At 36.9% G+C, this 72,089-nt stretch overlaps 1 protein-coding gene, 1 long non-coding RNA gene and 1 pseudogene across 2 annotated transcripts; 2 read left to right on the forward strand and 1 right to left on the reverse strand.

Annotated features, from left to right (window-relative positions):
• Positions 1 to 16,533: 16,533 nt before the first annotated feature.
• LOC142164907 (uncharacterized) lies at positions 16,534 to 18,429 on the forward strand. Its single transcript, XR_012695993.1, has 3 exons — positions 16,534 to 16,635; positions 17,126 to 17,190; positions 17,934 to 18,429. It is a non-coding gene; the product is annotated as an uncharacterized LOC142164907 (long non-coding RNA).
• A 16,496-nt stretch (positions 18,430 to 34,925) lies between these two features.
• Positions 34,926 to 39,048, forward strand: LOC107828742 (cytochrome P450 CYP72A219-like; annotated as a pseudogene).
• Positions 39,049 to 40,713: 1,665 nt separating this feature from the next.
• On the reverse strand, positions 40,714 to 41,360 carry LOC107828741 (cytochrome P450 CYP72A219-like). Its single transcript, XM_075223949.1, has 3 exons — positions 41,234 to 41,360; positions 41,159 to 41,189; positions 40,714 to 40,882 (listed from the first exon to the last, which is right to left on the reverse strand). Exons 1-3 carry the CDS (start codon positions 41,358 to 41,360, stop codon positions 40,714 to 40,716), a joined length of 327 nt encoding a protein of 108 aa, XP_075080050.1.
• Between the last annotated feature and the right edge of the window lie 30,729 nt (positions 41,361 to 72,089).

The raw sequence follows: 72,089 nt of genomic DNA on the forward strand, positions 1-72,089 counted from the left end.
TGGCTCTAATTTCGCACATATTGCTACCGATTGCTCCTGGATCATTCCTACACAAAAAAACACATCAAACTAATATAAATCAACACATTTTACATCCTAGATCCATGAAACAAAAGTAAGATATGAGGCAACATACATGCAAATATATATACTTTAAGCAAAATATCAGCGGTATATTGTCTGGGTGGCTTGCGGTCAAAGTTTGGTCGTGGTCTTGGATAATTTTGGCGAGTTAGAGGTGACTGGAAATGAGATGGCTGGGAATTATAGGTATGATAGACAGTGGCTGGTTGGATATATCTGGGAGATGAAGGTTGATATGTGGGTGACGGTGCTTGGTATGTGGGTGGAGGTGTTTGATATGTGGGTGGAGGTGTTTGATATGTAAGTGGAGATTTCGGGCCTTGAGCCACCATTACTGCCCCAATGTCTCTTTTCTTCGATATGTTGCCTGATTGTAGTTCCTTGTTTGTGGCCTGTAATGCCTCAAAGTTTGTGACCATCCCGCTTTTGATACCTTCTTCGATTCTTTCCCCAAGTTTGATGATGTCAGAGAATTTATGGTTTTCAATAACCATCAACCTTTCATAATATTGCGGATCCTATGCTCTGACGAAAAATTTGTTCATCCGTTCTTCGTCCAAAGATGGCCTGACTTTGGCTGCTTCCGACCTCCAATGAGTAGCATACTCGCGGAAAGTCTCAGTGGGCTTCTTCTTAAGGTTTTGAATGTAGAAAATATCCGGTGCATTTTCTGTGTTGAACCTGAATCGATCCATGAAATCAGACGCCATACTCACCCAGTTGGACCATTACCTAGGATCCTGACTGATATACCAAGACAAAGCATCTCCCGTAAGACTTCTCATAAAGAGTTTCATCCGGATCCTTTCATCTTTTCCGACCCCAACAAGCTTGTCACAATAAGTCCTCTAATGAACCCTTGGATCACCTGTACCGTCAAACATTTCGAACTTGGGAGGTTTGTAACCCTCTAGCAGTTCTACATCTGGCTATATACATAAGCCTTCATAGTTCAAACCTTCTTTTCCTTTGCCTCCCTCGACACCCTGAACCCGACTTGTCAACTTCTTGAGTTCTTCAGCCATGTTCTTGATGAGCAGGTCCTTCTTAGTGGATTCTGGTGTATATGAAGTTGGTTGGATAGACTAAGGTACAGTTTCTACGTATATATGATTGTTTTGGTGAGTACCAAGCGCCTAGGGGTAGTGGTGGTTATTGGTTGAGTTTTGAGGATCGGGAATGAGTTATGGTGTGTTCTGGGGAGTGTGATAAGTGGCGGTTGGTAGGTACTAGATTGGTTGATGGTGGTGTTGTGGCGGAGTTGGTACTGGTAAGGGATTGAGATTTTGAGGTGGGATTGCACATTGATGCGGTGCATGAGGGTTTTGTAGATGTTGGTTCGGCGTGTTTTGGGGAGGTGTTGGGTTCTTTATATTGATGTCGGGGACGTTCAGAGTGAGTGATAAGTTTGCCAAGTTGCGGACCTGCTCAAGCTCTCCCTGGAGCTCCAATATCTTTTGTTCCAACCTTAAGACTAGATCATTTGGGGCCGAAGTACTTCGACCGTCTGAAGTTTCTGCGTTCTCAGTATTCTTTTTTTGAATACCACTTAAGTCGTCCATTTTGGTTTTTCCTTTTCTATTTGTATCGCTTGGAAGAGGAGGAGGTGGAGGGCCTCTAGATCTGGTATGATATGCTAATGATGCCAGTATGAGTGAACAAACCTTAGGGGATAGGAATAAAGAATAAAGAAAAACAAAAAGGTAAACAAGTCAGTAAGGATTCTGATATGTTTGCAATATTTAAACACATATTGCGGGAATGTAAATTTAGGTCCTAATTTGGGAGCATCGTTGTGCCCGAGGTAGGCCTAGCGACAAATAAATTAGGAGAGATTTAGTGCCAATAATTGCCTCATTTTATTAATGTAAAAACAAATGACCCAAAACGAAACTAACTAAGATAATGGCACTTTGCCTTATTACATTTGAAAGGAAAGTAGATAAATCTAATCTATTTGGTCCCAGAAGGACCCTGTCCAGACTGGATGCTCTTGTCGATCAACTCTCCCAGCTCGCATAGGTTCAGCAGCAGGAATGCCCTTGCCAGATGCCCTCCTTCATTTCCTTCAGTGTTCTGGCAGTCGGTGACCCTCTTCCTCATCTTCCCCTTCAATTCCATCAAGCTATACTCCAGATATTCCAACCTTTCACTGGATTTAGTAGCTTTTTCCTTCCACTCATTAATCATCTCCATGTCAGCCTTATGCTGCGCCATATGCACAGCTTCAAATTCTCGAACTCTTTTCCGTAGCTTATTGTACTTCACTTCTGCCTCAACAACCTCATCTATAACCATGTTTCTTGGCCTAGCCCTTGGCTCAAAACCCCAGCTATGTTGTCCTCCAACCATGACGGGTAAAGGTATGAGTGGTCCGCATGATATCGGTCTGGCTCGATAGTATCCTTCTCCACAATAATCTTCAAGGTCCACATATGTTGAGATTCATTCTTATACGGGATGGCATCACCTTGGAAATTGGCTCTGAAGTGACACATCTTAGCAACCCGTGGTATAATCTATCTCCTGCCTGCTTGCCTCATAACCCTGAGAGGAGCGTAAGGGTATATGCCCCTCAACCTAATCAGCACCAAGTGTGGAAAATCTCTGGATCCGATGATGAAATCATTAGTAGGAAACCACTCAAACATCCACTGGACTTGATCCTCGGTCAAATTTTCGAAAAGATGTACCCATCCCACACCGTCCTCTGGCTGAGCGAACATATCTAGAATATAGTTCATTCTTTTGGGATGATGGAAGGCTATGTGATCATTCCATGGCCTTCGCGGAAATTCTTGACGGTATTGTCCCTTTTGGAGATGTTCCAACAACCAGAACTGCAACAGCAAGTTGCAACCCTCGAAGAATCTGAACCCCTTCTGACACCACTCTAAAGCCCGGTACATGTCTGCAATGATCATAGGGACAATAGTGTATGTTTGCCCCTCGACCCCCTCCATCAGAGTTTTGGTCACCATGGCCAGCCTAGTATGGATTCTATCCCCTTGGATTGGGAATATCAGCATGCCCAAGAAACATATAATAAACACTGATAACAACTAGGTCGGGAATCCAAATTAGAGTAAGAATTTGAGAAGTAAATGCTGAAACAATAACAACAAGGAATTGAACAACTAGAATTAAAGAGATGAAAATAAAGGATATGGGACGAATTCAAGGAAAGAATTCCAAGAACTTCCAAGAATGTAAGTTCTATAGCCTTGACAAGATCAAAGTAACAACGTCTTGATTTATGGAAGAAATCAAACGCTTTTACTTAAAAAGCAAATCAAAACAATAGATTCGGATCTTGACCACTTTACGAGTAACTTGAGACAACAATTAATAACTAGTATTAATCACCTTCTAAGAATACCACAAAGGAATCAAAGATATCATAAAAGAGAAGTAATCTTACTACCTTGAACTAAGAACTAGTAAAGGTTGAAAGATAAATCTCAAAGCACAAGTAACAAAGGTTCAAAAGAACTCTCAAAGTATGATATACTTAATCAATAAATGTTGTATCTTATGAATGAGAAGAACTCCCTATTTATAGGAGTACTAAGTCATAAAAGTCCTTAAAATTAGGTAGGGTGGTTGCTAAGGCATACAAAGTCATTACAATTAGGTAGGGTGGTTGCTAAAAAGTAAGAAAAGTCATTAAAATTAGGTGAGGGCGGCCAAGACCCTTTGGGGCAGATTTGGGCCTTAAAACAACTAGTTTGGGCCATTGGTTTGGACTCCAATTGGGCTCCTTTTGAAACACCCCCTTTTGGACCTCTTTTAAACTTATTTTGAGCCCTTTTTGATGGACTTCAAGGGCTAATTTGGTGACCCAATCTTCCTCCTCTTGGACTTCAATTTGGACCACCATATAATTGTAAAATTTGGACAATTTATTTCCTTTGGTCTTGAGCTCTTCCTCTACAATTGAAAGCTTCTTTATTTGCCATTGAAGTCTAGCAACCTTAGTTTGCAACTCTTTAGCTTGAGATCTTGTATATGTCCTTGGAGCTTCCAAAACTCTATCCTTGTCCTTGATGCTATCACCTAGCCAATTCACATCCTTTATCCTTGAGCTCTTCCTCCCAATTAATAACTTCTTCATTTGCACTTGAAGTCTAATGATCTTGTTTTGTAATTCTTTAGCTTGAACTCTTATTAAAGGCCATCTTTGAGATTCAAAAGCTTCATCCATGTCCTTGAATAGAGTTGAGCTTCCTAGGATGCTATCAAACACGAAGACCCTACGATGAATCCAACCTAAGGAAGTGATTGAGAACTCATCATCAAAAATACGGTAAGAACTACTATGACCGTATCTTTCATAAAGGAAATCAAAGGGTATGTAGGAGTCCTTCAGGCATTTCAAGTTGTCGTTTTTCTTTAGCCCTATCGTTTTCAGAAATCCCCTAGCATTGCGATTTTCAGGTGCTAATAGATTAGGGATATCCTAAGGCAACCGAGAAAATCCTCTTATTTCTTCTAAAAGGGGAGTCATTTCTATGTTCCCAAAACGGAACATAGCCCTTTCCTTATCCCAAAACATAGTTGCATCCTCGATCAACATTTTGTTGGGTTGAAGATCCAACAGAGAAGGCAAGTTCCCTAAGCTCGTTTCACATGGTTTTGGTCACATGAAGGAATATCCCTCCACCAATCTAGCAAAAGTGAGGGTATGCTACCAACCATACCAAATCTTGGGACTTCGTGCCTCATTTTCTGCAAAACAAAAGAGAGTTATTCCCTTTCCCCCTCCAGGTTCGTCTACTTATACAGTAATGATTAGCATATTGGCACTTATTTCCCCAAATTAATGCACATAATCGTGGTTACGTCTGTTAGGATTATGGAAAACCCGATGGACTTTGGACAAGGCCTGTCTTAAAGGTCTATTATGCGAACAACATATTAACCCGACTAGGTTTGACCATGATTCATGCATAATTAATTAGAGTAAGGCTGGTATAGAAGTCTAGACTGGGACCCTCAAGCGGAAAACTTGAGGGAGAAAGGCACGTAACCGTCAAACGCACCGTTGATCGACTAGTTTTACCGCAAATATGCCTTTCCGAATTTAAAGGGTGATATATAGGAAGAGAGCAAACACTCATCAAGCATTGCTATAAGATGAATTACGCACGAGTAGAGTATGATGTTGAGCATGATTCATGCAGTAATAAATAGCATATTGTCAAGTATTTGCACGTAAGAAAAATAATAAATGCAGTATTTAAATAATTGAAAGACAGTTACGGAAAAGAAAACAAAGAAACAAATCAGTTTCAAGAAAATAAAGAAATCATAAACGCGTGAAAATAGACCATTAATTCAAATAAGAGGAAAGGGTACGTGGGATAGAGTATGGTTGGACTGATTCACAAGATAAGTTCGTTATGATAAGAGCCTAAAAATATCCCCGGCAGAGTCGCCATGCTGTTGCGCCCTTTTTTTCCCTTGGGGGAGTCTGGGTTTCGACATTCATGGGGGAATAACTCGTTTCCTTTTGGGAATTTGGAGAGTCTCCACCTAACGGATTATGGTGCGTTAGGCACCTAGAGCGATTAACTCATGTAACTAGTTTGCATTACCAGAGATTAGGGTAAGGGCTCGAAATAACCTTGAGGGGAAGGTGTTAGGCACCCCTCGTGGTACATAACGGTGGGTCCCAGTCGAACCTAAACTATGTGAATTAGTCATTTTAACAAATAAACAATTTTAACACATACTCGCAAATAAAGACATGTTTTGACATTCTAAGTGTATGATTCAAGTAATGAAAACAGGGGAAAATGTTTGAACAATTTGCACATATGAAAAGAGAAGTAAATTCATTTAAACAACGGGAGTTGGGAAAGAAGGGTCTTAGGTTGGTTAGCCTACAGGATCATACCCACACAATGCCCGATAATCACTCCTCAATGAGGGGCTACACATGATGATAACAACTAGGTCGGGAATCCAAATTAGAGTAAGAATTTGAGAAGTAAATGCAGAAGCAATAACAACAAGGAATTAAACAACTAGAATTAAAGAGATGAAAATAAAGGAAGAATTCCAAGAACTTCCAAGAACTTCCAAGAACGTAAGTTCTATAGCCTTGACAAGATCAAAGTAACAACGTCTTGATATATGGAACAAAACAAACGCCTTTACTTAAAAAGCAAATCAAAACAATAGATTCGGATCTTGACCACTTTACGAGTAACTTGAGACAACAATTAATAACTAGTATTAATCGCCTTCTAAGAATACCACAAAGGAATCAAAGATATCATAAAAGAGAAGTAATCTTACTACCTTGAACTAAGAACTAGTAAAGGTAGAAAGATAAATCTCAAAGCACAAGTAACAAAGGTTCAAAAGAACTCTCAAAGTATGATATACTTAATCAATAAATGTTGTGTCTTATGAATGAGAAAAACTCCTTATTTATAGGAGTTAAAAGCACTTAAAATAATGTAGGGGGTTGCTAAAAAGTCATCTAAATTAGGTAGGGGGCTGCTAGGGGTCACAATAGCCATCAAACTTAGGTAGGTGGCTCCTAAGGGGTAACAAAAGCCATCAAAATTAAGTGGGGGGGGGGGCGGCCCAATCCTTTTGGGGCAGATTTGTGCCTTAAAACTATTAGTTTGGGCCATTGGTTTGGACTCCAATTGGGCTCCTTTTGAAACACCCCCTTTTGGACCTCTTTTAAGGTCATTTTGAGCCCTATTGGTGGACTTCATGGGCTGATTTGGTAACCCAATCTTCCTCCTCTTGGACTTCAATTTGGACTACCAAATAATTGTAAAACTTGGACAATTCATCTCCTTTGGGCTTGAGCTCTTCCTCTACAATTAAAAGCTTCTTTATTTTCCATTGAAGTCTAGCAACCTTAGGTTGCAACTCTTTAGCTTGAGATCTTGTAAATGGCCTTGGAGCTTCCAAAACTCTATCATCTCTATCATTGTCCTTAACTATATCCTTGTTCTTGATGCTATCATTCCCCCCTTCTTGAAAAGAATTCGTCCTCGAATTCGATCCTACATCAAACAAAGATAAGTCAGCAACATTAAATGTGGCACTTACTTGGAACTCACCAGGAAGGTCCAACTTGTAAGCATTGTCTCCAATCCTTTCAAGGACTTGAAATGGGCCATCTCCTCTAGGATGCAACTTTGACTTCCTTTTGGAAGGAAATCTCTCCTTTCTAAAGTCCAAACTAAATCTCCAGGTTTAAAAATAACTTGCTTTCGTCCCTTATTCTTTCTCAAGGCAGTTTGCTCATTTTTCTTCTCAATTGCAAGCCTTGTTTGTTCATGAATATTTTTTCATCATCTCAGCCTTTGTCCTACCATCAAGATTAGCAATATCATTAGTTTGTAATGGTAATAAATCAAGGGGAGTGAAGGGATTAAAACCATAAACAACCTCAAAAGGAGATATACCTGTAGAAGAATGAATTGTTCTATTGTAAGCAAATTCAATCATAGGTAAGTGATCTTCCCATGAAGTTAAATTACCTTTCAAAACAGCCCTCAGCATGTTTCCTAAGGTTCTATTATCTACTTCAGTTTGTCCATCAGTTTGTGGGTGACAAGAAGTAGAAAACAACAATTTAGTACCTAACTTCCCCCAAAACACACGCCAAAAGTGACTCAAAAACTTAGCATCCCTATCACTAACAATAGTTCTAGGTATACCATGAAATTTGACGACCTCTTTTACAAAAAGATCAGCAACATGTGAGGCATCATTAGTCTTTAAACAAGGAATAAAATGAGCCATTCTGGAGAACCTATCTACCACAACAATATATACTATCCTTACCATATCTTGTTCTAGGCAAACCTAACACAAAATCCACGGAAATATCAATCCAAGGCGAAGTAGGAACAAGTAATGGCATGTAAAGACCATGTGGTAACACTTTAGATTTAGCTTGTTTACATTCCAAACATTGTGTGCACATTCTTTCAACATATTTTCTCATTCCAGGCCAAAAGAAATTTTCGGCCAGTATGTCTAGTGTCTTTGGGACTCCAAAGTATCCCATAAGCCCTCCCTTACAAATACTTCACGTAAAGAGCAATTAAGAATACACAACTTATTTTCCTTAAAGAGAAAGCCATCTTGGAGGTTAAACCTCTCAAAAGGACTCAACTTACAATCTGCAAAAATTTTGCCAAAATCAACATCATTAGCATAAAGTCCCTTGATTTGATCAAAACCCATTAATTTAGAAGTCAGGGTGGAAACTAAGACATACCTCCTTGAAAGTGCATCAGCAACAACATTTTCTTTCCCTTGTTTGTAAGAAATTACATAAGGAAACGTTTCAATGAATTCAACCCACTTAGCATGCCTTCTACTAAGCTTACCTTGACTCTTCAAGTATTTCAAGGATTCATGATCAGTTTTAATGACAAACTCTCTTGGCCACAAGTAATGTTGCCATGTGGTTAAAGCCCTTACCAAAGCATATAGCTCTTTGTCATAAGTGTAATAGTTCAATGTGGCTCCACTTAACTTTTCACTAAAGTAGGCAATAGGTTTAGAATCTTGCATCAAAACAGCACCTATTCCTTTGCCCGAAGCATCACATTCAATTTCAAAAGATTTAGAAAAATCAGGCAATTGTAACAATGGAGCAGAACATAACTTTTCTTTCAACAAGTTAAAAGCATCATCTTGTTCTTTTCCCCATTTAAAAATCTTATCCTTTTTAATAACTCCAGTTAAAGGAGAAGCAATGGTACTAAAGTCTCTCACAAACCTCCTATAAAAACTAGCAAGTCCATGAAAACTCCTAACTTCAGTTACACTCTTAGGTTTAGGCCATTCTTTTATTGCTTTGATTTTCTCTTCATCAACCTCAACTCCTTTAGAACTAACTACAAAACCCAAGAAAATCACACGATCCACATAAAAAGTACACTTTTTAAGATTAGCAAATAAAAATTGCTTTCTAAGAACTTCAAAAACTTGTTTTAGGTGTTCTACATGCTCTTCTAAAGTATTAGAAAAGACCAAGATATCATCGAAGTACACCACAACAAATTTTCCATGAAAATCCTTAAAAACATGATTCATTAATCTCATGAAAGTGCTAGGTGCATTAGTCAAGCCGAAAGGCATAACTAACCACTCATAAAGCCCATATTTGGTCTTAAAAGCAGTTTTCCATTCATCTCCAGGATTCATTCGAATCTGATGGTAACCACTTTTTAGATCAATTTTAGAAAAGATTTTGGATCCATGTAATTGATCCAACATGTCATCAAGACGAGGAATAGGGTGGCGATACTTTACCGTAATCTTGTTGATTGCTCTACAATCCACGCACATCCTCCAAGTTCCATCCTTTTTTGGTACCAATAGGACGGGAACCGAGCAAGGGCTCATGCTCTCTCTCACAAAACCTTTCTCAAGCAACTCCTCAACTTGCCTTTGAAGTTCTTTTGTCTCTTCTGGATTACTCCTATAGGCTGGCCTATTTGGGATTTGTGATCCAGGTACAAAATCAATTTGATGCTCAATGCCACGTAAAGGTGGCAATCGATTAGGAATATCTTCTGGAAAGACATCTTCAAAATCCTGCAAAAGAGAAGAAATACTACTTGGCAAAGAAGAAGTTAGCAACTCAGAATTAATCAAAGTCTCTTTGTAAGTAAGTAGTATTATGGGCAGCCCTTCTTTTCTTGCATTTAAACACTCTTTGGTTTTTATATAAAAACTCTCTTTTTTTCTTTCCTTAACCTCTTTCCTCTCACCAAGACTGTCTATTTTTTCATTCAAACCATTTTTTATCTCTTCTCTCAAATTGCTGCCCTCTCTCTCTTTCTCTCGGCCATCTCTCTTTTTTTCTAATTCTTGGCCTTCTTTCTTTTCTTTTTCCTCAAGCTCAGTTTTTATCTCTCCCCTTGGTTTTCCCATTGTTTCTCTTAATCTCTTTTGATCTTCAAACACTTGAGAAAGAGATAAAGGTGCAAGAGTAAATTTCCTGCCATTTAGTTCAAGAGAGTATCTATTCTTTCTTCCATCATGAAAAACATTCCTGTCATACTGCCAAGGACGACCCAGTAAGATATGACAAGCTTGCATAGGTATTATGTCACAAAGAATATCATCCTCATATCTACCAACATTAAATGAAATCATGCACTGTTTGTTTACCTTTAGTTCACCACTATCATTTAACCATTGGAGTCTATATGGAGTAGGGTGTTTCATGCATGCAAGTCCCAATTTTTCCACAAAGTATGAACTCACCACATTAGCACAACTACCACTATCAATGATCATAGAGCAAGTTTTTCCCTTTATCCCACACCTAGTATGGAATATATTCTCCCTTTGTTCTTCACTATTGCTTGCCAAATTGATAGTCATAATCCTTCTAACTACCCCAATCATGCCCTCATTAGGTAGTTCTACATCATCTTCATCACTCACATCTCCCTCTTCTTCTCCCTCACCTTTTTCACTCTCATATCCTCCATCTTCTCTAAGAATGATGTTTCTTCTACTTGGACATTCATGCATCATATGACCCCTTCCTTTACATTTATGACATTGAATAGAACTAGAAGGTGTAAAAGGTTTAGGGTTAAAGGTTTTACCTCCCTCTTTGTTCTCAAATTTACCTTTACCCTTGTCTTCTTGGGGTCTAGAAGAACTCTTCATCTCATGATATGGCCATGGCTTCTTGGAGATGGTGCTTGTCCGACCTTTCCACGAGCTAGTCTGCTTTCTTTATTTTGATTTTCTATCTTTACAGACAAATCAACTAACTCATCTATTGTTACATATTGTTGTAATTCTACTACATCAGCTATTTCCTTATTTAAACCATTTAAAAACCTAGCCATTGTAGCCTCTTCTTCCTCTGTACAATTAGCTTGGATCATAGCCATATCTATAGCCTTAAAGTACTCATCCACAGACATGGACCCTTGCTTCAATGTTTGAAGACGTTGTTGTAGCTCTCTTTGAAAGTGTGATGGCACGAATCTCTTCCTCATCACCCTCTTCATCTCAGCCCAAGTAGCAACTGGTGCTTGTCCTTCTTGCAATCTGTCCCTAGCAAGCTTTTTCCACCAAATAGCAGCATAGTCAGAAAACTCAACAACAACAAGTTTAACTTTCTTACCCTCAGAGTAGTTGTGACAATCAAAGATGGCTTCAACCTTTCTCTCCCAATCAAGGTACAAGTCTGGGTCCCTTGCTCCCTTGAATGATGGCATCTTCATCTTTATACTACTTATATTGTCATCTTCTACTCTACCTCTTTGTCCCCTCCTATCTCTTCCCACCCTATCAAAATCAATATCATTAAAATCATCTATAGGGTTTTCTTGATTTACAATGGGAGCATGGGGTACATTTCTCCTAGCTTGGGGTCTAACATTATTTTCCCTCCTAAGTTCAGCTATTGTATCATTTTGATCAGCAATGGTATCCCTCATCTCTTGGAGTTGCAAATTCAACCTTTCAAATTGTTGATGCATAGCTTGCAAGGTAAAATCATTTCTTGCTTTGATTTCAGCTTCTTGGAGAACCCTTCGTTCATCATCACTACCTGTACGCGACATCTTTAAAAAAAAGTGTAAACTGTATCACAAAAATTAGCTCTTTTTTTTTCTCGGAATAACCTTTGAACAAAATACTTTGTAGATTTATAATTAAACCCAACTCGTATGAAATTCTTAGTAGTAAAATTCAGATTTTTGGGAAACTAATGAAAGAAAAACCAAATCCTAGAACTATTAGGCTCGGTTGAAACATGACGCGAACAAAAAGGAAAGGATTATATGTTTAGATTAGAAAGAGTAAGAAAATCTAGGATCCCCTCTTCTTGTTTCCTTTGTTAATTTTTGGTAATAAATTAGATACAAAAGAAATATCCCGGAGAGCACGCAATTCTATTTTTTGTTCTAAAAAATGATTTTCGTTTTCTTTTCTTTTCTTTTCTTTGCTCTTAGTATTCAAGAAATCCCAAGACTTACCAAGAACGAAATCTTGATAAAACCGCTCTGATACCACTTGATAACAACTAGGTCGGGAATCCAAATTAGAGTAAGAATTTGAGAAGTAAATGCGGAAGCAATAACAACAAGAAATTGAACAACTAGAATTAAAGAGATGAAAATAAAGATATGGGAAGAATTCAAGGAAAGAATTCCAAGAACTTCCACGAACGTAAGTTCTATAGTCTTGACAAGATCAAAGTAACAACGTCTTGATTTATGGAACAAAACAAACGCCTTTACTTAAAAAGCAAATCAAAACAATAGATTCGGATCTTGACCACTTTACGAGTAACTTGAGACAACAATTAATAACTAGTATTAATTGCCTTCTAAGAATACCACAAAGGAATCAAAGATATCATAAAAGAGAAGTAATCTTACTACCTTGAACTAAGAACTAGTAAAGGTTGAAAGATAAATCTCAAAGCACAAGTAACAAAGGTTCAAAAGAACTCTCAAAGTATGATATACTTAATCAATAAATGTTGTGTCTTATGAATGAGAAGAACTCCTTATTTATAGGAGTTAAAAGCACTTAAAATAATGTAGGAGGTTGCTAAAAAGTCATCTAAATTAGGTAGGGGGCTGCTAGGGGTCACAATAGCCATCAAACTTAGGTAGGTGGCTCCTAAGGGGTAACAAAAGCCATCAAAATTAAGTGGGGGGACGGCGCGGCCAAATCCTTTTGGGGCAGATTTGGGCCTTAAAACTATTAGTTTGGGCCATTGGTTTGGACTCCAATTGGGCTCCTTTTGATTGAATATTCCTCTCGTGTGTTTGGATTGAATATTCCAATTCATTACGAAAGTTTCAGTTTTGAGGGTGTAATATGACGGAATTCATTTTTCTAGAAAATGTTCACTAGATAATGACTTATTTTTCACAAATATTTTTTGGAGATCATGTTTTCAAGTTTTTGGTTAGAGTGTGAATTAATTTTAGAAAAAAAAACTTTTACTTAAGATTAATGACAACGTTAGCAAATCTGTGCTTTTATAAATTTCTTGAGTAATAAAGATTGACAATAAGATCTAAGTGTTGATTAAAGAAGTAATATATAAAATTAAGAGTTGAGATAATTGTGAATTAAATTAAATGACTGCTACATAATGTCCCTCTTTTGATGATAATGTTTTCCTGAAATATATTTCTTGAAAAAGCCCCAGAAAATTAAATAATTTATGTTCTGAAAAAAATTCGAAGAAAATTATCCATCATACTACACATATGCACTAATTCAATGAATACCTATCGGCTTGTAACTAGATAAAGCAATCCACTTATGGCCATTATTAAGTCGCTAAAACTGTGAGGAAAATGTTTTTAACTCACACTATCTGGTGACAAAGCTTACTTAATCAAACTCTAAATGAAGAATGTTTGTTGAGTTGAATCTATCTGTTTGTTAGTATTAACTAGAGGAATCATTGAACAAGTAGATCCTTTTTGTTTCTTCCATATTAAGAATGGTAAACCTTTTATAAATACAAATTTCCTGTTTAACTTAACATGGGCACTAAATTAAGATGTGGGGAAATGCAATATTCTTTTTGTTCTTTTCTATATTGAATCTTCTGAGGGGTGCTATTTAGTTCTAATTATATAGGCCGGCAATAAAATAACATTGGGATATGAAAAAATTGAACTAATTACATAAGCCGGCAAAAAGAGTTATATAACCAATTTATCTTCTGGATATTCAAAAAAATCAACATATATTGGTACTACTGAGACTTCTGTGGTCAAGGGTGAATTATTAACATGGAATAGCACAAAATTTGAAAGAGAAAAATCTAAACATACACAGTTTTTTTGCATAAATAACATTCCACTTGCATAATATTTGAAAAGGTTCCGCAGGTGCTGTTAGTATCCTATATTTGTAAAATAATTCTAAAGAATATAAAATAAAGTATAAACAAAAATGAAAAACAAAAACAGAATTTAATCCGAGCCTACTGAATTCACAGTGTTTTCTTGAGGAACTTAATCCCCTCCTAGTACTCAAGGTTGTGGATTATTTCCTCCCATGATAGAACGAATTACACACAGTACTTCAAACCCCAGTATTTCAGTGAACACAAAATCAGTAGCAAATCACACTTACTGTTACTTTCTTAGTAGTTAAAACAATGCAGAATAAAGGAGGAGAAGTCACAAATTCGCATGGAAATTCTGAGAGAATGGACAACTTATTTATAGCCCCAACCTGTTGAGTTCAAACGAAGAGAGGTCAGTTACGTAAAACGGCCATAACATAGATGGCCATTTACTCAAATTAAAACGGGCAGAGGAAACGTTTTCCGTTACAAAAAACGGACGGGCATAGTCAATGAAACGGATAATTTGGATTGTTAATCTTCCGTTACAAACACGGATATTTAATAATATTATGTTAATATTTACTATTAACAAATAAATGGTCCAAAAAATTAATCGATCAATCATTTGACCAAATCCAAATCCATATTCGAATCTGAAGACGAAGCCAAAGCCGAGTCAAGCGACGACGACGAAGACGACGCGAGACTTGCTGTAATAACCCGAAATAATTTTATATATTTATTTATTAAAATGGAAGAATTATTTGTATTTATAGGTATTAGATCAAATACTAACCTAGTGGAAGAATATTTATTATAGTATATAGGAAAAAAAGATAATTTATTATAATTTAACATAGTGTGTTGAATCAGTGGCTAGTGGATAATTTTACAACTTTATTTGAGTTTTTGGCATTGTATAACAATATATTCATATAATTGGCAGAAAATAGCCCTAGTTATAGATATTGGCATCAATAGCCAATAAATGTATATCACAATAATAATATGTATATCACAACTTTTTTTTCTTCTTTGTCTATATCAACATGTATATTAAAATTTTATTTTCATTCTTTGTATATAAATAATATTATTTTTTGTATATCAATAATATAAAATTATATATATTTATTATTGTCTTTATATCAATGTATATCACAATAAAAATATTGTATTATTTGTATATCACAGTGTATAGCACATCGGACATGTGTATACCAAAATAGATATCATAAATTTATTTTTCTTCTTTGTGTATATCAAGAATTAATTTTCTTTGTATATCAAAATATTATTTACTCCCACAATTATATTTATTATTTTTATATTTTAGAACTTGCTTAAACATGCTATATCAAAAATTTATTTTCCCTTTTTGATCAATAATTAATAATTATATTATTTGTATATCATAGTGTATAACATAATAATAATAATATGTATATCAAAAAAGTTTATTAAAATTTTATTTTCGTTCTTTGTATAACACATTTCAGACTGAAAACTCAAGTTCATGACGGCTCCACATGTATATCCCCTATTGTAACCCGTGTATATCTCTATGTACATCAGTAATATCTCATGTATTTTATCTGTACCTGTGTATATCCATGAAAATTTATTTTATATATACGATATACAATGTGATATACACGAGCATCCATAAATAAATTGTGTTGTATACACGATATACAAAGTGATATACACGGACGTACTTAAAAACTTGTGTGTGATATACACTGATATACACGATATACAACATGTTATACACAAGTCGTAGTTAGATTTTTAGGTCTGATTTTTTGCATGAAACCAATCTAAATCACTTCTAATTTTTTTCAAATTTTGTATATAACCTCGTTTAGGTATTTTCAACTAATTTCAATTACACCCACTCATTCAATCTAACCAAAAAAAGGAAGAGAGAAGAAAAACAAAGTTGAAATATATTTTTCTCTCTTAGTTTTTGCTAATCTTGCTCAAATTTTGTATATAGCCTCGTTTAGGCGCGCATCTACGCTGAGTGAATCACCGTCCATTTCAATAACATGATTAGTTGCCCTCATGTATTTTTCTTAAGTTTGAGAAGGATCCGAAAATTTTTCAAAAACCTAAGAATCTCGTAGCATTCATATCTTGTAGGTTGCTCTTCTTCGATTGCGGTGAAAATTAACTGGACAACGTCGGCAAGGCATTGGTGGTTATGGATGCTGATTTGACGATGCAATTGGTGTGGATAAAAGGAAAAATTAAAAAAATTCCAAATTTTCTCCCCTCCTCTTTGAGATAGAAGAAGAAATACAATGAGAGAAATGGGGAGCGAAGCCAAAATAAGCGTGTAGTTTTTTTTAGGAGAGAATATATAAGAGAGTAGTTTTTTTAAGATTTGGCTATATAATGCCAATTGTTTGGGGCTATCTTTGTCAAACCTAATATAAGGCTAAAAAATTGCCAATTTCTATTATGTATTGTTATAGAATGCCAATTTTTCTTTCTTTAAACAAAATGGAGTGGGCCTTAAGCCCATACCTTGTGCTACTAAGATTTAGGGGTGAGAATATATATTTACAGCTAGTTTTTTTTAGAAAGAAAAATAGCGTAGACTATATTGGGGGAAAACAGTTTGTCTTTGTGACTGCATTGGAAGCCAAATCACTTTTATTAATCACTATGCAGAAATCTTTATAGAGGAATCCAATTTACAGGTATGTTATATGTAATTCTTACCCACAGTAACGTTTTCAAAGTAATTGGGATGAAGGGATATTAATTCTAATGATTAGCTAATGATTGTGAGGAGAATTATTTGGCAATAATTACAAAGCTAATGCTATGAAATATATTGGATGTAGTTTCGGTTGCCACTTTTTTTAAATAGGAAATATATGATTAACTAATTTGGTTGTAAATAATGAAAAGTGAAAATTGTAGTAGTATAATAGTTATGTAATGAAGATTGAATATGAAATGGTTTAATGAAATAAAGTAACCAATTTTGTTAGCATGAGAAATCTGGATTTCGGAAAAGGTGGATTAAAATGCGAGACCACTGTTTTGGTAATTTTATTTTTTTCTATCGTTGAAAATGCCGCATTTGAGGTTAATCGTATACAAATTTTTATTTTGACTCGTCCTAAGATTATAAAAATTATTCACTTAGACTAATTAAGACGTGTTATTCAATATTTTTGATAGATTGAGGCCATTGGAGGTCATTCGATTGGTGTTCTTGCAAGGTTGGGAAACTTCTCATTAGCGAGGTACGTGAGACTTTAAGCTTTGATGCTTGTTTTTCCAAAACCCATTTTGAAAGTATGTTTTTTTCTGCCCGGTCCATGTGTTGGGACAAGCGTGCGCTTGGCAGAATCAGTGGTCGTTGACCAGCCGCAAATATATATTATTTTGTAAAAAGCTAAAATTATTTAATGAGTAATTTGTGATGTGGTGTGATGTGGCGTAGCCTCGTGCTATGTCGTTGAGGCGTTAGAATTTATTCCTTCGCTGCCGTAACATATATTGGGGCATTGTGTATGCCGCCATTATAAATTTTGGGGCATTGTGTATGCCGCCGTTATAAATTTGGGGCATTATGTATGCCGCCGATATAAAATTTGGGGCATTGTGTATGCCGCCGTTATAAAATTTGGGGCATTGTGTATGTCACCGTTATAAATTTGGGGCATTGTGTATGCCGCCGTGAAAGATTTGGGGCATTGTGTATGTTGTGGACTCGTCGGGGTATTTGGTTAATTTCCTGCACTGTCGTTAATGACAAGTCCTTAATGTAGATTGTGTTGAGATATATATAATGTTGTTGTTGAATAATTATTTGGACCTTATAGAGTAATTATATGGTGAAAGAATTTATGTGCATATTATTTCTGTGCTCTTTGTGTGTTTGTATTTTCTAACACTTGTTCCAGGGGTATTTGGAGTGGCGGATCGATGATCTTATTGGGTTATATTTACGTATAACTCACTTCTTACCTGCATATCCATGCAGATACTATTGGTGAAGACGGAGCTAGTAGCCGACGAATTCGCTAGAGCTAATTCAGTTATTGAGGTGAGCCGCCGCATTGTTCGTGGAGGCTGCCCAAATATTCTTTATCATTTATTCATATGAGGTCTTTTGTAATTCTCTTAGATGTTCCATGGTCTAGTGTGGGATTTAGGCTAGAGTGTTAATCTTATATTTTGAGATATTAATTGTTCGTAATAGTTATCAGATTATTTGGATACTCATTTAATTAATCAAATGTTGTAAATTAATGGCTAAGGTAAGAAAGTATGGTTCGCCCGACAAGTGGTGTTAGCTGGGTGTTAGTCACGTCTAGGAGGTAGTTTTGGACGTGACAAAGTTGGTATCAGAGCTTAGGCTTTAAGTCCCGAGTCATGGAGCAGTGTTTAGTAGATTCTTGCTTATGGGTATGTAGGCGCTCATACTTATGATCTTGAGACTACTAAGCATTTAGGATGTTTCCGTTTCTTTCCTTCCTTCTTCTTGTGTTAAGCTGTATAGAGCTTAAACTTGGGATGTCTATCTTAGCAGACGGCTAGGACACGCGTATCCTCCTCAGCTGGACGATGTAGATAATATTGAAAGTAGCAATAATATTTGTACGACTAAGAGTAGTCTCTAATACATGAGATGTGTGTGCATGGTTATAATTGAGATTGAAGATATTTTAAATTTTGGGTTAATTCTATTTTCAAAGAAACTTCTACCAAAATTTTTGTTTAAAGAAGTTTGGGAGTTATTTAAATTTTCAACGCTAATAATCTGTATGAATAGTTATGTGGCCTAAGGATATGATTTGCCTAAAAGCAAATAATTCAATATTCAATTTATGGATGCAACCCTCCATTATAAGTTTAGTTGCAAGAGAAAAAGAGTTGAGCAGAAGAGTAAGAAGCATAATACATTAGCCACGTCTTGGTTGTTGATTTTGGTGATGAAAGATACTTTCAGGAAAGTGCTTGAACAGTTCTCAATTTAATGTATTTTAATGCAATTTGATAGTATTAATGATATCGTGATAGTGATGTTATACATATGACTGTAACATATGAATGCATAATCCTGGTGCAGTGAGTATAAGTATAGTAGTAGCACTACATGATGCAAACTTGTAAATTATGACAGTTCGTGGATGAATATCAACTTCTGGGAGAAGATAAGACTTAGATATATGGATTAATCACCAATACAGTAAGAGGTTGAGTACGAAACTTAGTACATAGTGACATTATTAGTATTAAAGTAAAGGTAAGTAGCAGAGTAGTTGGTCATGGGATCAGTTTCTACCACTCGCAGAGTTTGCTTATAACAACATTTACTAGTTGAGTATTCAGATGGCTCCATATGAGGCTTTGTATGGGAGGCGGTGTAGATCTCCAGTTGGTTGGTTTGAGCTTGGCGAGGCTAGGCTATTGGGTACAGACTTAGTGCATGATGCTTTAGACAAGGTGAAGGTGATTCGGGAGAGGCTTCAAACAACGCAGTCGAGACAAAAGAGTTATGCTGACAGGAAGGTTCGGGATGTGTCCTACACGGTTGGTGAGAAGGTTTTGTTGAAGCTTTCACCCATGAATGGTGTTATGAGATTTAGGAAGAAGGGTAAATTGAGTCTTCGGTTTATTGGGCCTTTTGAGGTACTTCGGAGGATTGGGTAGGTGGCTTATGAGCTTGCTTTGCCACCCAGCTTATCGAATGTGCATTCGGTATTTCATGTTTTTATGCTTCGGAAGTATATTGGCGATCCGTCTCATGTTTTGGATTTCAGCACGGTTCAGTTAGATGATGATTTGACTTATAATGTAGAGCCAGTAGCTATTTTGGAGCGTTAGGTTCGAAAGTTGAGGTTAAAGGATATAGCTTCAGTGAAAGTGCAGTGGAGAGGTCGGCCTGTGGAGGAGGCTACCTGAGAGATCGAGCGGGAGATGCAGAGCATATATCCTCACCTATTTAAGGCTTCAGGTATGTTTCTTGACCCGTTCGAGGATGAAAGTTTGTTTAAGAGAGGGAGGATGTAACGACCCGGCCGGTCGTTTCATGAGTTACCACTCCGTTTCTCTATTTCTGCTTCTTATTTTCTTGTTCAGCTGTATTATATGTTTTCGGGTTGGTTGTCTCGGGTTCAAAGAGGTTTTGGTAAGGTTTGAGACACTTAGTCTCTTTTGAGTAAGCTTAAGTTAGAAAAGTCAACCAGATGTTGACTTATGTGACAAAGAGCTCGGATGTGAATTCTGATGGTTTAGATAGTTTCGGGAGGTGATTTGGGACTTAGGAGCGTGATCGAAATGTGTTTTGGAGGTCCGTAGTAAATTTAGGCTTGAATTGGTGAAATTGGAATTTTGGCTTTTTCCGGTTGATAGGTGAGATTTTGATATAGGGGTTGGAATGTAATTCCGGGAGTTGATAGGTCCGTTTTGTCATTTGGGATGTATGTGCAAAATTTCAGGTCATTCGGACGTGGTTTGATAACATTTTGATCAAAAGCGAAATTCGGAAGATTTTTGGAACCTTAGGCTTGAATCCGATGTTATTTAGTTGATTCGATATTGTTTGAGGTATTTTGAAGATTGGTATATGTTTGGATAGTGGTATATGACTTGTTCATACTTTTGGTTGAGGTCCCGGAGTGCCTCGGGATGATTTCGGATGGTTGACGGGAGATTTTGGAGTTGAGGTTGGCAGTTGAAGTTTATTGTTGCTGTCATAACTGCACCTGCGGTTGGAAGGCCGAAGATGCGATGCCCGCAGAAGCGGAAGGCAAGCTGCAGATGCGGCCAAGAGAAAGATCAGGCGGAGCCGCAGAAGCGCACATCTGGGCATACCTGCAATGGCGCAGGTGCGAGAGAGTGACCGCGGTGCGGTCCTGAGGATTTAAGTCATTTTTGCAGGTGCGTATTTGGGACCGCAGGTGCGGGTCCGCAGGTGCGACCATTTAACCGGAGGTGCGGTTTTGCTGTGCCAGAAAGTATATAAACCCTCCTTTGCGATTTTCAGCCTTTCTTCACCATTTCTAAATCGATTTTGGAGTTTTTGGGGGGATTTTGAAGAGGTAATCCAAGGGAATTTCATTGAGGTAAGATTTTTGAACATAAAACTCGTTCCTATGGTGTTATTTCATTAATTAGACTTGAAATTTATGGAAAATTTGTGGGTAAATATTGAAGAAACTAGCGGTTAAGATTAGAAACCTTTGATTAAGGATTTGAGGGGTCATGTGTGGTTGGATTTTGGTACTTTTGATATGAATGAACTCGTGGAGTGATAAGGATTCCATTGATGTAAATTTTGTCGAATTCCGAGATGTGGGCCCGGGGGTCGGGTTTGGTAAATTTCGAGATTTGTGTTGTAATTTGACTACTTTCGAGTGGGCTTTGTTCCCTTAACATATTTTGATGGTTATGTACTGATTTTTGTTAGATTTGGAGCATCCGGAGGCCAATTTGAGAGGCAAGGGCATTGCGGCCTAAAGTTTGGACCGGATAGAGGTAAGTAATGATTGTAAATGCTGTCCTGAGGGTATGAAACCCCAGATTTCACATCGTTGTGCTACTTTGAGGTGACGCACACGCTAGATGACGAGCCTGGGGTCGTGCACCATTGGAGATTGTGACTTAGTCCGTCCCGTATGACTGTTTAACTGCGTATTTGATTGAAAATTGTTTGCTATCATTATATTTTGGGCTGAATGCCATATTTGGGCCTCGTGCCAACTTTTTTGGATTCTTAGGGGATTTTTACTACTATTCCTCACTGTTTTGCCTTCATATTTGTACTCAATCATGCTGTATTCTACTGTTTTTATAACCCAGCTATATTTACTCTGTTTTGACATTTTAAATGATATTTTGGGCTGAGCATCATATTTTACTGTGCCCGAGTGGCTTTGTAAGATTCTAACTGAGTAAGGCCGAGGGCCTGTGTTGTTAGGATATTATGGGATCAGGTTGCACGCCGCAGCGGTACGGTACTGATTCACGATCTTTGAGGCCGAGGGCCTGATTTGTTATGCCACAAGATGGATATGAGGCCGAGAGCCTGTTGATTATGCCACGAGATGGCTTGTTAATGCGCTTGGGCCGTAAGGGGGCCCCTCCCGGAGTCTGTACACCCCCAGTGAGCGCGGGTACCCAGTGTGAGATGTGATCTAGCCCAAGGGGCTGATGTTGTTCTATGTTATTGCCCTCCTATATTTACTTTCCTCTATACTAGCCCTGTAATAGACTGTGTAGTCCTTTTTCATACTCTTAGTCGGATGTTTAGATGCTCATGACTGGTGATACCCCGATGTCGGGCTGTGTTATTTTCCGCAATTGTTCTATTTCACTCTTTATTTTGGGATTATAGCTTATTAATGACTTAAATTGAATTATTATAACTGTTTAATTGATATTGGGGGTTTGTGTCAGCTGGCCTTATTTCACGAGAGACGTCATCACAACCGGGTCCGATTTAGGGTCGTGACATTAACGCTTCTATTGATCTTGTCCACCTCGGTGGACACTGGACACACTGGTCCGTCGTGTGGATGTTAAAGGTAATTAATAAGATAATAATTAATGTTTTTGTAAAAAGTTTATGCACTCTCCAATAGAGACAGTTTCAAGTATTGGGTCTATAATCCAAGACAACAGAGAGATTGATGAAGATGTTATTTATCATATTGGAACGGGCTGGATGAAATGGAAACTCACTTTGGGGGTTTTTGTGTGATATGAATGTGTCATCTAAACTTAAAGGCAAGTTCTACAGAGTGGTGGTTAGACCGTCTATGTTGTATGTGGCTCAGTGTTGGCCCTTCAAGAAGTCTCATGTCTAGAAAATAAAAGTAGCTGAAATGAGGATGTTAAGATGGATGTACGGACATATCAGGAAATACAAGATTAGGAATGAAGTTATTAGAGACAAGGTGGGAGTGACATATGTGTAGGACAAGTTGCAGTTATCGAGGCTGATATGGTTAGGGCATGTGAAGATGAGAGACATAGATGCCCCGGTCAAGAGGTGTGAGAGTTTGACCATGGTAGGTATAAGAAAGGGTAGGGGTAGACCAAAAAAGTGTTAGAGAGAGGTGATTAGGCAAGCCATATCATTGTTTTAGCTTATCCAAGACATGACCCACAATAGGAAGGTGAAGGTCGAGGATTAGGGTTGAAGGTTGACAGGTAGCCCTGAGTTTCTCCTAGGCTTACCAGTAGTACTAGTACTAGTGCTATTCTTGTATTTTCGAACATGTTGTGTCATTCACTTCCGTTAACCCCATTACATTGTTGTTACTATTGTTTGTTGCTCTATTTTCACTTTTCGTTGAGTCAAGGGTCTATCGAAAATAGTTTCTCTAACTTTATAAGGTAGGGATAGGTCTTATATACTACCTTACCCAAATCTCACTTGCGGGATTGCACTGAGTTTGTTGTTGTTTCTATAACATTAACAATATAACTTGGTCTATAATTAAATCAAATATTGAATTTCTTTCATGAAGCAAATTATAGTTTGGTTACTTCTCTTCTTGAATAAATTCATGCATAAAGTGCAATAAAGCTATAATAACTACTTTTACTTAACTTAAACTAATCCATTAAGCTTTTCAAACATTTTAAAATCTATTGTCTTAGAAAGAGGTAACTCATCGATGTTTCTTACTTTTTTCTGTATGAAGTTAATGAAATATATAATTGAATAGTGAAAGAGTTGTTTACTAAAGTCAGTCTACCGCTTGTATGGGTAATTTGTCAATCAATTCATCAACAGGGTGGACCCAACAGTTTAGTTATTGAACACATAACTTTTATCCAGTGTCTTAAAAGGTTTTTTTTGGACTCGCCTCGAAGCGGGACACTATCAAAACGCCTCGAAACTCATATGTGAGGCTTAGCTCTGTGAGGCTTACGCCCCTTAAGTGCCCGATTGTGCGCCCTAAACACACCTAACACTCAACGTTCGGGACCCGCTCAATAGTTTCTATGCAAATCATATGATGAATTCATTAATTTGCACCACTAACTCTTAAAATTCTTTGACAAATGAATGATTAAAGTTCTTTTTATCTAATAGGAATATAAAAATTGTGAATAACTCAAATAAAGAACCATAATATTGCATATTTACTAATTGAAAACATCATGAGGGTGAATATTATTTGAATATTTCTTCTAAAAATAGATGACCAAAATTTATATCTTTACTTGATAGATCTTCATGTCTTAGTTCTATGTCTCTCAAAATTATCATATATTTTTTACTTACTATTTAAAAATAATTTTATTTTATTCATGAAGGAGTAATATTTTAAATTACAGTTTGATAAAACTTATTGAATATTTACTTTTAAAGAGGTAAAATATACAGTTTGATGATATTTTTTAAAAAATTATAATTTTTAATAGTTTGAAAAGTTAAGAGGTTATAGTTAATTTATATTTCATAGTAACTCTAATAATATTGTATTATTTATACTTGTAAAAGATGCTAAATATTTTATTTTATATGAGTTTCTCTAATTATTTTTAGTTTTTTGAACTTTTAATGTATCTTTTATATTTTTATTATGTTATAATGCTATATTATTAATTCATAAATTTAAAATATTCAAGATTCGTGGGGCTTACGTCCCGTGTCTCGAGGCTTTCGCCTTATCTCATATTAAGTAAAACAGCCCGTCTCACGCCCCAACCTTTTAAAATACTGGTTTTATCCAATATCTCTATATAAAATTCATTAAAATTATTGAAAAATTGAACTATGAACCCATAATTCGAATGAGTGATGAAATCAGTAGTAAAAATCAAAATTTTGAACTCATAGAATTAAAATGCCGGATCCAGTGATCACTGTTGTTAAGTACAACTGTACAAGTGGTCCCTTATTGTTAAGCTGTGTGTGATGCTACGAAATTCTATTCCATTGCTGCTTCTAGAATATTTATTATTAAAACTTTGGGGAGTTGGGAACCAACACGGAACAAAAAGAAAGATGATGTTTTGACGTACGGTCCACCCAAATGACGCTGCGTGGCTCACGCTGCGTGGCTCGTAACAATATCAGAATATGGGTGCACGCAAGTTTTGCACAAAAAGGATAATATTACTAGTCAGTTTCACTCAAAAGATATTAGAACCTTTTTGAATAATCAATCAAAGATAAATGGATAAATCTTAATCAGATACAATTAATTCCATATCAAAGAGCTAACAGTAAAAATCACATATAGGATAAAAGAAATATGAATAATCTTATTAAGATTCAGTGTAGTATCTCCCATCAATCGATGGGGAGTAGGTTTACATATTTTTTTGGAGGTCACTTCTCCTCCTTCCCCAATACAAGAAGAGAGCTTTTTGTTATCTAGAGAGAGATAGGAGGAGCAGGGGCCCTGTGTTGAAAGCTTTCCCTTGCTATATATAGTTAGGGCATCCTTGCCCTTTGCTTGACTCCGCGTCCTCTTGTCACCAATGTGTCTTAGTCACGATTTTAGGCGCCACTCTTACCGACTCGTCGGATGTCAGAGAGGAGAAATGGAGTGGACTCTATTAACTTTCACTGCCTAGTTACTTAGGCGGAGCATCAATCAACTTGGTCGTGACGGTCGGATTTTGACCAATACAGTCAGCTTGTACGCGAATTTTTTATTTTGCATTTGGGGCAGTGGAGCTTCTGAAGCTATACTTCTTATCCAAATTGATATTTTATCTTACAATATTTTTGAGTGGTGTTGTTCGATGATAAAAATTTATCTCCGTGCGGCAAATTAATAGATGCAGAACATTGTTCGTATATAGATATCTCACTTAATTATATATATTCTTTATTAAATTATTTAATTATAATAACCTGATAGGCATAAGTTTTTACCATTGATTTGTTATATATACATAAATGTTTTTGAAATATTATTCACATTTATAGTGAGCTACTCCCTCCATTGCATTTCATGTGATGCAATTTAGAGTACGAGATGTCACTGGCTAATTTTTAGCGTGAATTTGAATATACAATTTGTAACTTTTAAAATTTACATATTTAAGGACTACGTGTATATGTCCCAATAGTTAGCAACTTAAACTATATTAAAAGTATAATATAAACAAAGAAAATCTTGTTTAACTCTTAATTAATAGTAACTACATTGCATAAGTAGTGCTAATATTTTTGGTGAAACATACCAGGTGATAATCTTTCTAGAAGGATGTCTTGGGGATGACTTGTGAATCGTGTTAGGGATATAGTAGATATGCCCTAGATCCAATCTCATATTTGATGATTTGAACATATTTTTGTGAATGTTATTTGATATAAAAATATGTGGCATTTGATATTCTTTTATATATCATAGTTATTATTAATTATTTGATTAATTTGATAAGGTCCTTGATTAAATTTTGAGATTTGTCATCGTGATAGAGATCATGATAATGAGAGCAAAGTCTCTTACAATTTAATCTAAATTTGTTCTTGATCGTAGGATTATTAATTTGAACATTAGTAATCCGGTTAGATCAATATTTATGTGATCGTCTTTATTGGATAAAGATTAGTTGATCTCATTAACTAAATAACATAGATAGATGATGCATATAGAGATATGATCATTGAACCGACTCATTGGATAATTCCTAATGGTTAGAATTACCATAAACTATCAATAGGATATTCTCTTGAATATTGTGATGTAAGAGTTTCCTTTGACCTGAGATCGTCATAGTAATTGACAAGTTATTTATTGTGCTTTGATACCAGACACCTATGGCCCCAGGGCGATAGTTGAAAGGATATTGGGTACGATTAAATACTTGTAGAATTCGTGATTGATCAAGATGAAATCTGTCAACTCTTGGTAATGAGTTTAAGCTCCATGTTGTCATGAATTATAAATGACCAAACTAAGACCTTGGCCAGGGCAATTGAATGAAAGAATAAATGAGTTTCTTAGGTCATTCAATGGTTGATTATATCTGACATGAACACATAGTTGGTCGCCTATTAGGATTTGACAGTTGAACCATATCCTAGGGTGATCCAGAGCTATAAGGACAGGAGGAATTACTACATTATTTTTCTACTGGTTCGTGAGAGTAACTTGTATACTTCATTCTATCCGGTCGTTAAGGAGTGTTGCTAGACGCCACCATTGATTAGTATATTGATGTGATCAATTTACTACCGGTTTAGTATTGAACCTATGGGGTCGCACACTAACGAGTGTTCTGATCTTTGCTAAAGGATTAGTTACTTTATTATTTGTTAATTAAATTAAAGAATTTAATTAGTTAAATAAATTTAGTTATTAGTCCAAATGAAATATTATTATATTCTTTGCTAGCACAGAGGATATAATTAATATTGTGAACAAATTGAAGTTTCTATTTAGAATAGAAAATAAATTATTTTTCTTGGTTGAAATATATTTGAGATATATATAATATGAATTAATATTGATTTATATAAAAGTTATATATATAAAATATTAATTAATTTACCAATTTGGAATTGGATAGGAAAAGTCCATAAAAGGACGTATGAATTGAATCCAACCAACTCCAACATTAAGTTGGATTGGTTCGGCAGTCACGTTTAGTTAAAACGTGATTTCCGAATTTCCATACAATTCGATTGTGATATATTTTGGAATAAATTTTTACCCTAAATAAATTATTACCTCAATCAAATAGAAAAAGGGTTTATAGGTGATGTTATATAAAAGGTGATGGAACAAAAATTTGCACAATTTTTTTTCTTGAGAAGAAAACCCACTTTGTGAAAGTGAGAGTGCAATACAAAGCCAAGAGAGAAAATACAATTGCAAGAAAAGTATTTCTTGTTCTTCTAACATTGAGTTGAGATTTTGTGAAAAATTTCAACACAATATTTCGTTCAATTTATTCGCGGGTTTCATTGATCAAAGAGTTCATAGCAAGGATCAGTCTCGGTGTGGATACGCATAGAGTCTTCGCACTATCTAATAAATTTTGAAACGAGACTCTCTTCACCAGGTACGTCTTAGATCTGATCTATTGACATGCAAATAAATTTTAAACATAAAAAGATCTACCTAGGATTGTTATTGTCTTCCGCTGCGTGTTACGAACACCTATACTCAATCCTTCAGTGGTATCAGAGCAGTGGTTTATTGTGTCTAAAATTTATTTACGAAATATTTTTATATTATATTTGAAGAGTTCAAACCATAATACATGTGTCTTGTGCAATAGTTAAATTGTTTGAACTATTGAGATAGTTCATAACTTGAATTTAAAATTTTGTATTAGATTCAATGGGAATCTATAATAGGTTACATGATTCTATTGTTATTTTCAATTGTTATTAGTTCATGAGATGTTAATTAATAATAATATTCTAGCATGAATTCTTTTTATGTGATATATAAGATAAACATGCTAGAGGATTTTGAATTTTGTTTTAAGTCACGTGCTTGTTCATTATATAATTTTGAATTATTTATTACATGTGATGTAAATCAATTTAGGACTAAGCATGTAGACAACTTGAACTAAATTCACATGCTATAAAAGATTTGATCTTCATGTTATTAAAAATTATTTTAGTAACAATTCCCTCTTACTAAAATTTGAGTTCTTAAATAATAAAATATAAGATATTTTATTATAGAGCTATCCATCAAGGTAATTAATTTTACTTATTTCTTGTTTATAAGGAGCGGCCTAATTACTAGGAGACTTATAGTTCGAGAATATGTTAAAATTATTTATTGCATTAGATGTATGGATTGAAAGAATTATTCAATTTTACACTAGACGCCTGGACTACCTAGGGGAGTATAAAATTTAATAAGTTCTTTGCTATCATGATGGTTGAACTCAACTATGCCAATAGGATCGACCTGACTACCAGGGGACTATTTGACATAGAGCTATTTAAGGAAATTGTATGGGGATACAATTGGTAAGAGTACCTACCTTTAAAATATATGTGAGAAACGACTTGACTTCCAAGGGGCTCATACATATTGTTAAAGGATTCCGTTACTACACTAACAGAAATAAAGATTTCGTAAACTATAATGAGGGTAAATAGTTTAAAATAATTAGTGAAAATATCATTTAGATAAAAGTCCATGTCTTTATGATATATGCAAATATGTTCTTATATTATTGCCTTTTCTTTTCTATATTTTAGATTTCTCAGTATGTCTGTTATATCACTGTGTGAAATACTTGAGACCAACAAATTGGTAGGACCAAATTTTGATGACTGGTATAGAAATTTGAGAATTGTTCTCATGCATGAAAAACTTATTGATGTGATCGATAAGCCTGCAAAGATAATCCCACCAGAGAATGATGTTCAAGGCACCAAGGTTTATTAGAAATACTTGGAAGAATGCTTTGCTATTAAACACATCATTCTCGCTTCTATGAGTTCTGAACTCCAGAGGAAACATCAGAATATGGATCCAACTGCAATCATTGAATATCTTAAGAAGATGATTGATACACAGTTGGACATTGAAAACTCTCTAGTTGGACCCTTTGTCAATCATATGACCGTTCTTACTGAAGAACATGAGAAGTTGGGGTACAAGCTTGGTAAAGAGCTTTCTGAAGATTTGATCTTGCAGCCAGTATATGATGCTGAATGTTTTCACTGTAAGAAGAAATGGCATTGGAAGAGAATCTGCAAGGAGTATCTTGCAACACTAAAGGACAAGAAACAAGGTGAGACATTAATGAAAAATATTTTCAAGGTTTCTTTAGCTACTACTAATTCTTCACTGTGGGTATTAGATACTGGCAGTGGTTATAACATCTGTAATATATTGCAAGGGTTCAAGGTAAGTAGGAGGCTAAAGAAAGGAGAAGTTAATCTACAAGTTGAAAATGGTGCAAAAGTTGATGCCGTAGCTGTAGGATCAATTTATTTAATAATGCCTACGGGCAAAGTACTTATGTTGGATGATTGTTATTATGTTCCTAAATTTGTTTCGAACATAATTTCAGCTTCTATGTTAGACAAACGTGGTTTTCGCATAAATATAGGCAATGGCATTTGCTCTATTTATTATAGTGATAATTTATATGTGAATGGTTATCTCCAACATGACGTTTATGTCTTACCTAATGTGAATGCTAATTCGATTATGCATGTTTCAAGTCTTAAGAGGAAAAGAGATGATCATGTAAATCAAACATACCTTTGGCATTGTAGGCTTGATCATATTGGAGAGAAAAGAATTAACAAGTTGTACAAGGAAGGGTACCTTGACAAGTATGATTTTGAATCATATCCAACTTATGAATCTTGTCTCAAAGGAAAAATGACCAAATCTCCATTTACTGGAAGTAGAGAAAGAGCTTCTGAATTATTGGGACTAATTCATACAGATATTTGTGGGCCCATGAAAATTCAAGCTAGAGGTGGATATTCTTACTTCATCACCTTCACTGATGATATGTCAAGATATGGATTTGTGTATCTTATGAAACACAAGTCTGAATCTTTTGAAATGTTCAAAAGGTTCCGTAGTGAAGTTGAGAAACAGACTGGTAAAAGTATCAAAGTACTAAGGTCTGATAGAGGTGGAGAATATCTTAGTGAAGATTTTACCAGATATCTCAAAGAGAATGAGATTCTCTCACAGTGGACACCTCCAGGAACACCACAACACAATGGTGTGTCTGAAAAGAGAAATCGAACCTTATTAGATATGGTGAGATCTATGATGAGGTTCACTGATCTTCCAATAAATTTATGGGGATATGATTTGGAAGCAGCAATATACTTACTTAATAAAGTTCCCACTAAGTCAGTCTCTGCAACACCATATGAGATATGGAAAGGATGTAATCCTAACCTTAAACATATTAAAGTTTGGGGTTGTCCAGCTTATGTTAAGTGACTACAGTCTGATAAACTTGACTCAAGATCTGATAAGTGTAGGTTCATTGGGTATCCCAAGGAAACAATGGAATATTATTTCTATCACCCTTCTGACCATAAAGTGTTTGTGGCCAGAGGAGCAATCTTTTTGGAAAGGGAATTTCTTTTAGAAGGAAATTATAATGGAGAAATAGAACTTGATGAAGATCAAGAAACTAATGAATCAACACAAAATAAAGATCATGAGAACCAAGTTGAAGAACCTTTATTGGATGTTTTGAAGTTGCCAAGGAAGTTGCTATCTTCAACGGTTGAAGTTCAAGAACTAAATGAAGTTCAAGAACAGGTTAATGAACCAGTTCCAAACCAAATTGAACAACAACCAAATCCAACACAAGGTGAACAAGTTGTACAAGTACCTCTTAGAAGGTCTACACGAGAACGCCATGTACCAACTAGATTAAATTTATTGGTACAAGATGATGTATCAAATGAGGTTGATCATAATGATGATGACCCTAAGACCTATGAAGAGGTTATACAACGTTCCGATTATGAGAAGTGGCAAAAGGCCATGGAATCCGAAATGGAATCTATGAAGGAAAATAAAGTATGGACTTTAGTTGAACCTTCAAAGGATATAAAACCTATTGGTTGTAAATGGGGTTTTAAGAAAAAGATTGGAGCAGACGGAAAGGTGGAGACCTACAAAGCCCGTCTTGTTGCCAAGGGATATCGTCATAAAGAAGGAGTCGACTATGACGAGACTTTCTCTGCCGTGGCAATGCTCAAATCTATTCGGATTTTGTTTGCTATAGCAGCATACTATGATTATGAAATATGGCAAATGGGTGTGAAAACAACTTTCCTTAATGGTGAGCTAGAAGAGGATGTGTACATGACACAACCTGAAGGTTTCACATCTTCATCTGATCATAATAAAATTTGTAAGCTACAAAGATCCATTTATGGACTAAAGCAAACTTCTCGAAGTTGGAATATTCGCTTTAACAAGACAATTGAAAAGTTCAATTTTGTTAGATGCGAAGAAGAACCTTGTGTGTACAAAAAGGTTAGTGGGATCACAATTATATTCTTAGTATTGTATGTTGATGATATATTGCTCATAGGGAATGGCATACCAGCATTGCAAAGTACCAATATTTGGCTATCTGAACAGTTTTCCATGAAAGACTTGGGAGAAACAGCTTATATATTAGGAATAAAGATCTATAGAGATAGATCTAGGAAGCTGCTTGGACTTTCCCAGTCTTTGTACATTGATACCATCTTAAAGAGGTATAACATGGATAATTCCAAAAGAGGCTATCTACCGATAGGCACTGGAATTTCTCTCAGTAGGGAGGATTGTCCTAAAACACCTGAAGAGAGAGAACGCATGAGTAGGATCCCATACGCTAGTGCAGTGGGAGCTATCATGTATACCATGACATGTACACGTCCTGATGTGGCTTATGCACTTGGAGTGACTAGCCGATATCAGGCAAATCCTGGTGAGGAACATTGGAAGGTGGTGAAGACCATTCTTAAGTACTTAAGAAGGACTAAAGACCAATTCCTCATCTATGGGGATTCTGAGTTGAAACTTGAAGGTTATACTGATGCAAGTTTCTCTTCAGATAGAGATGATAGCAAATCTATTTCTTGTTATGTATTCACCTTAAATGGTGGTGCAGTGAGTTGGAAAAGTTTCAAACAAGCTACAGTAGTTGATTTAGTGACTGAAGCAAAATATATAGCAGCTAGTGAAGCTGCTAAGAAAGCTGTATGGATGAAAAAGTTCTTAACTGAACTTGGTGTGGTTCCTTCAATAGAAGGTACAATTTCATTGTTGTGTGACAACACTGGAGCCATTGCTCAAGCAAAAGAACCAAAATCACACCAAAAATCCAAACACGTTCTGCCAAGGGATCACTTGATAAGAGAAATCATTGAACGTGGAGACGTCTAGATTCAAAAGGTTGATGGAAAGGAATGCTCCATACCCACTCACTAAAGCTCATGGTACAAAGGAGTTTGACAAGCACAAGTGAAAATTGGGAATGAAGTATAAGAGCGATTGGCTCTAGTGCAAGTGGGAGATTGTTAGGGATATAGTAGATATGCCCTAGATCCAATCTCATATTTGATGATTTGAACATATTTTTGTGAATGTTATTTGATATAAAAATATGTGGCATTTGATATTCTTTTATATATCATAGTTATTATTAATTATTTGATTAATTTGATAAGGTCCTTGATTAAATTTTGAGATTTGTCATCGTGATAGAGATCATGATAATGAGAGCAAAGTCTCTTACAATTTAATCTAAATTTGTTCTTTATCGTAGGATTATTAATTTGGACATTAGTAATCCGGTTAGATCAATATTTATGTGATCGTCTTTATTGGATAAAGATTAGTTGATCTCATTAACTAAATAACATAGATAGATGATGCATATAGAGATATGATCATTGAACCGACTCATTGGATAATTCCTAATGGTTAGAATTACCATAAACTGTCAATAGGATATTCTCTTGAAGAATGTGATGTAAGAGTTTCCTTTGACCCGAGATCGTCATAGTAATTGATAAGTTATTTATTGTGCTTTGATACCAGACACCTATGGCCCCAGGACGATAGTTGAAAGGATATTGGGTACGATTAAATACTTGTAGAATTCGTGATTGATCAAGATGGAATCTGTCTACTCTTGGTAATGAGTTTAAGCTCCATGTTGTCATGAATTATAAATGACCAAACTAAGACCTTGGCCAGGGCAATTGAATGAAAGAAGAAATGAGTTTCTTAGGTCATTCAATGGTCGATTATATCTGACATGAACACATAGTTGGTCGCCTATTAGGATTTGACAGTTGAACCATATCCTAGGGTGATCCAGAGCTATAAGGACAAGAGGAATTACTACATTATTCTTCTACTGGTTCGTAAGAGTAAATTGTATACTTCATTCTATCCGGTCGTTAAGGAGTGTTGCTAGACGCCACCCTTGATTAGTATATTGATGTGATCAATTTACTACCGGTTTAGTATTGAACCTATGGGGTCGCACACTAACAAGTGTTATGATCTTTGCTAAAGGATTAGTTACTTTATTATTTGTTAATTAAATTAAAAAATTTAATTAGTTAAATAAATTTAGTTATTAGTTCAAATGAAATATTATTATATTCTTTGCTAGCACAGATGATATAATTAATATTGTGAACAAATTGAAGTTTCTATTTAATATAGAAAATAAATTATTTTTCTTGGTTGAAATATATTTGAGATATATATAATATGAACTAATATTGATTTATATAAAAGTTATATATAAAATATTAATTAATTTACCAATTTGGAATTGGATAGGAAAAGTCCATAAAAGGACGTATGAATTGATCCAACCAACTCCAACATTAAGTTGGATTGGTTCGGCAGTCACGTTTAGTTAAAACGTAATTTCCGAATTTCCATACAATTCGATTGTGATTTATTTTGGAATAAATTTTTACCCAAAATAAATTATTACCTCAATCAAATAGGAAAAGGGTTTATAGGTGATGTTATATAAAGGGTGATGGAACAAAAATTTGCACAATTTTTTTTTCTTGAGAAGAAAACCCACTTTGTGAAAGTGAGAGTGCAATACAAAGCCAAGAGAGAAAATACAATTGCAAGAAAAGTGTTTCTTGTTCTTCTAACATTGAGTTGAGATTTTTGTGAAAAATTTCAATACAATATTTCGTTCAATTTATTCGCGGGTTTCATTGATCAAAGAGTTGATAGCAAGGATCAGTCTCGGTGTGGATACGCATAGAGTTTTCGCACTATCGAAGAAATTTTGAAACGAGACTCTCTTCACCAGGTACGTCTTAGATCTGATCTATTGACATGTAAATAAATTTTAAACATAAAAAGATCTGCCTAGGATTGTTATTATTTTCCGCTGCGTGTTACGAACACCTATACGCAATCCTTCATATATGTCTATGCATCTTTGTCTTTCTTTCTTGTCTGTGAGGAAATATGAGAAGTTAATTGTGGTGGAAATCAAGAGACTTGTTGTCCTATTCAATGATTAAACTAAAGGGTCACATTTCACCACACCTCATGTGCCCGGCCTTTCAGCTATTTCTTTTGTGCATATGTATAAACTGGAGACCCCTCTTCACTTCTAAGGCAGTATCTATAATGGAAATGGCTTACTACTTAGTGTTATCCTTGTTTGCAGTTACATTATTAGTAATATATGCATGGAAGTTGTTGAAATGGGCATGGTTTAGGCCAAGGAAATTGGAGCAGTGCCTGAGACAACAAGGTCTTATAGGGAACTCTTACAAACTAATATTTGGAGATCTCAAAGAGTTGTCCAAAAGCATTGAAGAAGTAAAATCCAAACCATTGAATGTCACTGATGATGACATACCCCCAAGAATCCTCCCTTATTTCATTGAAGCAATCAAGAAATATGGTAAGTTTTCAAAACTTAAAAAGAATTAGGTTGTGTTTGGTATGTTGTCCTGGAAATGAGTAGTTTATCTCTATTTTCCCGTGTTTGGGTTGGTGAGATCTAAATGGTATTTTAGATTGTTGTCCCCGTGATAAGATGAGCCCCTGGGAAACAAGGCTGCCCGATTTTTAAATGGGGGAGGGTCCGATTTTCTAAGGGAATTGGGAAGACGTGGAGGGGTTGTGAGTGGGGACAAGCATGAGGACAGTGAGTGGTTGGGTGGGGTGGTATGGTTGGTCAGTATTGGTGGGCAGTGGCGGATCTAGAGAGCAATATATGGGTTCCCGGGAACCAATAACTTTTGCATAGAACCTGTATTTTTTACTAAAAATTTATTAAATATCTATATATATCTAACTTTGAACCCAGTTATTATTGTCTATTAATTTTAGATTACGACATGAACCCATAAACTTCCGCTTCTATTGGTAGGGGGTGGGGAATTTGGGGGGGAGGGGGAATGAGTTTATGAGAAAAATATCTTCCAAAATAGTTAAGCCAACTAAACATAAAAAAAATTAGAATATTTTCCAAAAGATATGTTTTTTCACACCAACCACACCCTTAATATAAGAAAAAGTTGATGAGCAAGAATGTTGGACTTACAATTATACAATATATGTTAACAGGTAAAAACTGTTTTGTATGGCTTGGGCCGAATCCTTTGGTATTTGTAAGGGACCCTGAGGTAATAAAGGATGTGCTTACCAGACATGCTCTCTACCAAAAACCAAAATCTACTCCCCTGACAAGGTTGCTGGCACAAGGAATTGTAAGCTATGAAGAAGATAAATGGGCAAAGCATCGAAAAATCCTCAATCCTACTTTCCATATGGAGAAGATAAAGGTATTCAACCCCCCCCCCTAAACCACCACCCCTTCCAACAAAAATGTGTAAGATATAATTTAAGTAAATAAAAGTGTGTCATTTGTGACCATTTAAACTGTTAGATTGAATTTGTCATGCAATTCGACATTGTACTACTCCCTCCGTTCCAGTTTATGTGAACCTATTTCCTTTTTGATCCTTTCCAAAAAGAGTAACCCTTTCTAAATTTAAAAACAATTTAGCTTGAATTTTTAATTCTACCCTTAGTGAGATGCTTTTATAACCACACAAATACTGTGGACCCCTTTTTGAATTGTTTAGGACCACAAATTTCAAAAGTCTTCATTTCTTATTAAACTCCGTGTCCAGTCAAACAGGTTCACATAAATTGAAACAGATGGAGTATCAGATAGGCAAAGGACTTGAATTCAAATCTTATCACCACCTAAAAAGCAAAAGATTTTCTCACGTGTTTAGCCTACAAGAATAAGGCTTACACGTGAGGGACACGTTGAAGTTATAATTTAAGTATCAACTGCTTAAACTTTTAAGTAAGATGGTTACACAATTCGAAAGAAAACCTCATCTCCAAGGAAGTTAAAAAATGGTTGAGACTTGTATGGATATCACAAATTCATGATATCTTGTTTCTGGTTTTTCTTTTTCCATTTTTTTTAGGATCGAAGTAAGAACTGCATACACACTACCCTTCCCAGAAATTCAACTAGGTTGTTGTAGTATTTTTTTCCTCTAGTATATATATATATATATATATATATATATATAGGTTTTCAGGATAGAATTTTTATAATATTTCTACAAGATGCAGTTGGCTTGTAGTAATGAGTGGTACAAATGTGTAGCATATGCTTCCAGCATTTCATTTGAGCTGCAGTGAGATGGTGAGCCAATGGGAGGAGGCTGCATCGGTGAAAGGATCCTGCGAACTCGATATATGGCCTTACCTTCAAAGATTGAGTAGTGATGCGATTTCTCGGACAGCCTTTGAGAGTAACTATGAAGAAGGCCGAAAGATATTTGAGCTTCAAAAGGAACAAGCTGAGCATGTCATTGCAATTTCTCGCACCTTATATATTCCAGGATGGAGGTAATAGAACGTCTCTTTTTTCCCAAGTTTAAGTTCTATGTACTGACGGTCAGTAGTGGAGTAGCTATCCTTATGGAAAGGGTGTCAATTGGTCACAACTTTGCAATGATATGCATTGGATTATTTGATAATGATTACATGTTTTTGTTTGTTAAATTAATGTAGATTTATGCCAACTAAGAGAAATAGAAGGATGAAACAGATTGAGAAAGAAGTTCAACAATTAGGGGTATCATTGATAAAAGAGGGAAGGCAATGAAAGCAGGGGAGGCAAATGCTGATGACTTATTAGGCATATTGTTGGACTCCAACTTCAAAGAAATTGAACAACATGGTAACGAGGATTTTGGTATGAGTACACAAGAGGTCATTGAGGAGTGTAAATTGTTCTATTTTGCTGGGGAAGAGACCACCTCTGTGTTGCTTGTATGGACTATGTTTTTGTTGAGCAGGCATCCAGACTGGCAAGCTCGCGCTAGAGAAGAGGTTTTGCAAGTCTTTGGTGATGGCATGCTAGAATTTGATGGATTAAGTCGCTTAAAAATTGTAAGTTATTTAAATTTACCTTCTTTAATTTCAAAATCTCCACAATATATGGTGCTAGTTCTATTCAGGCAGATCTAAGATTTAAGCTTGATGAGTTCAACTTTTAAGTTTCTTAGCACTAAACATATTATACATTATGGGTCAGAATTTAATATTTGTTGAAATTTTAGTTATATATATATATATATATATATATTTTAGTTATATTATATCATTACTATACTAAAAGTGAGAAGACCCTAAGTCTAAAGTCGAATTACGTAAATGCCCTTCAAAAGCTAAATGACCATATTACTCTTTAAATCAATGAAAATGAATATGTTAGATGAAAATATTAGCTGCATTGAATTAGGATTCTTTCATCTACAATCAGTTATAACATGGGTTTAGTTGAACCCTTGGAACAAAAACTAGCTCAATCAGCCTCTAATACTATGTTCTTGATTTTTTATTACTATCCTAATTCAATAGTAAACTCCTTTTAACCATAGGTGACAATGATTTTGCACGAGTCGTTAAGGCTATATCCACCGGTTGGAGCTCTTGGTCGAAGGATTACAACAAAAACCAAGTTAGGGGAACTAAGTTTACCAGCCGGAGTGATGCTATCTTTGCCAATACTTTTAGTGCATCATGACAAGGAAATATGGGGAGAAGATGCAAAAGAATTCAAGCCAGACAGATTCAGTGAAGGCGTTTCAAAGGCAACAAAGGGCCAAATGGCGTTTTTCCCATTTGGTGCAGGACCTCGGATATGCATTGGGATAAACTTTGCAATGACAGAAGCGAAGATGGCTATGGCTATGATTCTGCAACGCTTCTCCTTTGAGCTATCTCCATCTTACACACATGCTCCACAGTCTGTAATAACTATGCAACCCCAATATGGTGCTCCTCTTATATTGCACAAATTGTAAGTGTTTAAGACTTACATGAATTGCCTTATCGGATGAATAGCTATGTCAAGCAAACATAAGTTGAGATATTTTGCAACTATGGTCTCTGCTTTGATTCGTTCACAGGCTAGATTATTCAATTCGCGGTTGTTTATGTGGAACAATGTTAAGAATTTTCTTAACAATAGTTACGGTGATCTGAGTAAAATTTCTGATTGTCACCAGCAACTTGCTCAGTACTTCTGTATTAATGTGAAACATTAGATTATTACTTGTATTATAAGTATAATGTACAAGAGTTAAGGAAACAAGAATTTGATATTGCATCTTTCTTCCCAAATATTTGGTTCATGGACATAAGCAAAGGGCAATTTAGTGCACAAGGCATCCCGCGTTCATGCAGGGTCCGGGAAAGGGCCGCCACCTCAAGGGGTATGATTTAGACAGTCAAACTAATGCAAACATTAGTGGACCCGTGACCTATAAGTCAAAAACGGAGACAACTTTACCGTTGCTACAAGGCTCCCCTTCATGGACATAAGCAACTTGGTATAATAGGAGAAAAGCATTAGAAGAAGTCATCACACAATGTTGAGGCACCAAATCCACTATGAATGCTATTTGTGTGACCACACATTATAAGAAGTAACTCACTCAGATTTTAAAACAACTATTACTACGCCTCAATCCTAAGCAAGTTGAAATCACTCAAAATTTACAACTTACGTAATATTACTTGCGCTCCATACTGACCTTGGAGTGTCACCACAAGAAAAGGAGCATGTGCATAAGATGGGGAAAGTTCAAAGGCAAAATTTTGCAAAAATGGGGCAACCGCAACTTTAGCTTCCAACATAGCAAAGTTTTGTCCAATGCATACACGAGGACCATAGCCAAATGGGAAATACCCAAATTTTCCATTTATTGCGCTTGCAACACCTTTACTAAATCTTTCTGGGTTGAATTCATTTGCGTCGTTGCCCCATATTTCTTTGTCTCGATGCATGAAAAGTGTAGGTATGTAGATTTGAACTCCACTTGGTAAAGTTATATTTCCTAATTTGGTTGTTTCGTCGATCGAGCACACGTGAAAACATAACTCCTGGTGGATATAACCTTAGTGTCTCAAGTAGAATCATATTGACCTGTGAAAAGAGATTATCAAAAAGAGAAGTTACTATTTTTGGGACAGGAAAGTGCAAATGAAAAAACAATGTTGCTTTAGGAGTGTCAAATGGGCGAGTTGACTACATTTTGGCAAGTTAAAATGGATCGAAACAATAAAAATGATAAGTTTCATAACCCGTTCAATACTTGCTTGGGTCAAGATTGAGTGATCAATCTGGACTACTAACTAGTAGGTCATAACCCAACTTGTCCAACTTAAAATCTTTCTTCATTTGTTTCTTTGTTCTTTTATATAATTTGTTTAATCACCATATTGAACGAATAAAACTGAGCTTTTTCTTTCATTTATCATGGCTATATCAAACAAATCAAACTCACAAAAATTATATTTTCCCATGTTCTCATAAATATTCATATGAGTTGGTTTAGGCAATTTGGCTTAATTTGAGCTTCATATCACCTCAAATTGACCCAAGTTTTTAGATAGATCAACTTGGATTATGCCAAAAATGACCTGCAAATGATTATATATCTAGTTCAACCCGCTCAAATTTGAACGAGTTGGATGAACTATATATTCATGAGCTAAATTTGACATATCAAAATTTTATCAGTTTAATTCCAGAGAATGTTCGCTGCAGAGGTGAAGAAAAACTTACAATTTTTAGTCGATAAATCATCAAAATCTGATTTTTGGCCTCCAAGAACTTGTAAAATCTCTTCTCTAGGACGCTCATGCCAGTCCAAATGCTTCGATAATAGAACTAATGCCCACATAATCAGAAGTGAAGTTGACTCGTGCCCAGCAAAATAGAAGAATCCACATTCTTCAATTACCTCGTCCATGCTCATTCCCAGATTCTTGTTTTGACCTTCTTTAATTTCCCTTAAATTGGATTCTAGTAATACTCCCAAGTAAGTCATCATGATTCCCAGCTTCTTTTGCTTCAATTGCCTTCAACCTTTGACTAATAATACCTTCAAGGGAAGATCTCACTTCCCTAGCTATCTCCTTTACCCTTCTATTTGATTTAGTCGGTAAATAACTACAAGTTAAAAAAATAAGCATGTCAATGGACATATAAAGATATTTCTTTATTTGGAATCCGCCACTGATGCTTGCATCAGGTAGGTTGCCTACATCACACCCCTTAAGGTGCGATCCTTCTCCAGACTCTACATGAACGCAGAATGATTCGTGCACCAGGCTGCGTTTTACTTATATGCACTAACATGCATAAATATGTTTTATACCATCATTGTATTTTAATCAATTAACGTGTGAATTGAGGAAACAGGACGGTGGTGGTAATTTTAATTACCTTGCTCCAGGAAGAGGAAATGGTTTCATAACTAGCTCAGTGAGTTCCATTTGAAGATCAAATATACCTTTTTACCTTCTTCATAGTTTGAACCAAATGCAGCTCGTGAAAGTGCATCAGAAGTCAAAGTTTCAAGATTGGGCCACAAATCCAACTCATATGACCCTTTTTCAGAGACAATCTTCTCCCATTTGCTCACCATATCACAACTTGAGTCAAATATTGGTACCTTAATCTATGGAAAACAAAAACTTTATTATTGATATTGGTAAATAAACATAAATGAATCCAACTGAGAATTTTATTTATACTCTCTCCGTTCCAGTTTATGTGAACTTATTTTCTTTTTGATTCGTTCCAAAAAGAATGAACCCTTTCTAAATTGGAAAACAATTTAACTTTAGCATTCCCGTATTACCCTTACTATCGTTTCTTTCAAACACTGATCTGGACCCACTGGATTTAAAAGTCACAGCAATTTATGAATTTCTTCCCGTCTTTGTTTTTTTCCTTCAGTCATTTGTAAATTTCTTAATAACTCCATTTTCATCCTAATCGACTGTTAGAACATTAAAATTATTTCTTGCAAAATAATTTTAGAAAATTTTAAATTTATTTAATTTGTCGCAAGTCTTCAAAACCTTTAACGTACCAATAATTTCAACAAATAAAAAAACCATACCAAAGTGCCAATCAATAGATTACCAAAGATACACTTTAACTTAATATGCTTAATTTTAGATATAGGAGTAAAGTACGGGGAAATGGACACCTCAATTAATGTGTAAGAAGAAATGGGACACGTTGGAGTGTTCTAACTGTTTATTTCTTTTTACTGTGTTTTCCAAGTAAAAGGTAATCAGTGGGCCTTTAAGGGTAATTTTGTCGCTTGCTACAGATTTAAGTGACATGGCCAAAGTCTTCCCCTAAATATTAAACTCCGTGTCCAGTCAAACAGGTTCACATAAATTAAAACGGAGGGAGTACAAACGTTAAGCTTTTCGAGGTGGAAGGCAGGGTTGATGATTTTACGGTGTCTTGACTATCTTTGTTAGCTGCTGCTAATCCTTTTATTAGAAGCTAATTAACTAATGATAATTCTCCGGCTTCAGAAAATTGTAAGGCTTTGAGAAAATCTCCTTAACAATTTCACCATCATTGATGAACACAGCTGGTCTTGGCCCAACCCATGTAAATTAAAGGCAATTTTACCTGCAATTATTAATTTGGTTATACCAAAAAAACCTTAAAATATATGCAGGCTAGCTAGACGAATATTTAATACTTTAAGCGGAAGGATGATGTAATACCCCGTACATTCAGATTATGTGTGGATATGTTAAATAGGTATTAATTTGATATTTTAGACATATAAAGTCTTATCGGGATGATTATGGGTGAAAATAGTTATTTCAAAATCAAGATGGAAAGATAGGTGCATAAGATTTGACAAAATCGACTAAGTTTGCAGAAGATTTGTATTCCAGCAGGTTTTAGTAAATATGAGTAAGGAATTTGGGAAAACTCAAAGCATAAAAGTTGTAGGCCTTTGAAATAGCTTTCCAACGATATATTATAGAGCCCGAACGGATCTCTGTGCAAAAAGTTATGTGCGTTTTACAGAACAGTATGCGATATGCGCGCCGGTAGCGCGGCCGCGCTAATTTTGAGGCAGTGTTACTGCCGTTTAGCGCGGTCAGTAGCACGGACAGGCCTCCAGATGCGCGGGCGCACTAGTGGGGGGTCGTTTTAAAGCTATATTTCGTCCCCCGCAGCCCCAAAACATAAAAACTTGCTCTAGAAAGAGGAACTCTAAAAAACCTAACTCCTTAAGGGTCCTTCCACCACCCAAGGTAAGTTCTAATAGTAATTCTAAGTTAATTTCAATATCCCAACATCTTATTAACATGGATAAACCCTCCATATCATTAGATATTCGTTTGGGGCATCATTGTTGAGAGAAGAAACCTTAGAACTCGAATTCAAGAAGATTGAACGTCAAAAAAGTAATGTCTTCACCCTCTAATTGATTCTAGCATTGGATTAATGATTATTGACTCAAGTTCATGAGATATGAGTTGATGGGTTTGATAGAAAAACATGAACAATTATAGGTTTGGCTTATTGATTGTTGATTATTGGTTAAGGGTGTTGTTTACCTTATGGGTGATAAAGAATAATGTTGATTATAACTATTTGAGACTTTAGAATTTATCTAGGAGCAAGAGAATGGGTTATTGGGTGTAGAAACACCATTAATAAGGACTAGGAAGCTTTATGCCGCCAAGTGTTTGAGAAAATTCCTAAGTGATCAAAACATGAGTATTATTGCTAATACGGAATCCCTTTGACTTGTATTGATATAGATTGAAGTTGAAGGGGTTGGCGAATGTTGTATTATGCTCAAGAGCAGGAAGTTAAGGTATGTGAGGCCAACTCTCTATGTTTGGGAATATTAATGATTCTCCCTGCACTACGTTTCTTTTACGACGTATCAATTGCCTCAAAAAAATATAGTTAAGCCTAGTTACTTGAATAGTTGTAGAGCTTCTATTCTTTAGCTTCATAACTCGTTCATGACTTTCATTCTGAACATTGTGAGCTTAGTGCGTATTTAATATAGACTTGGGTTTGATGCCCCCGAGTCTTAGTATAGATTACTCAGTATGCCATAAACAGTGAAAGTTTCAGTGTTCATAATCAATTCAAGAATACATATCTCAGTCTAGTCCTATTCAGTATCCCAGTATTATGTAACTCAATGTGATTCAGTATTTCACTATCATATATTGCAGTATGATTCTCAGTTCCTGATTTTAAATCCCTGAATGTTGAACACTTGTAGTTGGGCCTGAGGCTGCTGTTTATGCTTTATGCATCTTTGGGCCTGAGGCCGCACTTTATGCTTTATGTATTTTGGACCTGAGGTCGCAGTTATGTATACGTATACTTGGGCCCGAGGGCGCAGTTTGTGCACACACACACGCACACGCACACACACACACATACTATTACACACACACACACACATACACATACACACACACGCACACACACACACACACATACATATACACACACACACACATACACACACACACATACACACACACACACGCAGTTATGTATACGTATATTTAGGCTCGAGGCCATAGTTTGTGCATATATATATATATATTGGGCTTGAGGCCGCAGTTTAATATTTAGATAAACAGGTTGTTCATCATTCAGAAGAGGGAGTATTCATATCCTTACTTCCTTTCAGTTCAATTATTAGTTACCGTTCAGTTATCAATTATCATATCAGTTATAAGTTATCAGTTACCAGTTATCAGTCCAATTAACATTTATTAGTTATCATTTCATTTATCAGTTATCATTTCAGTTTCAATAGTTATCATTTCAGTTATCAATTATCAATTCTCAAATATCAGCTTAGTTTCAGTTTCAGCATTTATAGTTCTTTCTTTCAGTTGCCTTACATACCAGTACAATTCAAATGTACTGACATCTTTTTTTTCCCGGGGCCTGCATCTCACAATGCAGGTAATGATTTACAGGTCGACGACGCAGAGCGTTAGGATTCTCGTACCAACTATTTGGTGATCCCCAGTTCTCTCGGGGCATTATCGTTACTTTATAACCTTTTAGTATTTACAGATAGTCAGTGTTTTCAGTACTTCAGTAGAGGCTTAATAGACTAGAGTAACAGTTAGAGAAAGTCATGGGCTTTTCATATTAAGCTATGTTGGCTACAAATACGTTTCAGAATTGTATTAGTATTTCCGCACTTTGATTTATATCATCCAGACTTTCAGTATATCAGCATGTGTTAGTTTATCTTCCGTATTCAGTATGTTATGATACCACATGTTGATTCAGCCAGCCAGTTGGTTTGCTCGGTCACATGTAGTCAGGCACCGAGTGCCATGTTACGTCCAAGCCCAGGTTCGGGGCGTGACAAAGCTTGGTATCAGAGCCCTAGGTTCAAGGTCCTAGGGAGTCTATGAAGCCGTGTCTAGTGGAGTTTCCTTTATATGTGTGTGTTGGCCACTCATACAAACGGTTAACTACCAAGACATCTAGGATTGTCTCATCTCTTTCTACTCTAGATCGTGCCATGAAGCTTAGAGCAATAGTTAACCTTCTCTTTCTATCAAATTCCAAACGTATTGGATACCCAAGCGACGCGTAGGAGAAACCTAAGGTCCTAAAGAGGATAATTGCCCATTGGGGTATAATTATGGAGTACAGGTTGGTAAATATGAGACTTGAGAGGATGTTAAAAGCGGGATGCAATGGATAGTAGTGCAGATTAGAGCATAACCTTATCAGAAAGTACAAAAGCAGTTATCATGTCTTATGGTTATCAGTTTACCTCAGTTTCCAGTTATACAGTCTTTCAGTTACCAAGTTTATGGTTATTCAGTATGCCAGTATTCAGTTATATGGTTACCAAATATCTATTTTCAGTGTATCAAAATTTCTGGTGACTTGTGAGTATACAGTGATGCATATGGGTTCTCAAAGAAAATGTAAGTAACAATGATTATAGTGAAATCTTCGCATGTTTTAGGGATTAAGACCCAAGACTCACTGGATGGTGCATGAAGTAATTTATCAGATGTGTGTAGTAGTGTATCTGTATGTCAGACCCTACAGTGTAGCAGGTTAAGAATTTGACCGCAAATGGCCTAGAATTGCTCATTATAGTTTTGAAAAAAAAGGGAGACTAAGGGGAAAATACCTAGGAGTCAGAAACGTTTGTTATTACCAAAGATGTGATTTCGTACAACTCAATGACAAGAAGATATGATGTATGAAATGAGAACCAAGAGCAGCCAATGTTGAATTCCAGGGAATGATTTTAAGTTGTTTAGAATTATTCAAATCAGAACTAGAAGTACCACGCTAGTAAGCTACTATAAGAAATAGTTATTGACATAAGATAAAAGATATGGCATTTTCCCCTTAGGTTATATGACTAAGTGATTACCGCGGATGTTTATAGTATGATTTGATTTTGTATTATATAGAAAGTTTGGGGGTTAGATATTCTTATTTTGTTTAAGACAAATGAATTTCCCTAAGTGTGATCCATGTACATAGTTCAAAAAATTGATAGTGTGTGGCAAAAGAATATGGTCAGATGATAAGGGAAGTTAGGAGTAACCTTATGCTTCATTTTAGTTATTCAAAGCAGGAGAAGAAAATATGATGCTGGCAGGTGGTTAGTAAAAGGATATTAAGTAAGTTTTGAGTAGATACAGTGAATTAGCAATTTCAGCTGAGCTAGTAGAGGTGAGATTTGATCACCTTAGCCAGGTTATCTCTAGTGAGTGGATGACAGTTTGAAAATACCGAACGCATGTGTCAGAGCCCAAAGAGTTTAAGTTAAACCCGAAGTACAGTGGCAGTGGAAAAAAATAAGCTAGCAGTGAGAGAGCAAACTATAGAAGAATAGCCTTTAGGAATTATCGAAATGTGATTTCTCTAGGATTGACAGTGCAGGCAGAGTTAAATCATTACGATTATGTAGGATAGTTATGAAGACATAAACTTTCCGTTTATGTAAATAATTGAGTTTTTCCTAGTAAGAAAGATTTCTCAGAGGTAAGTTGGGAGATGAGTCGGCATTAACGTAAAGTGCAAAGAGTTGCAGAAGATAAAGAAAGTTGTTAGAATGCCGAAAAAGGGAAGGATCCGCAAGTATAAGACCTTTGGTCTAAGGGGTGATGTGATTTTTTTTTGTAAGTCCAGTTAGTGATTTGAAACCCAAATAGTCAGCATGGGATATGAAAAAGAAAATTAGTTCGGTAATGAGGGAAAATTGTATAGTTACCACAGGGATTATGTATAGCATGTGTAAGAAACACAAAGTGAGTAGAATGATCACCGAGCTTAGTTATTGATGATAAAGTGATCAAAGAAAAGCTATAAAATCATGCCTATTTATGTGTTATGAGGGTAGTGCCATTGCATGAGACTCTAATTGTGGAGTACAAGTCAAAGACTTAGATCGCAACAATGCTATAAGTGTTTTCAGGAAGTGCTTAGAATGATAATCAAGTATGGGAAGTGTAGCTCATGATTGAGACAGACAAGAGAACTATGGTGAAATAAGTTCACCGCTTAGCCAAGCAAAGAGTTTGACTTTCAGATTCTGAAGATGGTGGAATTATCGTCCAGAATAGAATTTGTTCTTCCTTAGTAGCCGAAGTGAAGAAGAAATGGTTTGATGATCCCTACATGTTGCAGTTCAAAGAGTAGATTCACAAGTATAAAATGATGGCTTTTGAATAAGGGGGAGATGATGGTACTTTGAGGTACCAAGACAGATTGTGTGTTCCAGACATAGATGGACTTAAAGAGGGAAAATCATGTTAGAAACCCATAATCCCAGGTATTCTTTCCATCCAGGTTCCCCAAATATGCATCATAACCAAGGAGATTTATTGGTTGAACGCATGAAAAAGAACATCGCAGACTTTGTGGCCAATTGTCCAAATTGCTAGCAAGTGAAAGTCGAGCAGTAGAAAGTCTAGTATTTTCATCCCAGGATACATATAATTTTGAGTGGAGATGGTAAATATGGAAATTTATAACGGGATTATCTTGCTCATTTTAAAGCATGATTTGATTGGATGATCGTAAATCGACTTACCAAGTTAGCATGCTTCTTGCCAGTAAAAACTACAGATTCAGTAGAAGATTATACTGAGTTGTACATTCAAGAAATTGTCTGATGTATGGGACTCCATTGTCGTCATTTCGGATTGTGGTGCTCAGTTTAAAATGAACTTTTAGAAGTCCTTTCAGAAAGGATTAGGCACAAGTTTTTCATCCTCAGAAAGATGGCCAGGCAGAGCGCATTATTCAATCAATTGAGGATATGTCCTTGATGTTAAAGTAATTGGGATAATCACATACCTCTCATTGACCTTGATAATAATAACACGTACCATTCTAGTATCAAGATAGCACTGTGAAAGACTCTGTATGGGCGAAGGTGTAGATCACCAATTGGTTGGTTCAAAGTTGGTGAAGAGGAATTGTTGGGACCAAATTTAGTCTATCGGGCAATGGAGAAAGTTAAGTTGATTCAAGAGCGTTTGAACAAAACTCAGAGCCGCCAAAGTCCTATTCGAGCGTGCGGCATAGAGACTTAGAGTTTCAACTTGATGATTAGGTGTTTCTGAAAGTTTCATTTATGAAAAGCGTTATGAGATTTGGGAAGAATTGGAAGCATAGTCTCTGCTATATTGGGCCATATAGAATCTTGGAAAGGATTGGTCAATTAGCTTATGAGTTGGAGTTGCCACCATAATTAGTGGTGGTACGACCAGTATTTCACGTGTCATGTTATAACATTCAAGTTTCCAGCACTCAAATACTCATGTCAGTTCAGTACTCAGATACTTATGTCAGTTCAGTACTCAGATACTCATGTCAGTTCAGTACTCGGATACTCATGTCAACTCAATACTCAGCTACTCATATTAGTCCAATACTTAGACATTCATGCCATCTTAGTACTTAGATTACTCAAATATTCGTGCCAGTTCAATATTCATATATCCATATTAGTTCAGTATTCACGTATCCATGACAGACCAATATTTAGTCAATGCAGTAGTCATTCAGTTCAGTATTGCAACAGTTCACTAATCAGGTATTCATTCAGTTTAGTATACAAGTGTTAATGAAAGTTCATGTTTCCACCAGACCCGCTTAAGGTCCGGAGTTAGCAGAAGTTACAGTCAGGACAATCATTCTAGGACGAATGATCCCAAGGGGGAGATAATGTAACACACCGTACATTCAGACTAGGTGTGGATGTTAAATGGGTATTAATTTGATATTTTAGACATATGAAGTCCTATCAGGATGATTATAGGTGAAAATAGTTATTTCAAAATCAAGATGGAAAGTGAGGTGCATAAGATTTGATAAAATCGACTAAGTTTGCAGAAGGTTCGTATTCCATCAGGTTTTAGTGAAGATGAGTAAGAAATTTGAGAAACCTCAAAGCATGAAAGTTGTAGGCCTTTGAAATAACTTTCCAACTATATATTATAAAGCCTGAACAGATCTTTGTGCAAAAAGTTATGCGCATTTTACAGAATAGCATGCGATATGCGCGCCGGTAACGCGCCCTTAGCGCGACCGCGCTAATTTTGAAGCAGTGTTACTGCCGTTTAGCACGGTCAATAGCGCGGGCAGGCCTCCAGATGTACGGGCACGCTAGTGGGGGTCGTTTTAAAGCTATATTTCGTCCCCCACAGCCCCAAAACATAAAAATTTGCTCTAGAAAGAGGAACTCTAAAAAACCTAACTCCTTTAAGGGTCCTTCCACCACCCAAGGTAAGTTCTAATGGTGATTCTAAGTTAATTTCAATATCTCAACATCTTATTAATATGGGTAAACCTTCCATATCATTAGATATTCGTTTGGGGCATCATTGTTGAGAGAAGAAACCCTAGAACTCGAATTCAAGAAGATTGAACGTCAAAAAGGTAATGTCTTCACCCTCTAATTGATTCTAGCATTGGATTAATGATTATTGACTCAAGTTCATAAGATATGAGTTGATGGGTTTGATAGAAAAGCATGAACAATTATAGGTTTGGCTTGTTGATTGTTGATTATTGGTTAAGGGTGTTGTTTACCTTATGGGTGATAAAGAATAATGTTGATTATAACTATTTGAGACTTTAGAATTTATCTAGGAGCAAGAGAATAGGTTGTTGGGTGTAGAGACACCATTAATAAGGACTATGAAGCTTTATGCCACCAAGGGTTTGAGAAAATGCCTAAGTGACCAAAACATGAGTATTATTGCTAATACAGAATCCCTTTGACTTGTATTGATATAGATTGAAGTTGAAGGGGTTGGCGAATGCTGTATTATGCTCAAGAGTAGGAAGTTAAGGTATGTGAGGCTAACTCTCTATGTTTGGAAATATTAATGATTCTCCCTACACTACGTTTCTTTTACGACGTATCAATTGCCTCAAAAAAATATAGTTAAGCCTAGTTACTTGAATAGTTGTAGAGCTTCTATTCTCTAGCTTCATAACTCGTTCATGACTTTCATTCTGAACATTGTGAGCTCAGTGCGTATTTAATATAGACTTGGGTTTGATGCCCCCGAGTCTTAGTATAAATTACTCAGTATGCCATAAACAGTGGAAGTTTCAGTGTTCATAATCAATTCAAGAATACATATCTCAGTCTAGTCCTATTCAGTATCCCAGTATTATGTAACTCAATGTGATTCAGTATTTCACTATCATATATTGCAGTATGATTCTCAGTTCCTGATTTTAAATCCCTGAATGTTGAACACTTGATTTTGGGCCTGAGGCCGCAGTTTATGCTTTATGCATTTTGGACCTGAGGTCGCAATTATGTATGCGTATACTTAGGCCCGAGGCCACAGTTTGTGCATATATATATATTGGGCATGAAGCCGCAATTTAATATTCAGATAAACAGGTTGTTCATCATTCAGAAGAGGGAGTATTCATATCCTTACTTTCTTTTAGTTCAATTATTAGTTACCGTTCAGTTATCAGTTATCATATCAGTTACCAGTTATCATTTATTAATTATTATTTTATTTATCAGTTATCAGTTATCAGATATCATTTCAGTTTCAGTTTCAGTTTCAATAGTTATCATTTCAGTTATCAATTATCAATTCTCAAATATCACCTTAGTTTCAGTTTCAGCATTTATAATTCTTTCTTTCAGTTGCCTTACATACCAGTACAATTCAAATGTACTGACGTCCCTTTTTGCCCGGGGCCTGCATCTCACAATGCAGGTAATGATTTACAGGTCGACGACCTAGAGCGCTAGGATTCTCGTACCAGCTATTTGGTGATCCCCAGTTCTCTCGGGGCATTATCGTTACTTTACAGCCTTTTAGTATTTACAGATAGTCAGTGTTTTCAGTACTTCAGTAGAGGCTTCGTAGACTAGAGTAACAGTTAGACAAAGTCACGGGCTTTTCATATTAAGCTATGTTGGCTACAAATACGTTTCAGAATTGTATTAGTATTTTCGCACTTTGATTTATATCATCCAGACTTTCAGTATATCTACATGTGTTAGTTTATCTTCCGCATTCAGTATGTTATGATACCACATGCTGATTCAGCCAGCCAGTTGGTTCGTTCGGTCACATGTAATCAGACACCGAGTGCCGTGTTACGTCCAGGCCCAGGTTCGGGGCGTGACAAATGATAGATTGGGTTTTTCCAAAATGTTCATAAAGCTTTTTCGCCGAATTTGGTTCAGGATTTAACTTATTTACGCTGAATCATCTAAATGTAACTATATATAGTTGTTCATAATAAGTGAAACAGTACCATATTTCGTGAAGGTATTATGGATGAGAGGTGAGACTCGTGGTGCAATATCGTGGGAGAAATTCATTGTTTTGGACTTGGCTTCTTTAGAAAACATGTAACCTTCTTTTAGGTCTCCAAAGAATAATCTATACGAGTTTCCACTAAGACCTTGTTGCCTGAGGTATTTCTCTAGCTTCCTTGGATTGAACCAAACCCAGTTCAAGAATTTCCATACCCAAATCCCAAGAAATGCTGCAGAGAACGCTGCAATTGAGCTGGTTATTGTTTCCATCTTTGGTTATTAGGTTTGCAAATATCACAGTATAATTTATGACAAATCTTTGGACCAGTATATAGACATAGGATGCACCTAAGGGTGGGTAACTGCAGCCCTGGGGGAGGGAGTATGGGTGGGTTAACAAGGGGTTTTTAGACCTCCACCCCTATATTAATATTTAAAAAATATAGTATATTTAACTTATATATATAGTCGGTGTAAAGATTCTTTTACACTATCCGGCTATTCAAAGATATTTACAGATAAACCTTCATAAAGTTAGAGGCGGAGGCAAAAGCTGAGTTACTGGTTACAAATTCAGTAGCTTTTGCTCAAACAATATATTTTGTGTTAATTAAGTACAAATATTAAATTTAGAACTCAATCATTAATACTTGACTTCGTTGTTCTAAAATTCAGAACCCATAAATTAATCCTGGCTTCGACTCTACATAAAATGTGAGATTTGTTATATATATATATATATAGAATTGAAAAGGTGATTGCGTTTTACTGCTTCGTCCTCAAATCTCTCATCATTTGTTATCTCTTCCTCTACCAAGGTACTTCCACTGGACCAGTTGATTGCGTTAGATTCTAATGTGTTATTGGTATATCATATACAACCCAGCTCTTCCAATCTTTCCTACCACTTCCGTTCCTATCGCTGGTGAAGAATATTTGACAAGACTCAAGAAAGGATAAGAAAAAAAAGAATAATGAAGAAGAAAGCTACCATGACCCTCAAAGGCTCCATGTTGTTTTCAATTCCTACGGATCTCTCCCTACTTCCGCACCCGACATGTGAGTTTGTCTTTTGGATTTGAAACTGTTAGAAAAAAAGATGACAGTTTGTAACTGTGAAAATTTTGAAGATGTTGCAGTATTCAAATCTTATAGATAACAGAGAAAAATATTTGGAATTATTTGTTTAGTTAGGATAATTTTAGCATGCAGAGTGTCTAAGTGGTGACCTCTGCATACTAGACCGTATATTTTGATATTGAGGCATCAATTCGATGAATAATACAGGAAAACTTGCAGTTATTTACTAACTAAAGAAAATTGAATATATAGAGTGTCATTGATTCATCATTGGTGATATTAGAGACAGATTATTTTTTCGACTATAAAACCTTCTATAACCATTTATTGTACTTTAGACGATGACAAAGAGTTACATGCAAGGCATATGATTCATCATCCCTTTTAATTTGAGCTTGTATTTGGATTACTCATAAAGTTAGATGCATGGATTTGAAGGATAAAATATTGAACTTTTCCGCAATGTAGATCTTTTTTATTGGTAAACAAATACGTGGAACTCACGTTTGTGTGATTGCCTAACCAGATTTTCGTTTGTCTAAGATAATAATCATTTTGAATATTATTTATTAACTACAAGTAGTTAAATGTTACATATCTTATTTTTCGAGTAATGATTCTATAAAAGTTATTCATTTGGCAATTCTAGATTTTGAGCTTGTAGTTTCCCAGATAAATTTTCCGTACTATATATTTTTTCTATTATAGCCACGAATTCTTAAGGTTTATCCTCCTCAAGTGTAAATGCTATTGTTTCTTCTTCTTTTTTTTTTTTTTTTTTTTTTTTAAATATGGAGAATGGTAGAGCTAACGGAGGAAAAGAGACATCCAAGTTAGAAATACATTAGCGCCGCTTTTAGTTTGTTGTCTATTATAGTAACTAACTTGACGAGGATACACTGTTGTATGATTACTTAATTTATTATATTTCTATTAAAGCAGAATATTTAATTACTATTTAAAGAAAGTTTTTGAAGCATCTCATGAAGTCAATGTCCTTCAATACATGCTAAAGTGTATCAACTCCTTATCTTCAATGGAATACATAATATCTAAACAACAAAACTTAGTATATATCTTGGTTTTCGTAACCTTCATATTGTTTAACTTTACTCATATAGTTGATTTTACACGATAAAGCTCTCATGGAAAATAAAAGCGAATCACAATGTAGATGAATTCTAATGGAGTTCTCTTCAAGAAGATGCCGTTCCCCTAAAATAAATGTGATAATATGTAGTATTAGATTTAAGGACCCTTAAATTATTAACAAAAAGATATTTGTTTCTCTTTTCAGGTTCATGTGCTGATGGAAAATTTCCCCTTAACATTCTATTCAATGGTTTTATGTGTTTAAACATCATGAATATTTGCAAGAAATTTTGACAAGCTTTAAAATTATTGCTTTAGTCATTACTGGGAGTAGGAATATTTCTTTGGTGTGCCTTTATCGTTTCCTTTTTGTTTTGTTAATCAACATGTAATTTTTATTAGTTTTTCTTAAATTTCTTTACTTTGTATTTTTGGGTTGTAATTCTATTAAGATTTCAAGTTTTTTAATTTTTTTATCAAGCTGATGCTGTTATGGAGAAGTTTGAGGCTAACAAACACGTGTTACGTTCTATAAATCTATAATTTTGTTCTTATTAGCATGTTAGTTTTACTTCGTGCGTTTATATCGTAAAATTCCATTTCTTTGTAGAAACAATTATTTTTGACTGAATGTGGGGATTAGTGATTATACCTTTATATTTTACTTATTTGCATCATTTTTTTCCATTTTCTTCCATTAAAATTATGATTTTAATATTTAGTTTGTAAGATACTTTTTCTTGACTGTGCGAAGCGCGGGCAAGTATACTAGTCTTGAAAATGAGTCAGGTAATCTACTACAACAGGTGTAAAATTCCTCATACTAATGAGGTATATATACATGTACATATTGGAGAGCGGACATGAAACCTAATCTCCTCTCGTGTGTTTGGAATGAATATTCCAATTCATTACGAAAGTTTCAGTTTTGAGGGTGTAGTTTGTATGACGAAATTCATTTTTCTAGAAAATGTTCACTAGATAATGACTTATTTTTCATAAATATTTTTTGGAGATCATGTTTTCCAGTTTTTGGTTAGAGTGTGAATTAATTTTAGAAAAAAAACTTTTACTTAAGATTAATGACAACGTTAGCAAATCTGTGCTTTTATAAATTTTTTGAGTAATAAAGATTGACAATAAGATCTAAGTGTTGATTAAAGAAGTAATATATAAAATTAAGAGTTGAGATAATTGTGAATTAAATTAAATGACTGCTACATAATGTCCCCCTTTTGATGATAATGTTTTCCTGAAAAATATTTCTTGACCACACAAAGCCCCAGAAAATTAAATAATTTATGTTCTGAAAAAAATTCGAAGAAAATTATCCATCATACTACACATATGCACTAATTCAATGAATACCTATTCGGCTTGTAACTAGATAAAGCAATCCACTTATGGCCATTATTAAGTCGCTAAAATTGTGTGGAAAATGTTCTTTAACTCACACTATCTGGTAGGGGTGTCAATGGTTCGGTTCGGCAGGTTATTTTATAAAATTTGTACCATACCAATTTTTCGGTTATTTTATTATGTATAATCAAAACTAGATTTTTCGAAACCGTCCCAATCATGTCGGTTTCACTTCAGTATCGGTACGGTTCGGTTAATTTTCGGTATTTTTTAAATGTCATATAAAATTCACCAGTAAAACTAGAATGCAATAACGTACATTCTTTTATAGGACTTAGCGAACTCTCTAGACATTTTTACTGTTTAAAGGATAATGAATTAAAAAACATGAAAAATGGCTAGAGTATAGATACACAACTATGCGATACCAACGTAAAAGAAACCAAGTAAAAGCAAAGAAAATATAAATCACACGAGTGGAAAGATATTAACCAAGTTGAGACTCAAGAATAAAGTCTATATTAAATATTTAAAAATATAAATCTAAATTATATAAAAGGGAACATATTCAAACATTGTAGTTTGCTACTCATAATAGTTAGAATACTTTGTGTCTTGCTAATAAAGATACTTGAAATAGCTTAGTTTAATAGCAGTTTTTATAAAGATACTTGAAATAGCTTACTTGAAATAAAGATACTTGAAATAGCAGAATAGGTTTTAGGAATTAGTATTTTGAGTTTAATTACTTATTAGCTTGTAACAGTTTTTATAATTCCAAGACCCAATGAAAAATTTAATACTTTATTAGTTTTAAACTTACTATATGAATATATTTTTCACATGTAAAATTTATTCGGTATGGTTCGGTATTTTTTCGGTTTATTTTTATAAAATAAAAAACCTACCTAATTATCGGTACGGTTATAGATTTATATAAAAACCTACGGTTTCTTTGAAAGAAACCTAAAAATTGGTTCGGTGCGGTACGGTTCGGTCGGTTTAGTCGGTTTTCTAATATCCATTGACACCCCAGCTATCTGGTGACAAAGTTTACTTAATCAAACCCTAAATGAAGAATGTTTGTTGAGTTGAATCTGTCTGTTTGTTAGTATTAACTAGAGGAATCATTGAACAAGTAGATCCTTTTTGTTTCTTCCATATTAAGAATGGTAAACCTTTTATAAATACAAATTTCCTGTTTAACTTAACATGGGCACTAAATTAAGATGTGGGGAAATGCAATATTCTTTTTGTTCTTTTCTATATTGAATCTTCTGAGGGGTGCTATTTAGTTCTAATTATATAGGCCGGCAATAAAATAACTTTGGGATATGAAAAAAATGAACTAATTACATAAGCCGGCAAAAAGAGTTATATAACCAATTTATTTTAGATATTCAAAAAAATCAATATATATTGGTACTACTGAGACTTCTGTGGTCAAGGGTGAATTATTAACATGGAATAGCACAAAATTTGAAAGAGAAAAATCTAAACATACACAGTTTTTTTGCATAAATAATATTTCACTTGCATAATATTTGAAAAGGTTCCGCTAGTGCTGTTAGTATCCTATATTTGTAAAATAATTCTAGAGAATATAAAATAAAGTATAAACAGAAATGAAAAACAAAAATAGAATTTAATCCAAGCCTACTGAATTCACAGTGTTTCCTTAAGGAACTTAATTCCCTCCTAGTACCCAAGGTTGTGGATTATTTCCTCCCATGATAGAACGAATTACACACTGGTGTAGCGGTACTTCAAACCCCCAGTATTTCAGCTAACACAAAGATCAGTAGCAAATCACACTTACTGTTACTTTCTTAGTAGTTAAAACAATGCAGAATAAAGGAGGAGAAGTCACAAATTCGCATGGAAATTCTGAGAGAATGGACAACTTATTTATAGCCCAAACTTGTTGAGTTCAAACGAAGAGAGGTCAGTTACGTAAAACGGCCATAACATAGATGGCCATTTACACAAATTAAAACAGGCAGAGGAAACGTTTTCCGTTACAAAAAACGGACGGGCAGAGTCAATGAAACGGATAATTTGGATTATTAATCTTCCGTTACAAACACGGATATTTAATAATATTATGTTAATATTTACTATTAATAAATAAATTTGGTCCAAAAAATTAATCAATCAATCATTTGACCAAATCCAAATCCAAATTCGAATCCGAAGCCGAAGCCAAAGCTGAGCCGAGCGACGACGACGAAGACGACGCGAGGCTTGCTGTAATAACCCAAAATAATTTTATATATTTATTTATTAAAATGGAAGAATTATTTGTATTTATAGGTATTAAATTAAATACTAACCTAGTGGAAGAATATTTATTATAGTATATAGGAAAAAAAGATAATTTATTATAATTTAACATAGTGTATTGAATCAGTGGCTAGTGGATTAAAGAGAAATTTTCATAAAGTACTATCTTTTAGTAGTAATTAGTCATCTATAGATACCATTTGCTATATTACGGATTATAGATACATTTTATGTGGTTATAAGATGTATTTGATGTATTTAAACTATTGTATTCATGAATACAGTAGCAAAAATAGGCGTGAATCAGGGAAGTCCAGCTAATCAGTTGTTGTATTCGAGTGTATTCATGGAGTGAAACATGTGATTACAGCTGGACAAATTATTGTATTCGACTATATTCGACTGTATTCATGACGTGAAATAGGGGATTACACTGTTTTTAAAAGGGAAAGTGAATCAATTAACATAATAGACTCCTAATTTATCAACAAACTCAATTATAACACACAAATTTTGTATTTTCAGTTATAAAAAAGATTCTCAACTGAAAAATACCCCAAAAACATAGCAATCTTCAGAAAATTATATAATACATCTGAATACATAAATTATATTAATTAAAAAAAATATATGAATACATTCATGGCATATAGCGAGACAGTGAATACGATGAAATACATAGAATACAACAGGATTCATTGAAATACAATGGAAAAAAATAGTGAATACAATGAAATACATGGAATACAACGAGATATATTGAATTACAATGAAAAAAAAAAGACAATGAATACAATGAAATACATGAAAATACATTTAAATATATTAACAGAAAATCAAGTTGCTCAGCCCCAAACTCCGTCGTCTTTGTTCAAGAACAAACCCTAATTTCCGGCGAATCTTCCTCGTTATGCCATCAGAATCACTGTCGCTCTCCGATGGATCCAAAGGCAGTGAATTTTCACGCGATTTAATGGCGGCGCCGACACGAAAATGAGCTTGTTGGAAAGCGGAATGTGATGCCGTGGATAACTGCTGTTGACGGACGTTGCTGTTCAAGAAGAGTGGAATTGGTGATTGAACCGAGTGAATGAATGAGGCTCGAACGTATAAATAGTGATGCCATTTTGACCAATTCATTAGAGGCTTAACTACATGAGCCATTTCTGTTGCAACTGTGTTAGCTTTTCCAGTGGGAAGAGACGGCTTGAAAAGCTTTATTCAAGAGCTTATTTGGAGATGGAAGAAGATAATGGAATGTATCAAAGTAGAGAGAGAAAGAAAATTGTGTAACTGATAAGTGTATTTAGTGGCTTAGGGCTAGGATGTAACCAAAATTAAATATTTTGCAATAAACCTTAAAAGGTATCTATAGAAAATATTTTTTTTAAATAGTATTTATTTAAAATAAATAAGGTGTTAACCTTTGTTATAGGAGGTAAAAATTCCATAATTTTACAACATTACTTGAGTTTTCCTTAAACAAAATGGAGTGGGCCTTAAGCCCATACCTTGTGCTACTAGGATTTAGGGGTGAGAATATATATTTACAGCTAGGTTTTTTTTAGAAAGAAAAATAGCGTAGACTATATTGGAGGAAAACAGTTTGTCTTTGTGACTGCATTGGAAGCCAAATCACTTTTATTAATCACTATGCAGAAATCTTTATAGAGAAATCCAATTTACAAGGTGTGTTATATGTAATTCTTACCCACAATAACGTTTTCAAAGTAATTGTGATGAAGGGATATTAATTCTAATGATTAGCTAATGATTGTGAGGAGAATTATTTGGCAATGTTTGATAGAAATCACAAAGCTAATGCTATGAAATATATTGGATGTAGTTTTGGTTGCCACTTTTTTTAAATAGGAAATATATGATTAACTAATTTGGTTGTAAATAATGAAAAGTGAAAATTGTAGTAGCATAATAGTTATGTAATGAAGATTGAATATGAAATGGTTTAATGAAATAAAGTAACCAATTTTGTTAGCATGAGAAATCTGGATTTCGGAAAAGGTGGGTTAAAATGCGAGACCACAGTTTTGGTAATTTTATTTTTTTCTATCGTTGAAAATGCCGCATTTGATGTTAATCGTATACAAATTTTTATTTTGACTCGTCCTAAGATTATAAAAATTATTAACTTAGATTAATTAAGACGTGTTATTCAATATTTTTGATAGATTGAGGCCATTAGAGGCCATTTGATTGGTGTTCTTGCAAGGTTGGGAAACTTCCCATTAGCGAGGTAAGTGAGACTTTAAGTTTTGATGCTCGCTTTTCTAAAACCCGTTTTGAAAGTATATTTTTTTCTGCTCGGTCCATGTGTTGGGACAAGCGTGCGCTTGGCAAAATCGGTGGTCGTTGACCAGCCGCAAATATATATTATTTTATAAAAAGCTAAAATTATTTAATGAGTAATTTGTGATGTGGTGTGATGTGGCGTAGCCTCATGCTATGCCATTGAGGCGTTAGAATTTATTCCTTCGCTGGCGTAACATATATTGGGTCATTGTGTATGCCGCTGTTATAAATTTTGGGTCATTGTGTATGCCTCTGTTATAATTTGGGGCATTGTGTATGCCGCCGATATAAAATCTGGGGTATTGTGTATGCCGGCGTTATAAAATTTGGGGCATTGTGTATGTCACCGTTATAAATTTGGGGCATTGTATATGCCGCCATGAAAGATTTGAGGCATTGTGTATGTTGTGGACTTGTCGGGGTATTTGGTTAATTTCCTGCACTGCCGTTAATGACAAGTCCTTAATGTAGATTGTATTGAGATATATATAATGTTGTTGTTGAATAATTATTTGGACCTTATAGAGTAATTATATGGTGAAAGAATTTATGTGCATATTATTTCTGTGCTCTTTGTGTGTTTGTATTTTCTAACACTTGTTCCAGAGGTATTCAGAGTGGCGGGTCGATGATCTTACTGGGTCCGCGCCCCTTTTTACGCGGTCCGCGCCTAAGAGTGTCAGAGACCCAATCATTCAAGGCAAAAGCCCACGCAGCCGCACACCTAATCAGTGCGGTCCGCGTGGATGAAGTTCACGCGGCTGCGCGTCACATTTGTGCGGTCCGCGTCCCCAGTGCCAGAAGCAAGATGATGAAGACCCAAAACCCTACGCGGCCCGCGTGGATGAAGTTCACGCGGCCGCGTGTCGTTTTTGTGCGGTCCGCGTCCCCAGTGCCAGAAGCAAGATATGAAGACCCAAAACCCTCCGCGGCCGCGCGTCATTTGTGCGCGGTCCGCGCCAGACCCTCAGGGGTATTTTTGTCCGTTTTTTCCTGTGTAGTATAAATAGAACATTTTACTTTTTAGGAGCAGTTTTCTTAGTTCTGTTTTTGGGCGGATAGCAGCTGAGCTCGTGAGACTCATATTTTGGCCTATCTTGGGCAATTTCTTCTAGTATTAACGTGGATTTGAGTAGATTAACATTTTAATTAATTATTATGTCAATTTCATCTACTATTTCTTCAATTTCTGTTTCTATTATGGCTAGCTAAACCCATTAGCTAGGGTTATGGCTCAACCCTAGTGTGGGTAATTAATGGGTGTGATTGTTTAATGCATGAATGATGTTGGGTATTTGTTATTTAGATTAATCTTATGTTTTCATTAAGATTTGGTGGTTGCAAACACTAAGTCTAGCTTAGTGAGTCTTGACTCTTCTTGAGAAAGAGAGTCTATGACCCCAAGATTAATTCCAACAAGGAATTGGGATGGACCCATGAGAATGGTAGTCCCAATTAACGGGTTAAACCTCGAGAGAGTAATTACCCAACTTGAACCATAAGTTGCTTGGGCAAATTGGCCTACCCAAATGGTCTCGAGAGAGTTAATTGGGCAAAATAACTCTCTCTACCGAGAGGTGTGAGAGTGGGTGCAAAAGTGCAACGGTTATAGCATAAGTCCCATACTCATCATTCTTGCATTAGGAATCTCTACCCGTTAGTTGACCACCTAGATGCATGCCACGACCCTAGTGACTTTCTCTATATTGCATACAACTTAGAATCAATATCTTAGCCTAACTTAGCTTTAAATTTGTAGTTGCTATATTGTAGTTGATAAACAAAAGAAAACCAAAAATGTTAGAAGATCAATTAGGAGCTAAAACATAGTCCTAGACCATACAAACACTCAACTCCAAATTGAAGCTCCTTGTGGAAAATTGACCCCGATACCGCTATTGGGTAAAAGTATTAGCGCCCACTCTTCCTTAGGTTGAGTCCGCTGTGATCACTTTTTGGCGTCGTTACCGGGGAGCTTTACGGTGTTGACTATTTGTGTAGCTAGTATTGTGTTTTGCTTCTTTTTCCTTCTTATTTACTGGCTTTGTTTGTGTCGATCAATCAGGTACAATGGCTCTTAATGCAAATGACCCTCTCGGCAATATGATAGCGGGGGAGGAGGTAGAGGATCTAGAACAAGATGAAATCTTACCTCAACTCCCACGGAGAGGCCGACATGTCAACATAAATGCAAATAAGAACAACAACATTCCAGACCCTCCTCCGGCACCGCCGAGAGTGGTTCCCAGAGTTCTACCAAATCAAGGATACGCCAGTGCTATTGTTCCTCCCCAAATCCGGGCGGGGAACTTTCTAATCACAAATGTTATGCTGACCTTGCTCGAGCAAAGAGGTTATTTCACGGGTGCCTCCAATCAAAATGGCTACAGACTTGAAGGGGTTCGTGGATACATGTTGGGGTAGCAAGCAGACAAACGTGTCCGAGGATGCGTTGAGATTGAGGCTTTTCCCGTTTTCTCTTTGGGGTAAAGCATTGGATTGGTTAGAAAGGCTCCCCAATCATTCTATTACAACATGGGATGAATTGGCGGACAAATTTATTGCCAAGTTCTTCTCTCCAAGTCATATGGCAGCTCTTCGGGATGAAATTTTAGCTTTCAAGCAAGAGCCAACGGAACCTTTGCATGAGATATGGGAAAGATATAGAACAATGGTGAAAGGGTGCCCTAATAATGACATGACCGAAGCTATGATTCAACAAACCTTTTATTGGGGCATCAATACACAAATCAATGCATTGTGAACAAATTGGCCAGAGGGAACTTTATGAAACTTTCTTACCAAGAGGCATGTGATGTACTTGATGAAATGGCTGACACCTCTTCGGCGTGGCAAAGCCGAGCAAACGTGCCCCAAGGTGACCCCACGGTTATCCATTTGTACAAGGAATTGCACGATCATGGCCAAGCTATAGCCGAGCTTACAACAACTATGAATCAATTGGCAAAGGCGCAATTGCAACAAGTCCAAAACCCGCGCCAAGTCAACGCAATGGAAGGTGTTTCTATGTTGAAAAGGAGGCAAAGAGGACAACAACCTCAAGGTAATTGTGAACAATATGACAACAACAATGATGGTAGTGGATATTCGAATGAAGGTTTTGATGACCAAAGTGAGGAAGTCCAATATGTCAACAACTATCAAGGGAATAAAGGTAATCAAGGGAATCAACAATGGAGACCCCAAGATAATTGGGGCAATCAACAAGGTGGCAATTGGAATTACAACAACAATCAAGGAGGCAATTGGGGGAACAATAATTCGGGGAATCAAGGTAATTGGAACGGGAACAACAATTGGAACAACAACAATGGTGGTAAGGTGGTTGGAACAACAATAGTGGACAAGGTAATAGGGGGCAAGGCTTGCAAAGGCCTCCAATATATCAACAACCCAATAACCCGCCTCCTTTTCCTTCTCAAGGTCCGAGTTCGTCCGGAGGCGAGATGGGGAGAATTGAAAGCATGTTCGAGCAAATGATGAAAAAGAACCAAGATTCCGAGGCCCAATTAGCTTCGCATAACACATCTATCCAGAACTTGGAAGTGCAATTAGGCCAAATCTCTCAGTCTTTAAATACTCGCCCAAAGGGTGCTCTACCAAGTGATACAGTAGTAAACCCCAAGGGTGGGCACAATAATCATGTGATGGAAGTGACAACGCGGAGTGGAAGAGGCGGTGATGTGCATGCCTCAAGAGGAAACCAAGTTGCGGTAGATGAAGATAAGTTACGAAATGATGAGATCCCGTTGGTAGTTGAGGATGTTGTTGAACAAAGTGCAAGTGATGATGTGAGAATTGAAATTGATGAGGGTGAGGAGGAGACTCAAGAGGCCGTGAACCCGTCTAGGGAACATGTCATTGATATGCCCGAACCGGTGGTGCCAAAAGCCAAGGCACCCTTGCCTAGACCTCCTCCGCCATATCCTCAACGGTTGGCCAAGCAAAAGGGTGACAACCAATTTAAGAAATTCATTGAAATGATGAAGAGTTTGACTATCAACGTGCCTTTGGTGGAGGCACTCGAGCAAATGCCGGGATACGCAAAGTTTATGAAAGATTTAGTTACAAAAAAGAGACAATGGAGTATGAGACAATCAAGATGATCCATCAAGTGAGCGCAATTGTGCATTCTATGGCTCCAAAACTTGAGGATCCCGGTGCATTCACTATCCCATGTACCATTGGAAGTGCCGACTTTGCAAAAGCCCTTTGTGACTTGGGGGCAAGTATCAATTTAATGCCATATTCGGTCTTCAAGACCTTGGGAATCAGACAACCTCATCCAACTTCTATGAGGCTTCAAATGGCGGACCGGTCAATGAAGCGGCTTTTGGGAATTATTGATGATGTCCTTGTTCGTGTTGATAAGTTCATATTGCCGGCCGATTTCGTGATCTTGGATTGCGAAGTAGATTTCGAGGTGCCTATCATTCTTGGAAGGCCCTTCCTAGCTACGGGGAAGGCCTTGGTTGATGTGGAAGCGAGAGAATTGACCTTCCGTATTGGTGATGAAAAGGTGGTATTCCAGGTATGCAAATCAATGAGGCAACCAAATAGCACCGAGGTGTGCTCGTTTGTTGACTTTGTCACGGTGGTGATAGTGGATGACACAAGCGCAATGGCAAATGTTGAGGACCCACTTGAGGCCGTGCTATTGAACATGGATGTTGATGATGATGCTAGAAGGGTGGAGTGTGTGAACGCATTACATGGCATGGGCTCATATTCTTATGAACCGAGAAAGTTATCTCTTGATCTTGAAAACCGTAAAACTCCACCCACCAAGCCATCTATTGAGGAGCCACCGGTGTTGGAGTTGAAACCACTTCCTCCTCACCTCAGGTATGAATTTCTTGGTCCTAATTTCACTTTGCCGGTTATTATTTCTTCTTGCTTGACCAACGTGCAGGTTGACGCCACTTTGGCGGTTCTTCAAAAGCGCAAGCGGGTGATTGGATGGACCTTGGCGGATATTTGGGGTATTAGCCCCGCGTTTTGCATGCACAAGATAATATTGGAGGAGGATGCTAGGCCGTCTCTTGAACATCAAAGGAGACTCAATGAGGCCATGCAAGAGGTGGTCAAAAAGAAAGTCATCAAGTGGCTTGACGCCGGTGTGGTGTATCCAATTTCTGACAGTTCGTGGACTTCTCCGATATAATGTGTGTCAAAGAAGGGAGGAATGACGGTGGTGACCAATGACAACAATGAACTTGTTCCGACTCGTACTGTGAAGAGTTGGAGGATATGCATGGACTACCGGAAGTTGAACAAGGTGACTAGAAAGGATCATTTCTCATTGCCATTCTTGGACCAAATGCTTGATCGTCTTGCGGGCCGGGCTTTCTATTGTTTTCTGGATGGGTATTCAGGCTATAACCAAATTCTCATTGCCCCGAAAGACCAAGAAAAGACAACCTCACATGTCCTTATGGCACATTCGCCTTCTCTCGAATGCCATTTGGATTATGTAATGCACCGACGACCTTCCAACGATGTATGATGGCAATCTTCACCGACATGGTGGAGGACATATTGGAGGTCTTCATGGATGATTTTAGTGTGGTTGGGGACTCATTTGGTGATTGCTTGCAAAACTTAGATCGTGTGTTAGCCCGATGCGAAGACACAAACTTGGTTCTCAATTGGGAGAAATGCCATTTTATGGTAGAAGAAGGAATTGTGTTGGGTCACAAAATTTCAAAAAGAGGGATTAAGGTTGATAAGGCGAAAATTGAGGTTATCTCAAGGCTCTCTCCCCCTACTTCTGTCAAAGGGGTGAGGAGTTTTCTTGGACACGCGGGTTTTTACCGAAGATTCATCAAAGACTTTTCTAAGGTAGTTAACCCGTTGTGTAAATTGCTAGAGAAAGATGCCAAATATGTGTTCGATGATAGATGTATGGAGGCTTTCGAGCTTCTAAAGCACAAGTTGACGACTACCCCCATCATTACCGCACCAAATTGGAGCTTGCCCTTTGAGCTCATGTGCGATGCTAGTGATGTTGCGGTGGGGGCGGTCTTGGGCCAAAGAATCAACAAAATGTTCCATCCGGTGTACTACTCAAGTAAGACAATGAATAAAGCTCAAAGGAACTACACGGTCACCGAAAAGGAATAGCTTGCTATTGTTTTTGCCATGGAAAAGTTTTGCCCATACCTTATGGGGGCAAAAGTGATTATTCATACCGATCATGTCGCCCTTAGGTACTTGCTGATGAAGAAAGATTCAAAAGCAAGGTTAATGAGATGGGTGCTTCTTCTTCAAGAATTTGATTTGGAGATTGTTGATAGAAAGGGTAATGAAAATCAAGTGGCGGACCACTTGTCTCGATTGGAGGAGGAAGGGAGGCCTGTGGAAGGCCTTGAGATAAATGATGCTTTTTCGGATGAACAACTCCTCTCGGTTTCAATGCTAGACATGCCATGGTTTGCCGACATTGCCAATTATCTTGTTACCGACGTGATTCCGTATGAGCTCTCTTCTAACCAAAGGAAGAAGCTCAATCGGGATTGTTTGGACTACTATTGGGATGAGTCGTATCTTTTCAAAATTTGCATCGATGGTGTAATTTGCCGGTGTGTTCCCGAAGAAGAGCAATTGAGTATTGTGGAAGCTTGTCACTCTTCGCCCTATGGTGGCCATCATGGCGGGGCAAGGACGGCGTCTAAAGTGTTGAGTTGTGGTTTCTATTGGCCTTCTTTATTCAAGGATGCCGGTGACTTTGTGAAAAGATGTGATGAATGCCAACGTGCCGGAGGGATTTCGAAGATAGATGAGATACCCCTTAACATGATTCTAGAGGTTGACATTTTTGATGTTTGGGGGATAGACTTTATGGGACATTCGTAAGTTCTTGTGGCAACACCTACATCTTGGTAGCGGTTGATTATGTGTCGAAATGGGTTGAGGCCATAGCTTTGCCAAATAATGAAGCTCGAAGTGTGGTGGCGTTCTTGAAAAAGAGTATCTTCACGAGGTTTGGCACTCCACGTGCTATCATCAGTGACGGGGGTTCTCATTTTTGCAACCTGGCTTTTGACTCTTTGCTAGCCAAGTATGGGGTAAATCACAAGGTGACCACTCCTTATCATCCTCAAGCGAGTGGTCAAGTTGAGGTGTCCAACCGTAAGATCAAGAGTATTTTGTCCAAGACTATCAATGCAAATAGGACCGACTGGTCGAAGAAATTGGATGATGCACTTTGGGCTTATCATACAGCTTTCATGACTCCGATTGGTATGTCGCCGTATCGGTTGGTGTTTGGGAAGGCTTGTCATCTTCCGGTAGAATTGGAACATAAGGCTATGTGGGCCCTGAAAAAGTTGAACTTAGAATGGGATGTCGCGGCAAATCTCCGGGTTGAGCAATTGAATGAACTTGATGAATTTAGGTTTCATGCTTACTCCAGCTCGTCCTTGTATAAGGACAAGATGAAGTACCTTCACGACAAGTATGCCCGAGGGAAGAAATTCAAAGTTGGTGACATAGTTATTCTTTGCAACTCCCGGTTGAGGTTATTTCCGGGCAAGTTGAAGTCTAAGTGGAGCGGCCCATTTGAAGTGGTTGGTGTAACTCTCTTTGGTGCCATTGATCTCAAAAATAAGAATGGTGAAGTTTTCCGGGTCAATGGGCATCGTGTCAAGCACTATTTAGGAAAGATTGATGACAGCCACGTGGTGGCACTCATTCATTTGAAATGACTGTGATGGCAACACGCGTCGTGCCGCGACGTTAAATCAGGCGCTTCTTGGGAGGCAACCCATGTCTTTTTATTTTTCTTTGTTTTTCTGTTGTAGAGTAGGATTTTTGAGTTGATAATTTGTGAAGTGTTGCAGGGATAATGTTGAACCAGTGCAGGGCAAATGTGCAAAAAAAAATAAAATGGTCAGTCTCTGAATATGGCTTACGCGGCTGCGCAGCAAAATAGTGCGGTCCGCGTAGGTGTGAGCAGCTGAAAGGCTAAGACCCAGAAGACCCAGCGCGGCCGCATGACATTTTTGTGCGGTCCGCGCTGGAGGACCAAGAATTGCATGCTCTCTGACAAGTCCCACGTAGCCGCGCACCAAAACAGTGCGGTCCGCGTGGATTGAACAGCTAAAGTGAAAGATGCAAAATCCAGCGCGGTCCGCGTCCATTTCTGTGCGGCCGCGTTGGTAGGTGGGTACTGGGTCCCAGAATTTTTCTATAAATAGAGGCCTTGGGCCTCATTTTAACCTTTTCGCCAATTTTACACCTGAGCTTTAATTTTCACTGTTCATCAACGTTAATTGGGCACATAGTTGAAATCTCATTAATCCCTGGTAACAATTCTCATTCATTTCAATCATAGTCTAATTTTTGTTTTGTTTAATTGCTTTCTACTAGTGTAACTTCTTACTTTCGTCTTTTTCTTCTTAGTTTAACTGTTAGATTAGATTTTTGTGTGTTTTTGTTTAAATCATGGGCATGAAATCTTGTTAAATAACTGAGTAGGGGCACTTAAGACCCAAAAGGGTGAACAAAAATTGGATTTGATTGAATAAGCACCCGGCTCAGTTAAACTAGCCCTACACGGCCGCACAACATTTGTGCGTGGTCCGCATGACTCTGGATAAGAGATGATGAACCTCTTTGCGCGGACCGCGTATCATTTCTGTGCGGTCCGTGTGAGCCTAGCGCGGCCGCAGTACAAAACAGTGCGGACCGCGTGTGAAGAGTTTAGAGAGGTCAACATTTTGGCATTTCACCTGCGCAGACCGCGTACCATTTCTGTGCAGTCCGTGCTGAACCAACGCAGCCGCGTACCATTTCTGTGTGGACCGTGTCGTTTTATTCAGAGAGGTATGTGTTGGTGTCAGTATACTACGCGGACCGCGTGCCTTTTGGTGCGGTCTGCACCCCTCTGCCTGTGTAACTGTTTCTGCACTCTTTTCATTCAACTGAACTGTCCACTTCACCTTATGTGCTTCTACTAACAATGTTAGACATGTATTCCTTGCAGACAATGGCTAAAAAATGAGCGGGCAAAGAAATACAACTCGGGAAAGGGGGTTCCTCCCGAGGAGGGAAAAGCAGGTGGATTGTGAAACTCATTCCTCAAACCAGGGAACTGATAAAGAAAAACCAGAAGATAATCCGGGAAGCTGATAGAGCTGCATCTCATTCCACGGGGAGTGAGTATGCACCTTCACGGAGCATTACCTCGGAGTCTGCCCCCACCCACATGTCCACTTCATTTCAGCTCCGTGATTCCCCTTCCCCGGATCATGATAATGTAGCCTCCTCCAAGAAGCCGGTTAATGTCATCTCAGACTCTTCTGATGAGTCCGTAGCAAGAGAAGAAGAGCAATACTCCACATCTCCCACAGCTTCATTATCAGGGGAGAGTGGAGGATATGCTGAGGTAGGTGAGCCACAGGTCGGGGGGATTGAGCGTACTAGAAAACCGGAGGCATGGGGAGACAAGTTTGTTAGTGAGGTTGCTTTCCACAGATTCCGAGAGTGGTGGCCCAGAAGGAAACTTATTCCGGATAGGAAGTTCATAGATGCCGATCTTGTCCCTCTCAACCCTCATGTGCAAGCACAATTCCGCACTAGGGAGGGTTGGGGCTTCTTCAAAGAACGTGTTGAAATGGCGAATGAGCATATGGTGAAGGAGTTCTACAGCAATGTTCACCATATAGTTCGGGACTCCAAAGTAACTAAAGTGAGGGACAAGATAGTTGTGTTTGATGGCAAATCGTTGAATGAATTCCTGGGGTTCGGAGAAGAGGATGAATCGCAATATTTAGAAAAGATAGCAATGAAAGAGGAGGTTCGTCCTTGGTTGGCCGAGCACTTGGCAGCCCTGTGTACAGTCCCAGTCTGGTTGAAAGCACAAGAAAAGATTTTTAGGAACACCCTAAACTTTGAAGCCAAAGGGTGGTTGACTTTCGTGTGTAGTCGACTTGACCCGTCTACACATGGTCACTCCATTCCCCTCCCTCGTGCTGTCTTGGTAGCATCTATCATGGCGGGTTTCCCTCTGAATGTGGGTAATATTATGTCGAGAGTGATTTCTACAGTTGGTAATGAGACCCAAACAAACTACCCCTTCCCAAACACACTCTCTTTGTACTTCAGAGAATTGAAAGTGAAGAAAAAGAAATATGATGTCAAGGTACCTCCGGTGGCCCCGTACTCATGGTATAGTCAGTTGGGTCCAGACAACCCGAAGAGGGGCAAGAAGAATGTGGCATCCACTTCCACCGCACCTGGCCAGTCTGAGGAGCCAGCGGTCATTGAGCAGCCCAGTGAGCCTTCCACCATTCCTGCTACTGATGAGGCATTGCCTCCAGGTCCATCGTCAGCACCTGGTCCTTCTATTGCAGCTGACCCGGTAGTCCCTTCATCAAAGACTCACCGGTTCAGCATAACCAGCTCACCCACTCCCTTGCTAGTTTGAACAACTGGATGTCAGCTGCGACATCCAAGTTGTCCACATTGACCACTGCTGTACAGGCACAGGGAGCGCCAGTTACTGTTGAGATTCCTTCCTCCATTGAGGAGACACTGAAGAAGATCATGGACAACCAGGAAAAGATGATGGCGACGCAGGATGCCTTGACTAAGGCGGTTGGGGCACATGGCAAAGCATTGGAGAAATTGGCTCGGGAGCACAAGAAGCTGAGGAAGCAGAAGGCTTCCAAGGAGTCAGTGACACAGTTGAGAGTGGATGTGGACAAGCTCATGGCGGATCAGTTGCCACTTGATTTACTATTTGGGGACCCGGCTGTAGAGCCAGCAGCTGCACAGGTACATGAGGAGGAGCAGAGGCCGAGGAAGAAAAGGAAACTCCCTAGCACTAAGGGAGTTGTGATTGAGGTAGCACCAGTTCAGGAGAGTCCCTCCACTGCCCCACCAGTTGATGAGCCAGTTCTTGAGCAGGCACCTGTCCTAGCAGCACAACAGCAGCAGGCCGGGGACCAGTTTGAGGTCCCCGCCAGTACAGAGGACTTAGGAGCCATTGACCAGCACAGGGTGACGGATGAGGCTTGAGGGGCCTTTCTATATCCTTTCTTTCATTTTTGTGCTTATTTTAATAGTTAGCATTGGGGACAATGCTAGCTTTTATTCGTGGGGGTGTGGCCCTACTATTTGGATTGATTGTTGGATTACTGTATATATTCTTTTACTTTTTGCACATTCGTAGTTGTAGATGGCTTGTGTATAACTGTTCATTCTAGATGCTCTCAAACTCTATGTATATATTCATTCTCCCTGGTTGTATATTCTACTCCCCTATTGTACATATTCATTCAGTTTTCATTTTGGTTTTCTATTTTTCGTTAAAATTTTTCGTTTTAGTTGCAAAGTTAGGCTCGTAGCCTTTTTGTTTTGTTTTGGCGTTTGCAATAAGCCCTTGGTTTTCTTAATGCCACAGTTCTTTCCAAGGGTAGATGTTGTGCGAACCGGGTGGCTCTTCCCAATGATAGATGGCGTGACAACCTTCTTAAGGGTTTGAGTCCTTTTTTGATTTTTCTTTTTGATTTTCAAGTTTTTGTAGTTAAGGGTACCTCAGGCAAAGCTTCACTTGGGCCTAGCACATTTGCCTTTGGTCCTATGGTCAAAGACATTATGTTGTGTTTAGGATGGTGAAAGTTGTGGCCTTGAGACTCTTGTGTTGACCAAATAATCATCATGTGGTCATTTTGGACCATTGTGTGCTTGAATCATATCTAAGGTCATTGTGGGCCCCCGACTCCGTCTTTGGCAATCCTTGAGTGTGTGTAGTGAGAATTCGAATCGTGAGCCCAAGTACCGAGCCGATGGTCTAGAACTTGCCCTGAATGTCTATTGAGGCGAAATCATAGGTGGAACTTGCCTTGAGATGTGATTATAGGCTCTCCTTGATCCAAAATGCAAAATTTGAACAATTTCCATAACCTACCAATGAAATAATCCCTAGTTCAACCCTTTTGAGCCTTAAACCTTTTTCGTTCATGAACCAAGCTACAAGCCCATACCCGTTCTTAACGAGACCCTCTATTGGCACCCAAATCTTCCCTTGAATAAATGGCAAATGTCTAAGTTTTGGGGGGGGGGGGGAGAGACAAGAAAGACATCAATGTGGTAAAAAGGCGCAAAAGCAAAAAAAAAAAAGCAAGGCGATGAAAAAGAGAAAAAGACAAAAAGAAAGACAAAAATGAATAAGAACCAAAAAGGGAATCCAAGGACAACAAAAAAGTGAAAAAGGTGTGGAAAAATGGTAAAAAGGAGAAAGGATTTGAATTGCAAAAGACTGAGCGATGATGTGTCTCTCTAACCCCTTGAAAGAAGTGAATTACTCAATTGAGTCAAGAAAGTGTGCCAAAATAAATTCAAAGAAATGTTTAGGGGAAGATTGAACCCATTTGAACAAAAAACACGTCCTACCTTTAC

This window comes from Nicotiana tabacum, chromosome 10 (assembly GCF_000715075.1).
Source record: "Nicotiana tabacum cultivar K326 chromosome 10, ASM71507v2, whole genome shotgun sequence".
NCBI lineage: Eukaryota > Viridiplantae > Streptophyta > Magnoliopsida > Solanales > Solanaceae > Nicotiana > Nicotiana tabacum.

Coding starts and splice junctions, on each gene's coding strand:
- LOC107828741 (XM_075223949.1), bottom strand. CDS start 41,360: ATGGTGAGCAAATGGGAGAAGATTGTCTCTGAAAAAGGGTCATATGAG. Junction 41,190..41,233: donor TGGTTCAAACTATGAAGAAG/GTAAAAAGGTAT, acceptor TCACTGAGCTAG/TTATGAAACCATTTCCTCTT. Junction 40,883..41,158: donor TTTCCTCTTCCTGGAGCAAG/GTAATTAAAATT, acceptor TTTAACTTGTAG/TTATTTACCGACTAAATCAA.